This window comes from Aulonocara stuartgranti, assembly GCF_965226115.1.
Source record: "Aulonocara stuartgranti genome assembly, chromosome: 3".
Lineage (NCBI taxonomy): Eukaryota > Metazoa > Chordata > Actinopteri > Cichliformes > Cichlidae > Aulonocara > Aulonocara stuartgranti.
In genome coordinates, this window is record NC_138941.1 from 71,300,625 (window position 1) to 71,372,713 (window position 72,089).

Sequence of the window (72,089 nt, forward strand, 5' to 3'; positions counted from 1 at the left end):
TGTCATTCACTTTCTATGTCTCAGGTTGCCAAATTCCTGTGAATTTGATGTATGTATGAAGCTTAAATCTGTAAGAAAACCTGCATCAGAATGAGGCTTAATGAAAAAACGAGTACTGTGTCAAATAAAGCAGCATCTTAACACCAGTGAACTCGTTTTGGTTTCTTTTCTGAATCTTGTCAACAGTTTTTCAGGTCTTCACTGTGTTCCCTCTGTCTGTCCATGATGTCATAGTGTCTGCTCGTGGGTCTGTCTGTTAAGTTCAGTGTCCAGTCTGGATCTCTGTGTCTGTATTTCCTGTTTTACTTAGAAGGTCCATTTCTGATGTGTATAACTGTGTCCCAAAACGTCGGCTGTATCCTTTGGAGGCTGTCACAGCCAGGCGACGAAGGCTGTCCCAATTCGGCGATTCCTTCAAATGCAGACGACAAATGAGTCCTCCATTTCCCCAAATTTGAAGGATGGGTCGGGTGTGTCCTTTGTGGCCCACCATATCCCAGAATTCATAGTGCGGCCCAGCCAATTTCAGTTCCCAACAATGGCAGCCGCTACTAAGTTTTAAAATTACTCTTATTAATCTTTCTGGGTCACAAAATAAACTTTTAACATTTCCCAGGTGAGAAAGTAGCTGTGTAAACTTCAAATATCTGCTTTGTTTATCGAGACATTGCATATGTGCAAAAGTGCGCCGATGTTTTTGGAGACGTCTGTTACCCACCCGCTCAACCGGGGGATTCAATGGTCACTCCAGCCGGCGAGAGCAGCGGACTCCCGTCTTTTCAGACCCCCGCTCTTTCGCTACTCAGGTTAAACATGATATATAAGTCACTCGGATAACTTAAAAATGTAATTGTTTGGATTTTTTGTAATTAGCTTCCTTTAAGTTGCTTCAGTGATGCAGTTTTTCAAAACTTTTTTATGAAACTAACACCTCGGTGGTTGTCCAGTTTCCTCTTTCTGATAAAACCTGTTTTACTGCATGCCTGTCGTGTTTAATAACCCACATAGTCACCCACATGTGCACAATGCAAATTATGCGGTTTCAGCATGTTTTGAAGCAGCTCAGCAGTCTGTCTAACCCACATGAGTCACCATTCTCGTCATCAGAAGTCTTTATTTTTCTTAAACACTTAAAACATCATCATCTTTATTTATACAGCACTTAAAAAAAACAAAGCTGTCACGAAGTACTGTACATTTAAAGTAAATAATAAAAATACACAGGTGTACAAAATGAATTGTTAAGTGATGATGAGAAAGTTGCACACATTCATCATGGAGGTGGATTCATGGTAATCTGTTCTTTTTACAAGGTGGAATGATTGCACAGCATGCAGGCTCAAAAGTATACATATGGGGTCAATTATAAACATGTATGGGATGCTGTGTAAGACATAAATAAAGCTAAAATACAAAGGTTTGGACACTGTTTTGCATGTTTCGGAGGGGGGCTATGTGTTTACGTGCATAACGAGTGGTGCTGTAACAGCAGGATCATTCACACACACTGTTCTCCTGATTTGGAGGTTCTGGCAGTCTCGTGCAGACCTTTTTACATCCCGAGGGAGTTTACAGTAGTTATTGTGATAGCTGTTTATATACCGCCGGATGCTAACGTTGGCACGGCTCTCAGCCTCTTGCTCAACACCATAAACAAACAACAGCTTGCCCACCCTGATGGGGTTTTTATTGTCGCCGGCGACTTTAACAAAGCGTGCCTAAAGACTGTGCTTCCTAAATTTGTCCAGTTTGTGTACTTTGCTATGAGAGGAGAACACACTTTGGACCATGTCTATTCAAACATCAGGCATGCTTTCAGAGCGACACCCCTCCCCCACCTGGCTGGATCTGACCACCTCTGCATGTCCCTCACCCCCACCTAGACCCCCCTGCTGAGAAAAACAAAGCCCCAGACAAAGACAATAAAAACCTGGCCTGAAGGAGCCCTCTCTCAACTGCAGGACTGCTTCTCAACAACTGTATGGGATTTATTCTCCAGCCACAACCTCAAGGAGTACATGGACACTGTACTCTCATACATCAGGAACTGTGTTGACAATGTCACCATCAACAAAAGGGTCAGGGTTTTTCCAAATCAAAAACCCTGGATGAATAGCGAAGTGCAATCCCTCCTAAAAAGCCGCAACACTGCCTTCAAGTCAGGGGACAGGGCTGCGTATAGGGCGGCCAGGGCAGACCTGAGTAGAGGCATCAGGAAAGCTAAGGCTGCCTATAGGAGGAGGATTGAAGATCACTTTGCTGACAACGACCCCAGAAAAATGTGGCACAACCCTCTGTAGAGCTCGTCTGTCCTGCATGGTGCTGTTCCCGAACCAGGTTAAGATGTTTCCCGCCAGGATGCTCTCTATGGTGCACGAGTAAAAGTTCCTGAGCACCTTGGAGGGCAGTTGGAAGTCTCTCAAGCGTCTGAGGTGGTAGAGACGGTGTCGGGCCTTTTTCACCACAGTGTTGATGTGACAGGACCATGACAGGTCCTGCGTGATGTGAACTCCGAGGTATTTGAAGCTGTCCACTCTCTCCACTGGGCACTCGTTGATGACGGGGGTCTGGTAGTTCCTCTCCTGCTTAGTGCTGAAGTCCACTATCAGCTCCTTTGTCTTACTGACGTTTAGAAGGAGGTTGTTCCTCTGGCACCAGTTCTCCAGATTCCTAATCTCCTTCAGGTAGGCCGTCTCGTTGTTATCAGAGATCAGGCCCACCACGACGGTGTCGTCAGCAAACTTGATGATGGTGGTGGAGCTGGTAGTGGCCACACAGTCATATGTGTACAAAGAGTACAGCAGGGGGCTCAGAAAACACCCCTGGGGGGCTCCAGTGCTGAGAGTGGTGGAGGCTGAGACATGTCCGCCCATCCTTACTGCCTGTGGTCTGCCAGTTAGGAAGTTGGAGATCCACTGACACATAGATGAGCTGAGTCCCAGATGCTCCAGCTTGGTGGTGAGTGTGGAGGGAATTATGGTGTTAAATGCAGAGCTGTAGTCTATGAAGAGCATTTTAACATAATTCCCCCTTCTAGTGTCCAAGTGAGTGAGTGATGTGTGGAGGAGATGAGAGATGGCATCGTCTGTGGAACGATTTGGACGGTAAGCGAACTGTAGTGGGTCCAGTGTGTCTGGTAGTGAAGAAATGATGAAGTCTCTGACCAGGCATTCAAAGCACTTCATCACTACTGAGGTGAGGGCTACAGGGCGATAGTCATTGAGAGAAGCAGGGTGGGATTTCTTCGGGACAGGAACAATGATGGACTCTTTGAAGCATGTGGGGATCACCGACTGAGATAAAGAGATGTTGAATATCTCAGTGAACACAGGAGCTAGCTGGTATGCGCAGTCTCTTAGGATACGACCTGGGATGCCGTCTGGTCCTGCTGCTTTCCTGGTGTTCACTCTCTTGAAGGCTCTCCTTACTTCATGCTCGGAGATGACGAGCACGTTTCCGGTGCTGGCAGTATCTTCCTGTCTGCAGCCGTTAGCGCCGCTAACACTAGCATTGTTGGAGACCTTAGCTGCAGCCTCGAAGCGAGCATAGAAAGTGTTCAGCTCGTCTGCCAGAGTCACGGCCGCGTTCGTCATACCGGTTGTTGGTGCTTTATAGTCCGTTATTGTCCTTAGTCCCCGCCACAGGCTCCTAGAGTCACTCTGTTGGAGTTGTGACTCTAGTTTCCTCCCGTAGCGCTGCTTCGCCTCTTTCACCGCCCTCCACACGTTATATGACGCGGCTTTGTACGGGTCCATGTCCCCCGTCATGAGTCCCGTGTTGTAGGCAGCGGTGCGGGATCTCAGAGCGTCGCGGATGGTTTTATCCACCCACGGCTTCTGGTTGGGAAACGTTGTGATAGTCTTTGTCTCCACGGTATCATCCGCTAGTTTCCCGATGAATCCCACAACCGCTTCCGTAAACACGTTGACGTCATCGTCGGAGCTGTTTCTGAACATGCCCCAGTCTGCGTCATCGAGTGCGTCCTGTAACGCGGCCACTGATTGATCCGTCCAGCGCGCGACCTTCTTCTGAACCGGAACTTCCTGTTTCAGCCTTTGTTTGTATTTTGGCATGAGGAAGATGGCGGCGTGATCAGATTTGCCAAACGGGGGGCGGGATTGTGCCTTGTAGCCGTCCTTGACCGTAGTGTAGCAGTGGTCCAGTGTCCTTTCACCCCTGGTGGGGCAGGTGATGTGTTGATAAAAGTTCGGCGCTGCGCGTTTGAGGTTGGCGCTATTAAAGTCCCCCGTCACAATAAGCGCAGCGTCCCGGTGTTGTGTCTGGTGCTGTGTGAGTGCCTCATGCAGCTCGCATAAGGCGGTGACCGTGTCCGCTTGTGGTGGAATATAAACGGCACTTACAATGACCGATGTAAATTCCCGAGGTAGATAAAAAGGACGACACATGATGGACAGTAGTTCCAGATTTGGTGTGCAGGAGCGTGTGAGAGGAACAAGAATGCTATGTGAGAATGCTCTTCCTGGACTTTAGCTCAGCATTCAATCATATCATCCCGGAGATCCTGGTCCAGAAACTGTCTCACCTGGGACTCTCCACCCCCATCTGCCTCTGGATCAAGGACTTCCTGACAAATAGACCACAGTCTGTCAGACTCGGCCCCCACCGGTCCAGCACCATCACACTCAGCACCGGGTCTCCACAAGGATGTGTTTTGAGTCCCCTCCTGTTTACGCTCTACACATCCGACTGCTCCCCTACCCATCTCTCAAACACCATCATAAAGTTCGCGGATGACACCACAGTGGTTGGACTCATCTCAAGGGGGGATGAGTCGGACTACAGAGATGAGGTCAACAGACTGACTGAGTGGTGTTCAGTTAGCAACCTCCACCTGAACACTACGAAAACTAAAGAACTTATCTTGGACTTCAGGAAGGGCAGAGCAGACCCGGCCCCACTCTACATCCATGGGAACTGTGTGGAGAGGGTACACTCCATGAGGTTTCTGGGCGTGCAGATCTCTGATGACCTCTCCTGGACTGCAAATACCACGGCGGTGGTTTAAAAGGCCCAGCAGCGTCTCCACTTTCTGAGAGTGCTCAAGAGGAACAACCTGGAGGAGAGGCTGCTGGTGACATTTTACAGAGCCACCATAGAGAGCATCCTAACGTACGGCATAACATCATGGTATGCAGGGTGCTCAGCTGCGGACAGGAAAGTACTGCAGAGGGTCATCAACACAGCCCAGAAGATCACTGGCTGCTCTCTGCCCAGCCTGGAGGTCATTGCATACTCTCGGTACCTCAGCAGAGCTGGCAATATCATCAAGGCCCACTCTCACCCCAGCAACCAACTGTTTGAACTATTACCGTCAGGCCGACGGTACAGGTCACATAAAACCAGGACAAACAGATTCAGGGATAGCTTCTTTCCCAGAGCTATCACCGTAGTAAATAAGCACAAAAACAATTGAACCTGCTTAGCTATACCATACCGTCACTGCCATTATATTATGCTGCTATTCATACTGTCATTATATTAATGCTGCTATCCTGTATATATCGTACTTACTATTGTTTGAGTACTTGCGATTATTTTATTGTACTTTTTATATTTTACATTTATATTTATTATTTATCTTGCACCAAGGGAGTGGCACTCCAATTTCGTTGTACTCTGTACAATGACAATAAAGGCTATTCTATTCTATTCTATTCTATTCTATTCTATTCTATTCTATTCTATTCTATGTTTCCCTACTGTAGGGGTCGGTTCAGGGCTCTGAGAGGGTACAAGATGACAACTTTGGAATTCTACAAGAAACAGTCGATCATATTTGTTTGTCAAAGCTGAATCCAGGGCAAACTACGCTAAATTAGCATTTTTAGCTAACAACTACAATAAGCATAAAAGTTACTGTACGGCTATCATTTGTCAACATGACGCTTGTTCTTTTACATGTAATACATTTATTAACAACCTGAGAGTTTATCCGCTGGTCATTCGACATGACGAATGATTTCTGAAGTCTTAATTCAGCTCAAGACGCTGTAGATTCCCGTCAGTAACACTTTCGGTCCGCTAGTAAAACGTAGTTCTATTAATCTGCGCTTGATTACTTTTGAACCGGAACCGGATGTAAGTCCCAAAAAAACAGAATTTTGGAACTGAAACTGAATTGTAGAACTGAAACTGAATGGTGAGAAGTGAAACTGAAATTATTCAAGAGCTAAATTTTTAAAGGATAAAATATGGTTTCAAAGCAAATGAATTCATTTTCAAACTATAAAATTCAATTTCAGTTTAGTGATGATCATTTTCAAACCAATAAATTGAATTTCAAATTAGGCTAATTCATATTCTGTTTTTAAAAGCATTTATTTAAGTTACAATTCAGATTCAATCCGAGCAATTCAAATTCAAATTGAACTTATTCAAATTCAGTTTCTGATGGCACAGATTTCTGCCCATATGAAAGGGCATAGCCTAACATATAAAACAGGAACAGACCGCTATGTAATTCATTTATTTCAACAAAGTAACTTTATTCTGAATATCACCTTTTTAAACGGTAACTGTAATGGACTACAGTTACTAAAATTTTGTTTTAAATATGTAATGCTGGTACATGCACTCTGTTACTCCCCAACACTGTCTGTGTACAATATATAGTGCTCTAGCATGGTCCATGGTAGTGATGTGCAAAAACACAGTGACTTCCAAACCCTTTTCTCAGTGATGATTCAGCTCTCATAACTCTCCTCCTCTCTCCTCTCAGTTCCAAGTTCCACTTAATACTTAATACTCCAGGGCTGACTGAGGCCCTCTGTTAAATAGTCAAGGCAAGAAGATTAGTGGCAGGTTTGACGTCTCCAGCACGGGAACGCTCCCAAGAGCGCGTGACCTTGATAAACATAAACAACACATACAGAGGGAAATGAGAGGGAGAGGAAGTGAGAACACCACACCAACGCAAGTCGACCGGTAAAGATCATCAGACCTTGACAGTTTCCATTTTGCATCATAGTCTAAACTTTGTGGTGACACCTCACGGACTAAATAATGAGTGATTTAGAAAAGTTAACATCTACAAAAGTGACCAAAGAAAAAACAAGGAGGATTTTGGTGAAACACCTTCAGTACAAGTGACTTTAACCAGCATTAGCCAAAGAACAACCAGCAAGTTTCATGTTGCCATGTTTTTATCCATGGCAACATGATGTTGCCAGGGGATCACCAACTGGTTTCTATGCTTAAGTAACTGTGGTGCAGCTGAAGTCATGTTTCCGATATCATTATTTTAACTATAACTGTGACTCTATTATTTTACAAACTTCAGCAACGTGTCTCATTACTGTCACACACAGGCATTAAAAACAGAAATATTATGTTCACTGTCATTAGTTCAAAATGAAAATATATTGTTCAAAAGGACAATTACTGAATTTTAACATTTGATATGTTCGCTTTGTGCTATGCTCCAGGACTTGATGACTCAATTTTCTTTTATTTATATTTAATTTGAGACAATTATTTACTGTACAGCTAACAGAGAGGAACTCATGTGTTTCCAGAACGATGAAGCCACTCACCCAGAAAGATGAGGAAAAACTGTGTGATATAGCTGACGTCACTACTGAGCATCATTTCTGGAACTGCCATATGTTGTTTCCTGATGTCTTTGTTTTTTTCTAACACAATAATTCCAGGTTTCAGTTCATGGCTTTGCTTTTGTTCCGGTTTGTTTGTGTTTTTCAGTTTGCCTATCGATAAAGATTTATTTTTTCAAGTTTATTAGTATTAAAGTTGGCATTGCAGGATAACATGTAGGTTTTCATTTTCAGATTCTCCCTTACACTAAAAAGTCGTCTTATCCCTCAATTGCAGCGGTGTGAAACATAAATCTGGTCCACTGGAAGGCACAAAATTTGGATTTTTAATTGTATTTTCATATGTATTACAGCTTTTCCTACTAAAGGTCATTCATACTACACCATGATAATGAAGTACAATACTACATAAACAATTAAATAACCAAGAAATGTTTTTCAATATCTAGTATAAAAAATAAAATAAGACATTTCTTGTAAACTGACAAAGATATTCTTTAAAAAAAATACAGGTCAATCAATGAATACATGAATGTAAATTTGACATATTCATATCCATTTTTCACGGCACGGTGGTTAGCACTGTTGCCGCACAGCAAGAAGGTCCTGAGTTCAATTCCACCATCAGGCCGGGGTCTTTCTGTGTGGAGTTCGCATGTTCTCCTCCTGAGGATGCATTTGTAGGCCGATTACGTCACAGCAACGCAACGAAGGCTGTCCAAATTCGTAGACTCCTCCGAATGCAGTCGACAAATGCGTCCTCTTTTTCCCTGAATTTGAAGGATGGGTCAGGTCTGTCATTAGTTGCCCAACCTATCCCAGAATTCATAGCGCGGTTCCAATTCCAGTTTCCAACAATGGCGGCCGCTACTAAGTTTTTAATATCACTCTTATTATTCTTTCTGGGTCAAAAAATAAACTTTTAACATATTTGCAGGCGAGGATGTAGCTGTGTAAACATTAAATATCTGCTCGGTTTATCAAGATATCACATATTTGCAAAAGTGCTCCGACGTTTTCGGAGATGTCTGTTATCCACCAGCTCGATAGCTATCCGAGAGCTCAAGGAGCAGAGAACAGGAAACTCCCGGCACATCATTTTCAGTTCACCGCAAGGAGCAGACGGCCGAGTTTATTAAACTCCACCGAGACAGCAGTGACACAAATCCAAAGGCTACACCGTCCAATTTCACAGGGGTTTACTTTCAGCCTACCCGACCTTTTGAGGATCCGGCCCACGTAGACCGTGAAGGCCGGGTCCTCAGGAGGATGCAGCCCATGAATTTGGACATGACTTATATACACACAATTTGTAGAACTACTTATTGAGATGGGCAGCTGGCTGCTTTCTGTCTCTGTCAAGGCTGTCCATATCTGAGAGGAGACCGTGGAGCTACAGTAGGAAACCATTTGATATTAAAGACAGAGCTTTATCAAAATACCACCATCCATGTGTGTAATGAACTGTTCAGATGGGTTACTGGAACAATAAATAAGTTTAAGTATAAATTTTCATAAGATAGAAAGAAAATGATGTTGGAGTCATTTAAAAGAAAAGTTTGTTGTGGAAAAACTGTTTGTTATTCTATAAAAAAGCTCTCGGCAAAGTTAGGACAATTGGAACAGCCCCACTCATCTTTCCAACACTGTAGCCAAAGACCCAGAGTTCAGTTCACTGAGTAGTCCCTTAACTGTAACTAGCAATTAATTTATGAATTATCTATCCATCCATCCCTCCTTATCAGGGTCAGATCAGAACTGGACACTATCCCAGGTACCATAATAATACATAATTCTTTAGGTTTTAGAGAACAAGACTGTGAGACTTTCTCCAGGTTCGAGTTAGACGAGATTAGACAAGGACCTAATAAGGCAATCAGGAATGATAAGGAAGGAGATGGTGAACAATGTGTCCGCCTCTGCCAGGGCCAAAGCAACACGTCCAGTGACCAAAAGACAGATGAAAAGTGAAATTCACATTTTTCTATCTTTACTATCTTTACTCTTCTATCTTGTAGCACATTGCATTGGACCCATTTATCCTTCAGAGACTAAAATAAAATAAAAAAATCTGAATATAATCCAAGTAAATAATATGATGACTGGTAAAAATAAAAAGATTACAGACAGTATTGTGGAGCCCACCATCTGTATCCCCAAAATTACCTGACTGTGGAATCTGTATCGTGAGGCCATGGGTCTTTCATCTAGTGTTTGCAAATATACACCCAGAAACAGGAACTTAGCCCAGACAGGCAGAACCTGGACTCATGGGCCAGAATGGAAACATACAGCAACACCCTTGACACTCAGCATGGACCATGACACTATTGATCTTGTTTTTAGAGTTTGTTCCTGTGTTGCTATGATTAGTGCCACTGTGCCATCTTTCAGCCCAGCTTTGTCCATCCACTGGTCCAGATTTCTAATATTAGATTAATATCAGCCACTTCTTCTAACTGTTGGTGCTAAATACCATGTTTTCATGTTTTCAATAATGGTTGCTCTTGCTCCTCTTTTTCTCTGGCTTCGGCTGTCTGAGATAGTTACTAAGCAAATAATAAGTCGTAACTATCTTCCTGATGTATTCATGAATCTTTGTTGTTTCGTCCTGGAAAGGGGTTCAGACACTATCTAGTCTCCGGGTGCCTTCCTTCTGCTTAGTGTATGTAACACTCCCCTAGTAAGAGGGCAACAAACAGCTTATATATGGTCCTGAAAAAAAAGAGTAAATGATGAGATGGATGAAAGGTAGTGTGTTTTCCTCTCCCGCATCTGCTAAAGCTTTATTTATACACATTCACATGTTCACAATAGGTTACAAAAACTTCTTAATCTCTTGTGTCACATTACTAAAATCTGAGTAAACTAAAATAATATAAAAAAAATCTAAACAGTCATATCTGTTGCTTGTTATTCAAAGTTACACATGACACTCTTTTTCCCCACACATAGTTTAATAGAACAAACATTCGTACTGGTTCAAATACAAACTTGTATTGGAAATTTCCACATCAACATTTCAGAGTGACCAGAGTTGTTATTACACTAACTTTAGACAATTACAGTGGTAGAACATCAAACTGTCTCTGTGAACTCACTAATATAGAGGAGCTGTGGTGTACTGTTGTTACAAGAGAGTGCCTTCAGTTTAGAAGAAGCCACAGACAAAGGCTACTCCAGCATGCGGTGAGCTAAGCTAGCTCTGCTCTCTTAACCATAACACGTTTCAAAGAGAAAAAACAGACAAATACAGATCCCACCAAGACAAACTGTTGGTCGGGTTTTACCCTTATTTGGCATCTTAATCATGTGGACCACATGTGTTGCCTTATTATTTACTAACCTGAAAAAAACAGGTGGACTACAGGTAGTGTGTTTTCCTCCCTCGTTTCGGCCAGATCTGAAGATGAGCAGTAGCTCACACTAAACCGTCTCACTAGGGTGGAGGTGCCCCCTTGTGGCGCAACTTGGGATTGCACAACATGTTGACTCTCCACCCAAAATCACCAAATTAAGGGCCTCCTTTAAGAAAAATACACCTGGAAACTTATACAATACACAAAAGGTAAATCACATAATAACGCTACCACACATTACGGTGTATCACATACGTTCTTTTTTTTTGTCCCATCTTATCTTAATGACCTTGTAGTACCATATCACCCTATTAGAGCGCTTCGCTCTCGCTCTGCAGGCCTACTTGTTGTTCCTAGAGTATTTAAAAGTAGAATGGGAGGCAGAGCCTTCAGTTTTCAGGCCCCTCTTCTGTGGAACCAGCTTCCAGTTTGGATTCGGGAGACAGACACTATCTCTACTTTTAAGATTAGGCTTAAAACTTTCCTTTTTGCTAAAGCATATAGTTAGGGCTGGACCAGGTGACCCTGAATCCTCCCTTAGTTATGCTGCAATAGACGTAGGCTGCCGGGGGATTCCCATGATGCATTGAGCTTTCCTTTCCAGTCACCTTTCTCACTCACTATGTGTTAATAGACCTCTCTGCATTGAATCATATCTGTTATTAATCTCTGTCTCTCTTCCACAGCATGTCTTTTATCCTGTCTTCCTTCTCTCACCCCAACCGGTCACAGCAGATGGCCCCGCCCCTCCCTGAGCCTGGTTCTATCGGAGGTTTCTTCCTGTTAAAAGGGAGTTTTTCCTTCCCACTGTCGCCAAAGTGCTTGCTCATAGGGGGTCATATGATTGTTGGGTATCGATGAAGCGCCTTGAGGTGACTTTTGTTGTGATTTGGCGCTATATAAATAAAATTGAATTGAATTGATGAATATCACATTATCAACTTTTTTTTTTTTTTTTTTTTTTGCCTGTCCCTCTTTTGCCATCAGAATTATTGTCTAAAGGCAAAGAAAGATCACATACGTTCTTAAAATGCAGATAAGGAGTTTTCTTGTCTCTCCCCTTTGCTCTCTCTCTCTCCCTCTCTATAGACAGTGACATGTTTTTTGTGTGTTTCTAAATCTGTTGCACTTTTATTGCAGTGAAGACAAACAGGAAGTAAGTGAGAGTGCAGGGTAGAAGTGTGATCGCGGTGTTTCCAGATTTAAAGCAGTACGATAAAAGAGCACATAAAAGCTCAAGCAGCTTTTCCTACTCATTGACAACTGCAGAAACATAGGTGAGTCCTGCTTGTTTTTCATCTTCCACTTTTTTCTTCTACTGATTTCATGTTTACCTTAAAATATGCATATATAAAAGATACTTTACCAGCTCTGACACGCTAGAAGAGAAACACTATGTTTCTTCGATACAGCTATCGCAGCATCACAGCTGGTTTCTGGCAGTGTTCAAGATGCACAACCTACAGCTCTATAACACTTTTTTATTAACTAAGAGCTCCTAACTAGCCTGCAAATCAACCTTACACTCATTTTTTGCATTTATTATGAACAATCTGTGAGTAACACAACATTATATTTAAAAGTGTTGTATATTCAGCAATGCAATATATTTGGTCATTTTCCATCTGCATACAGGGATTTCTTCTCTGCATTTATACATGACACACATACTGTGGCCCTTGTTAACGATTTTATCCAGTTGCTATTGCAGATGACAGCTTTAATCTATGTACTGAGGCGTATGATGACCCAATTTCGGCTTTTCAATCGGCTTTTAGAAAAGCCAGATAGTAAGGAAAGTAACAAATGTTGAAACATTGATCAGATTAGAGAAGGAAGTTAAACAGTTGATACTTGTTTAATGTGCAAGTTATGATAGGGGGCAGGGGCAGGGAGGAAGCAATTGCATGGGCACTGCTGAGCAAGAATAAAGTAGTTGTGGTAAACCAGTCATATGACCAATTTAAGGCAGCATAGTAATAAGATGCTATGTACCCATTTTTAAATTGTGGTGATAGGCCAGGTAAAACCAGAGTCATGATAAAAAACAAAAAAAACAAAACGCTGTGTTTTTTCCTGAATACTGTCGTCACATTTACTGTCTAAGGACAGCGCTAGAAAGCAGTCTCTGCTGATGACCCCCCAAAAGTTTAGAAAACAAAAAACACCATTTCCTATCGGTGGAAAAAGGTACAATGTTGACCTATCAAAAAATGATATGGAAACATGGTATTTGTTTTTTTAGGAAGAGGGGGACGTTTTAGGAGTGATGGTTGTGAGAGAACAAAAGAGAGAGAGTTTTAAGATGTGAGAGATTTGTGACATTTAGGCTACGTTCACACTCCAGGTCTTAATGCTCAATTCCGATTTTTTGATCAAATCCGATTTTTTTGTCTGCCTGTTCACACTACAAATAAAATGTGACAGCACACGCGCTCTAGTGTGAACGCTCAAAGTGGCCCGCATGCGCAAAAGAAGACGTCACACACAACGCGCTCTGTTTACACCCAGAGCAAACAGCATTGTTTGACTGATGGTCTTAATATAAAGACTTCGGACTTGTGTTATTTTGTTATTTACATAATAATGTAAATACATAATAATGTAAATAACCTAATAATGATCCTTATTGCTGTTTTAGAGGAGCGGTGCTTCAAAGGATAGCTGCAGATTTCTGTCAGAATCTGCAGAATATACAGTGCAAATAAAATGTTCACGTTTCTCCAACGTTGTCTTCCCAACAGTTTCACTGGATGGCCAGGAAGCGTTCACGATGTCTTCTCCGGCGCTGATAATTGCCGTCTGTCTTGTGTCAGTGACGTAAAAGACGGATTTAATGCGACATGACCGTTCAAACAGCAGTCGCTTTCTGAGACATCAGATATGTATCGGATTCAGTACCACATACGAAAGTGACCCAGATCGGATTTGAAAATATCGGATTTGTGCCGTTCACACCGTCACACCATGATCGGATATGGGTCGCATAGGGTCAGAAAAATCGGATTTGATGCGCTTTCGCCTGCAGTGTGAACGTAGCCTTAGTGTGTTTAGATAGTGTAATTGTTCGTGTTCAGGTTATTTTCTACGTGCTCGTGTTTATCTGTGCCACCTTTCTGTCTCTGTGCATTATGTTCTAGTTCCACTGCATATGTCATTAGTCAGATTATGTTCAGCCCTGTACTCACCCTGCTGACAGTACCCCCCACTCCCCCCGTCAAAGGCCGGCACTCGACCAACCAAAAAAGGGTGGGCGGATGGGACCCAGGACGGGGGGACAGACTCCAAAACAAAGACAGTTCAGGTGGGCGGCCACGTGACCAGTGGCTGAGACAAGAAAGACAGTTCTGGTGGGCGACCACGTGACCGGCGGTGATGCTGGAGTAGATATGGTGGGTGGCCGCGAGCATGGCAGCGGCAGCCGCGAGGAAGACGGCGGCTGCCACTGAGCAGGTCCGGCGGTGATGGAGGAGCAGCTGCAGGTGACGGCTTGGGAGGTGCAGGTGCAGGTGCGGAAACCTCTGGCTGAGGAGCGAGAAAGCTCACAGCTGGCTCCGAATGCTGTGGCGGCAAGTCAGGGAGCAGAACAGGATGATACATGAGTGACTGGGCCAAAGACTGGGTAGGAGACTGGACTACAGGCTGAACTGACTGGACTACAAAAGACTGGACGACAGACTGGACTGGCTGGAAGACGGGCGATTGGGGGACAGGAGGAGACTGAACCAACTGGACAGGAAAGGCCGGTAGATTAACAGAGGTAGGGGAGGCTAATGGCTGAGGTTGGTGAGGCTAATGGCTGAGCTATAGACTGAATTAGTGAGGGGATAAAGCTGCAGCTTGGGCTAGTGCATCAGGTGCTTGAGCGGGGAAGAGCTCAGCTAGCCTAACTAGAGATAGTGTGAGGGCATGAAAGGCTGGATCAGGAGGTGGATGGAGTGATAAACTAGCAGGTGGACGGGCTAGTTCTTCGAAGCCTCTATACAGGTCTGGTTGGGTTCTGGCTGCCCTCAGCCTGGGTGCTGGGGCAGGCATGGAAGGTGGCTGGACGCCAGTCACCTTCCCACCCAATGAACACGAACAGCTGCAGGAGTGGACTGGGTCGCAGCTGCCCTCGTCCTGGGCAGCTGGTACAGGTGTGGGTGTAGTCTGACTGATAGGAGTGGAAATAATGACTGGGTGAGTGATACTGAAAGGTAGGTGCAGGAGGATTTTTAAGAGTAGCCTGGGCTGATGAAAACTAAACAGGCTGACAGGTGGACGATGGAGCAGTCTCAGATAAAACAGTCCTAGAGTGAGCAGACCAAGGGCTTGAGTACACAGGGACCGTAATAGATTTATCAGAGAATGTTCTGTCCCTTCTGCCATCACCATTTACAGTCTTTAATTGAACAGTCTTCGGGGGTGTTGAAGTGCGGATATTGTCCTTAACAAATCCCAGCTCAGAGGGAGCAGAGCAGAAAAATTCTTCCCAGTTCACATCATCCTCCAGGAGGGAAACTCCCCATGGATCGGAGATTAGTCTATTATTTGTTTTAAGTGAAGAATGAAATGAGGAGGGTGGAAAACAGTCACTGGAACTCAACACGGGGAGTCGCTCAAAACGGTCCATTTTATGGTGGCATATGCACCGCTTTCTCCGGGAAGAGGAAGCGGACGGTGTAAACAACTGAGCGTCTGGTGCGGGAGCCTCCGTTGAGCGGAGGTGGGAGGCGTAGCCGCTGTGCCGTGGCGATGCGGAGAGGCCAGTGAGTGAAGCGGCCGGCGGGCGAGCGAGGAGCCGAGCGAGGGAGTGAGCGGTCGAAACTTGACCAGTGACACCCACCCGGCAAATGCTCCGATGCAGGGGAGGCAGCAGGTTCGCCCAGAGCCAGATGAGTCCCTGCAAAGACGTGTTCTCTCTCCGCGAAAAGTCGCTGTTTTCCCCTAAGCTCCTCCGGCCACCGAAGGAGCGCTGCCTCCTGCCGTTCCTGCTTTGTTCATTCTCTCGATCCAATAAATCTTTTTCACTCCTGACAGAATGACGCGACCGGTGCCAAGAAGACACACTTTTGACCCAGCGGACTCTGACTTTTTCGAGCGGCAGGAGGCAGCGCTCTCCATGTGGGCAGAGAAGCTTCAGGGGAAACAGTGGCTATTTCTGGAGAGGGAGCAAATCTTCGACATGACTCGTCTGGCTCTGGGCGGCCCTCGAAGATGCCAGGGTCCTCCACCTGCTGCCTCACCTGCTTCGGAGCATTCGCCGCGGAGAGTGGGTGTCACTTGCCAAGCTTTGGCCGCTCTCTCTCTCGCTGCTCCGCTCCTCGCTCGCCCGCCAATCACATCGCCCGCCTATCACAGGCCACTGCTCAAGACATTATCACTGCTAAACCTGGTAATTTCTCCCACTCAATCACCATTTCACCCATCAGTCAACCTTTTTCTGCTAGCAGGGCAGCTCAGAGACTGCCTTCCCTTCCATCTGTTTCACTTTCTCAGGTGAGGGCAGCTATTGCTCAGCCTGTCCCTGCAGCACCTCCTCGGGTGGCTAGGGACCAGCTAGCACTCACTCCTGTGCCAGCTCCCAGGACGAGGGCAACTGTGACCCAGTCTACCTCCACACCCATTCCTGTTTTTCAGGTGGGGGTGACTGTTGCCCAGCCACCTCCCGTGGCTTTCCTAGCACCCAGGGTGAGGGCAGCCAGAATTCCACCTGACCCCCCTAGAGGCTCAGCTGAGACTCTCCAGCTAGTGCCCTCATGCTCTGGAGGCTCGGAACAGCTAGCCTGTCCACCTGCTAATCCAACACCGCTTCCATCTCCTGATCCAGCCTTTCATGCCCTCCCACCTTCCCTGGTGCCTTCAGCCTGCCTTCAGCCAGAGGTTCCCGCACCTGCTGGCCCCGCAGCTGCCGCTCCGTCACCGCTGGCTACATCACCGCCGGCTCCTACACCGTCGTCTGAAGCTGCCCCTCCGTCACCTGCAGCTGCCCCCTGTCGCCATGCAGCTGCCCCTCCGTCACCACTGGCTCCCATGCTGTCGCCTGCAGCTGCTCCTCCGTCGGCTCAAACGCCGTCGCCGGCAGCTGCTCCTCCGCCGGCTCCCACGCCATCCTCTGCAGCTCGTCGTCTGCAGCTCGTCGCCGGCCTGGTCGGCCTCCGGACCTGCTCAGTCGCCGCCACTGCCTTCGGCATGGCCGGCTTCTGGACCTGCTCAGACGCCGCCACTTCCTTCTGTGTGGCATGCCTCTGGACCTGCTAAGTCGCCGCCACTGGCTTCCGTGTGGTGGGCCTCTCGATCTGCTTAGTTGCCTCAGCCACTGGCCGTGTGGCTGCCTGTTGGATCTGTGTTTCCACAAGCCCCGCTGGTTTAGAAACTTATTCTCGTTAACGACAAAAACAAGATGAACATCTTTTACTTGCTAGCAAGGGAAGTCTTTGGTTAAGAACCAGCTCTTGGAGCTCACGCTCCTAACCTGCCTCTAGCCCAAAGTCCTTTAAAGAGCAGCTCGCTGGCAGCTATTTATTGACAAACTGTTACAATACACAATACAACACAAGCACCTACCACCGTAAACCCCCACAATGGTTCTAAGACAAGGCATTATGTGTGTGTATGTGTAAGCATCTATATCCATGTGCAAGAACCTTCGGCCGCCAGGTACCGGCCTTTGAAAGGAGGGGCGGGGGGGGGTCATCTCTTCCTCACCTCCACACATGACACTCCTGACATTAAGCCACGAAAATGATTTTTTAAATATAAAAACTATGACTTTGATTCTGAATTTATGGTTTTTGTCTGTGTTCAGATCAATTGTGTTAATGCAGTATGTCAAAATGAAAAAGAAAAAAAGTACATTCAGACATGTGAGATCGTGCTGAAAAGAAAGCCAAGTAGGCAAAGTAGTCAAAAACGGCCAATTAAACCCTGGACCCCAGAGGGTCAGTAAAAGTTTAAAGTAACACAATGGTTACTTTTCCTAGTAATTACTTTTTCAAAGTACCTTGCCCAACACTGGTCTTGAGACACCGAGTATGGTGATTTAGATCTGAAAAAAAGAAGAATGAATTAAAAAACAATACTAATGATAAAGTGTTAGTATAATTGGTTATTAAGAGTGAGCAGTGGATTTCTATGACTGCTCCTTCTTGAACTCAATAAATTGGATTTATTTTTCAGCTCCAGAAACATGGCTGACACAATAAATGTGACTTCATCTTCCAACCAGACCTGCGATGCTGTTAACACTTCAGCCTATCCTTTCTTTATGCTGGTCTACAGTCTAGTGTTCCTGGTAAGTTTCAAATCATCAGATCACTGTTAAAAATGTGTTAAAGGTTCTCAGTGTATGTGCTGAAGTCCTGTCCTCTCCATCCTTTCTGTGTTTCTTTAGGTGGGGTTAATCCTCAATGGCTTCATCATGAAGTTTCACTTTTGTGGAGCACAGCAGCGGGCATCGAGCAGCTTGAAGATCTACCTGAAAAACCTGACAGCTGCTGACTTCCTGCTCTGCCTCTCTTTGCCACTCCGCATCACCCACTATGCTAGCAGCTCTGTCATCATTCGGCAGCTCTACTGTAGTTTTGGAGCTTGTGCCATCTTCCTCAACATGTACGCCAGCATCATATTCATGGGCTACATCGCTGCCAACAGGTAAACGTCATGATGAAGATTAGAGGAACCTTTTACTGAATTCACACTGCATTTCATGACAATGTTTTTACTACAAATTCTGATAGCCTGACTAAATCACTGACATCACTTTTGACTTTATTAATTTCTACTGATCTGAAACCACTGTGACTGATTAATGAATAGTGACTGATTCATCTACTCAACCCCCGTTTCTTTTCTCTTCAGGTATCTAAAGATCATCCAGCCTTCAGGAACTCACATCCTGCAGACAGCAAAAACTGCCCACATCATTTCCATCATTACCTGGGTGTTTCTCCTGGTTCCGACTGTGACATACACCATCCTGTTTTTCATCACCCAGACCCCTGTGACCTCTAACCCCAGCTGCTGTGATCCCTTCTTTAGTGAATCAATCAAGCTGTTCTTCACAATCATCCACACTTTGTCTCCCATTATCTTCTTGTTGGTCTCCATATGTATGGTCTTCTTCTACTACAGCACCTCCCGCAGGGTGTTGCAGGCACAGCAGAGTCAGCTGGCCTCCTCTGGCTCCGAGAAGCTTGTGAAGTCTCGCAGGAACATGTTAGTGCTGGTCAGCATCTTCTGTGTTTGTTTTGTCCCCTATCACCTGGCTCGTCTTCCCTATAGTCTTCTGTGGAGCAATGACTCTGTAGGCTCAGTCTTGAACTATGTAATGGAGGTGACCACCATGGTGGCAGTTTTCAATGTCTGCCTGGACCCTGTTGTTTACTTTTTCCTCTGTAAGTCTTTCCGGGCAAAGATGAGGAAGGTGGCCATTGTGACCAATATCCGACAAGCAACTGAAGAGAGTGAGCTCAGCAAGGAGCATCTGGACATTAACAGTCTGCAGGAGACAGACACAACACTGTGAGCACAGAAGCAGGCATCAAGCAGCTTTCAACTCTGCCCTCAACAGTTCTCTACGTTTCATATACTGATATAATCTCAGCGATTTTAGTAAAGATTATTTACTTTTGTTACGTTAAAGAAAGAGGAATTTTCTGATCTTGGCCCATGAGAAGTCCATAACAAATAACTTGGTTATGAATGAATCTGTAAGAGGTTTTGGAAAGGAAAGCAAAAGACATCCCAGTGTACTTCAGACCCAGCAACACAATCAGACAGAAACTGGTTCATCCCGAACACAAAACTCCTAAACACAGACTTAACAATGTGGTGTATGCTGTACAGTGTAGCAAGGAATGCCCAGACCTCTACATCGGAGAGACCAAACAGCCACTTCACAAGCGCATGACACAACATAGAAGAGCCACCTCCACAGGACAAGACTCAGCAGTCCATCTGCATCTTAAGGATGCCAATGTTCACATTTTGGACAGAGAGGACAGATGGTTAGAAAGAGGAGTGAAAGACACCATTTTTGTCCACTGTGAGCGACCATCTTTGAGCAAAGACACCAGCTGTCTGCCATCTATAATCCAGTTTTGAGATCCCTTGCCAGACACCTTAACGCCCACTCACATCCTGGGCCATCTGGCCTCAGGAAATCACATGATGGGGTGGGGCCAGGTTTCACAATGAGCTCACCCGAAACCCTGGCTGATTGTGACCTAAACCCGTTTTCACACCTTGGCTCATGTGATTACGTAGAAGATCCCTAAGGGGTCCCTAACCCTCTTGGGGACACTCGCATAGGGCTTAAAATCTGTGACTCTCCTCCAATTGCTCTTAGAACATCTTGCTTAACTGTAACTAGCAATGAATTTAAGAATATCTTTAATCCATTCATCCATCTTCTCCTGTATATATGTGTATTACATATATCAATAATGTGATTAGGTAGAGGATCATTAGGGGGTCGATTGTCCCTCTCGGGGGAATAATTCCCAAATCTGGGACTCCCCACCATTTGACCTTAGAACTGAAGAAGCTTCTTGTATGAGAGGTGAAACGTCTTCAAACAACTTAAAGAAGTCCAGACGCTTTTCTTTCCAAGGTCCTTAGACTACGATGAGCTGGATGACTGAGAACCTTCACAGACAAGCAGGAGACTGTTGTTGTACAGTGGATTGAAGAGAGAGAGGAGCAGTTCGGTTTCAATCAGAGTTCAGTTCCTTGCAAAATAAATAAACTTAAAACAAGACAAAATCTGTTGTTTTCTACAAACAGTGTTGGGGAGTAATGGAATACATGTACCACCGTTACATATTTAAAATCCAAAATATGAGTAACTGTTTTCCGTTAGTGGTACTGTTTAAAAAGGTAGTATTCAGAGTACAGTTGCTTACACAGAAGTCTGTTCCTGTTTCGTATGTTAGGCTATGCCCTCTCTATTTTAGGTAATTCCACGGTGGTGGAAACCTAAACAAAACACGCATTAAGAGGCTCTAATGCCTGTGTCTCAATCTCGAGTCTCATAATGGCGTGAGGAAATATTTTTAAGAATAATTTAATATGAAGGCAAAGCGGAGTGTTACAGGTATAGCCCTAAAGAATGTAGCCTCGTGGGTAGGGATGGTATCGTTTAGGTTTTATCTGATACCGGTGCTAAAACAGTACTTTTGAAATGGTGCCGGTGCTTAAACGGTGCTTAAACTGGTGCTTAAAGAATGAAGAACACAAACTTTGTCCAAAAACCTCTCATGTTTAGCTGTTTTTTTTTGTAAAAAGATAACAATGTTAGCCTTTTCTGCAGCTATAGGGCATATATGGTATCACTCTTGGCTGGAAGCAATGCTTAAACAGTGGGAAAAAATCCAAAAACCTCTCATATTTAGCTGTTTTCCACTTTTTCTTTGGTCATTTTAGCCTTTTTGGCCAGGGTGAAGAGAGTATCTGCCATCAAACAAGAAGACAGCCGCATGTAACTACAACGGTGTTTGCTAGTTCACCTTACGTGCATTAATGTAATAACGTGGTTAGCCTACTCAACGTAAATTACACACGAACAACATTAAGCTACTCGCCCAGAGAAGAACGGCTGCTGCTGCCATCATCATCCGTCATCATTTCTGCTACACTGGCAGGGCTAGGGGCCAGGACTCTACTCTTTGGGTTTTTGGGGGATGTTGCAAACTCCGGGCCCGATAACAGGCACCACACCCGCAGTAGATGTGCACAGTGTGAGGTCTCGCAGCAAGCTATCAAATACGGTGCATTTCTCGGCTTTTAACAAAACGCTATATGTCTCAAGGTTTGTCGTCAGATTCAAGGTGTTACCTCCTTTGACAGTATCACAGTATCAGCTTAAAGCACTTGTTGCAGGCTGCTGAGTTTGCATCTTTTGCTGTGAAGTACAGCCAGACTTTTGACCGCTTCGCCTTGGGCATTTTTAATCTGTAGCTCTTCTCTAAAAGAACGTACGTACCTTGGCCCGCTTACTATCCTTGCAAAGGTAAAATTATTGGCTAGAATCCAAAGTGTATCACATCTCAGGAAAAAAGGCAACTACCGTTTATGTCAGACCGGTACACATCCCTACTCATTGGCAGTGTAGTCTGTGCCGCAGGGAGAATGGACTGCCATATCCGTTATGTGTCTGTGAGCGCGAGGGAGGGAGAAAAAGGAGAGTAGAAAAGTACGAGTTGTCATCGAGCAGAAACGGGAGCTGGAAGCATGTAAATATAATAATAACCACTGCAGCCAAGAAGAGTGCCTGACGAGCCCAGTTGTAAGTAAGCTATTAAGACTTGACTGTACACCGTGTTCATGTTTTCCTCTGAAACAATAAGTTCAGTTGGAGCTTTCAACGCCTCTCTCTGTCTCTTGCTATACAGTTGACCCAGACAACAAAGCATGTCTGTAAGACATGGCAAATTGTTTTGTTTTTTTTACTATGCCAACCCTTTTAGGTTTGTTACGGCCCTGGCCGAAACTGGAGTCCTAGGGGTCTCTTGTTTCTGTCTGTGTCTTTAAGAGTCCACAGGTCCTTCCTCATTGGAGAGCTGGCGGCTGCTGATTGGTCCCCTGATCTTGTGACTGCTTTGAAAATCCCTCAGCAGCAGTTGACCTGTGGCAGCCACTGGTTGTGTCCCAATTCAGGGTCTGCATGCTTGAAGTACGCGCACTACATACAGTGCGTACTATAAGTACGAGAAGTGCGGAAGTGAGAGGCTTGTGAAATGGGATGGTCTAGCCTTCGTCGCGCTGTTCAGGTTGCCTAGCAACCATGATACTAACCGCGAGAAACGTTACATACAGCATTGTGTGACAGAAATGAAGGAGAAAAAATGTTTTGTTGGTCATTCGTTTTTGTCATGACATCACTTTGATTAGTTGAATATCTGAGTATGAGACCACGGGACTGTAAAACATGATTGTTGGGCTTCATTTTTGTACTGAACAGTTATTTCAAGATTAGTTAGTAAAGAACAATTAGTTAATGTTGTTCATGAGACTAAAATCATCTCACTGTGGTAATGTAAATATAATATGGCCAATATTATAGTATTGTCAGATTATTATGATATATATATAGATTATATATATATATATATTAGGGGTGCAACGATACACAAAATTCACGGTTCGGTTCGATACTTTGGTGTCACGGTTCGATATTTTTTCGATACAAAAAAATGTTCATGCTTTTTTAATTTGTCATTTATTAAAATTATAAATATATATTTTAACTCAAACGTGCAGTTTTTAAATTTAATGTTGCTGAAACAACAAAGGGATAAAATGCAAATGCTACACCTAGCTCCCTAACTGGATAAACAGGAGAAAACAAGACAGAAAATAACAAGGCAGCTCCTCCCTTCTGCTTCAGTGACTACTTACACATGAATCTAACTGTACACTATATACAAATAGAGACATTCCTCAGAAAACACACACAAAATGTCAAAGGGTTTGGAGGCCAAGGATGGGTCTGCTGCTGCTGTCAGTGGCTGTGTCCCAATTCAGGGTCTGCACGTTTGAAGTATGCATTTTAAGTGCGGTTACGTCACCGCCACGCCACGACGGCTGTCCCAATTCGAATTGTACTTCAAATGCATACTCGAAATGCTCCATCAATTTCCCCAAATATCAAGCGTGGTCCGGTGCACACTTCGTGGTCCCATATATCCCACAATTCATAGCGCGGCGGAGGGTGTGGATAATTTTGCCGCAAAATACAGCAGAAGGGAGCGGCTGAAGAGTGTACTGTCAAAAGTAAGTACTGAATATGACGTCACTTATTTATGTGCGAATGTTTAATAATGAAGAACATTAAAACATTGCTGTTGGCCACATGTCGGCAAAGCTATGTGACATTAGTGATGTTTGTACTTTCAGTGTTGACTTGGTTTTAATATATATATATATAACAACACCCAGCACGCCCCTGCGGGCGGTTTATCCTTCAAGCTCGGGTCCTCTACCAGAGGCCTGGGAGCTTGAGGGTCCTGCGCAGTATCTTAGCTGTTCCCAGGACTGCGCTCTTCTGGACAGAGATCTCCGATGTTATTCCCGGGATCTGCTGGAGCCACTCGCCTAGCTTGGGAGTCACCGCACCTAGTGCTCCGATTACCACGGGGACCACCGTTACCTTCACCCTCCACATCCTCTCGAGCTCTTCTCTGAGCCCTTGGTATTTCTCCAGCTTCTCGTGTTCCTTCTTCCTGATGTTGCTGTCATTCGGAACCGCTACATCGATCACTACGGCCGTCTTCTTCTGTTTGTCTACCACCACTATGTCCGGTTGGTTAGCCACCACCATTTTGTCCGTCTGTATCTGGAAGTCCCACAGGATCTTAGCTCGGTCATTCTCCACCACCCTTGGGGGCATCTCCCATTTTGACCTCGGGACTTCCAGGTTATACTCGGCACAGATGTTCCTGTACACTATGCCGGCCACTTGGTTATGGCGTTCCATGTATGCCTTGCCTGCTAGCATCTTGCACCCTGCTGTTATGTGCTGGATTGTCTCTGGGGCATCTTTACACAGCCTGCACCTGGGGTCTTGCCTGGTGTGATAGACCCCAGCCTCTATGGATCTTGTGCTCAGAGCTTGTTCTTGTGCTGCCATGATTAGTGCCTCTGTGCTGTCTTTCAGTCCAGCTTTGTCCAGCCACTGGTAGGATTTCTGGATATCAGCCACCTCCTCTATCTGCCGGTGGTACATACCGTGCAGGGGCCTGTCCTTCCATGATGGTTCCTCGTCTCCCTCCTCTTTCTTGGGTTTCTGCTGCCTGAGGTATTCACTGAGCACTCGGTCAGTTGGGGCCATCTTCCCAATGTATTCTTGGATGTACGTTGTCTCATCCTGGACTGTGGTGCTGACACTCACCAGTCCCCAGCCCCCTTCCTTCCGCTTAGCGTACAGCCTCAGGGTGCTGGACTTGGGGTGAAACCCTCCATGCATGGTAAGGAGCTTTCTTGTCTTTATGTCAGTGGCTTCTATCTCCTTCTTTTGGCCAGCCTATTACCCCAGCAGGGTACCTGATCACGGGCAGGGCGTACGTGTTGATGGCCCGGATCTTGTTCTTACCATTCAGCTGACTCCTCAGGACTTGCCTGACCCTCTGCAGGTACTTGGTGGTTGCAGCTTTTCTAGCGACCTCTTCATGGTTCCCATTCACCTGCGGGATCCCCAGGTACTTGTAACTGTCCTCTATGTCTGCAATGTTGGCTTCTGGTAGTTCAATCCCCTCAGTTCTGACTACCTTCCCTCTCTTTGTTACCATCCAACTACACTTCTCCCATCCATGTACAGGAGGTGGCTGACAACTGCTCCGTTCTGTAGTCTGTATCCGTAGCCAGTCTTGTTAATGATCTCACTGAGGGGGTTCAGGCCTATGCAGAACAGCAGTGGGGACAGAGCATCTCCTTGGTAGATCCCGCACTTGATGGTGACTTGTGCTATGGGATTGGAGTTGGCCTCTAGTGTTGTACGCCACATCCCCATTGAGTTCCTGATGAAGGCTCTTAGGGTCCCATTGATCTTGTACAATTCTAGGCATTCCAGTATCCAGCTGTGGGGCATTGAGTCATAGGCCTTCTTGTAATCAATCCAGGCAGTGCACAGGTTGGTCAGTCTGGTCTTGCAGTCTCGGCTGACTGTTCTGTCTACCAGTAGCTGGTGTTTTGCGTCTCTGGTATTCTTGCCAATCCCTTTCTGTGCCCCGCTCATGTATTGACCCATGTGACTGTTCATCTTAGCCGATATGATGCCTGACAGGAGCTTCCATGTAGTACTGAGGCAGGTTATTGGTCGGTAGTTGGAGGAGACCGGTCCCTTCTTGGGGTCCTTGGGGATCAGGACCGTCCGACCTTCGGAGCGGTATAATATTTATTTTTGTTTTTCCTGCAGTATATAAAAATTGGTATATTTCAAAAATAGAACTATGAAGACACTCAAAATAAATTTCCTGTGGTAGGAAACTATTTTGTGCAACTTTTTTGTATTTACAGTTTTGAGGGATAAGCCTCTTAAATTTCTCTAACTAGAAATATATGTTAAAAAAGCAAAAACGATTTTCAATTTTTTTGTAGTTTATTGCACTTTTTTGCAATTTATGTAATTACTATGCACTTAATGAATACATATTATTAAAATCTGGGCTATAACAGCTGTATTGATGTATAGCAACTTGAAATGCTCCCAAAAATGGCACCACACCATGTAAAAATATAATATAAGCTCTGGCGGACTTGGTTCTATGGTAGGTCTTAAAGGGTTAAGACTGCACTAAACTAGACAGAGATCTTGGATGTCATTCCTTTCATGTACTGGAGCCATCTACCCATTTGGGGGTCTCTGCCCTGAGTGCTCCAGGTCATCCATCTGCATCTTGAAGTCCCACATGATCTCAGCCTTATCATTCTCCACCTTTGGGGTATCCAATTTTCACCTCTCTGGTCTGTGTCCAGATCCACCAGTTCTGCTGGAAGTGATGTGTGAATGCATGGTGAGATCTGTCTATACAGTCCTCTGTCAGGCACAACTTCTATTAGAATTTGATGTAGTTTGAAAACACGGTCAATAAATAATTTAGAGGTGTGTGACACTGTGGGCAGTTTTTCTAGGGCTAGGAAGTGTCATTTGGTACTGCTTTTATTGTTCTATGAGAAAAGGCGGTTCAGCTCCCTCCAACCAGCGTCACCATTTGTCCAGCTCCAGCCTAACCTTGAGTAGTTCACAATCACCCCACATTCAAATTTTGTTCTTTGGGGGTTAACTGATAGGAGGATAATGCACAAGGTTGCAGCCTACCCAGTGTTTAGAGACTCAAAAAAAAAATCAGAATATAATTCAAGTGAACTAAAATCAAAATGTTCAAGAAGTAAATGGCCTGCATTTGTATAGCGCTTTTCTACTCCCTAAGGACCCCAAAGCGCTTCACACTACATTCAGGCATTCACCCACACACATTGGCGATGGCAAGCTACATCAAGCTACATTGTAGCCACAGCTGCCCTGGGGTGCACTGACAGAGGCGAGGCTGCTGGACACAGGCGCCACCAGGCCCTCTGACCACCACCAGTAGGCAAACATGGGGTTAGTATCTTGCCCAAGGATATTTGGCATGCAGCCAGGAGGCAGCCTGGGATCGAACCACCGACTTTCTGATTAGTGGCTGACCTGCTCTGCCACCTGAGCTACAGCCACCCCTTAACACATCATTAAATAAGTCCTGGAAGACTGCAGGTGCAATTGTGATCCAAAAAGCCATCACAAGATCTTCAAAATGTCCTAAGAATGTGTTAAACACAGCCTTACATTCATCCTCCTCCCTGATATGGACCAAGTGTAAAATGTTTCAGAGGTCAAACACTGGAGAGGCTCCAGAGCAGATCTAACGAGTGGCAAAGGATACTTACTCTTCAGGTTACAGTAGTCAGTGCATGGCCTACATGTTTTTTTTTCTTCTTGGCTGCAAAGGGCATGACACTGTGTTTTTTTTTCTGTGTTTTAAATATGTTGCACTATTTTGCAGTGAAGGCAAACAGGAAATAAGTTAGCGGGCAGTATAGAAGTGTGATCACTGTTTGTTTCCTGATCTAAAGCAGTACTATAAAAGAACACCTAACAGCTCAAGCAGTTATTCCTGCACACTGAAAACTGCAGAAATAAAGGTGAGTCTTGCTCGTTGTTCAACCTCAAGTTTTTTTGTACTTTTAGTGATTTCATGCTTAACTAAAAATATGATTTAACCAGCTCCTGACTCATGAGAAGAGAAGCAGTGTATAATCCTTCTGTACTGCCATCTCAATGCCAACGTTGGCTTCTGACTGTGTTCCAAATGGGAAACCTGTAACACTATAACAAATTTGTCATTGACAAAGGCCCAAGTAATGCTAACTGACCTGAAAATCAACCTTACACTCATTTGTAGCATTCATTATGAACACACCATTGTACGCAGCATTGTATATTCAATAATGTAATATATTCAGGAATTTCTTCTCTGCACGTGGATATTTCTTCATAAATTGTGCACCAATCCCATGTCACAAGTTCTTGATAAGGATTATATCCAGTTAAATGCTGGTATAGAAAACAGCTTATAATGTTCAGAGTAATGGGTCAGTTAAGAGTCAGTGTTGGATTGCATATGTAGGCTAAAGATGAGAGATGACATCTAACAGTGGTTTCTGTACTTGCATGTTAAGCTTTCAACTTTGTCTTCAAAGCTGCAAGACTGTAGGGGAAAGCAACCTGAGACAACTGTACACTGAATAGAATTAAACTTTCAGTAAACTCCTCCAGAAAGTAGCATGCATAAAGAGAGCTTTACTGAATCTTAAAGGCAACATTTAAAACTGGACCTTGATTAACACTAAGAGACTATGAAAGAGGGATCTCTGAAGGCAGATTTATTTTTCAGCTTTGGGAAAAATGAGTGACTTAAAAAATATGACTTCAACTTTGAGCCAGACGTGTGATGTTGTCGCCACATCAGTCAACTCTTTCTTTATGCTGGTCTACAGTCTGGTGTTTCTGGTATGTTTCAAATCTTCAGATTATGTTCTGTCAGAAATTTTATTAAAGATCGCTGTGCATGCACTAAACTCCTGCCTTCTTCATCTCTGTCCTTTCAGGTGGGTTTACCCCTCAATGGCTTCATCATGAAATTTTACTTTTGTCGTCAGCAGCAGACATTGAGCAGCTTGATGGTCTACATGAAGAACCTGACAGCTGCTGACTTCCTGCTTTGCCTCTCCCTGCCACTGCGAATCACTTTCTATGCCAGCAAGTCTACTATTGTTCAGCAGCTCTACTGTAGTTTTGGAGCTTCTGCCCTGCTCCTCAACATGTATGCCAGCATCCTGTTCATGGGACACATTGCTGTTAACAGGTAAGTACAATCCCTGTTTCCCTGATCCAAGCATAGACATCTCTTTGTAACTTTCCAAAAGTTGATCCTGTTCGTCTGGACGTAGCGTTTTGTCTCTGGAGACTGAAGAAGTCGCTTGGATGAGTCACAAACGTTTCTCCCACAAAACGCTACGTCCAGATGAACAGAATCAACTTTTGGAGATTTACTTACCTGGACGATTGCAGGCATTTTAACCATCTTTGTAACTCAGTTATGTCTTCTGCAGATTCTCTTCCACTGTGACTGATCAGTGAAATTGCATACTGCCTCTTTTCTCTCTTCAGGTATCTGAAGATTGTTCACCCTTCAGGAACTCACATTCTGCAGTCAGTGCGAGCTGCCCACATCATCTCCATGGTCACCTGGGTTTGTCTCCTGGCTCCAGCAGTTATTTACACCATCTTGTTTTTCATCACCCAGAAGCCTCTGAACTCTATCCCGAGCTGCTGTGATCCATTCATTAGTGCATCAATTAGCTTGTTCTTCACAATCATCCACACTTTATCCACCATCATCTTCCTCGTGGTCTTCATATCCATGGTCTTCTTCTACTACAGCACCTCCCGCAGGGTGTTGCAGGCACAGCAGACACAGCTGGCCTCCTCTGGCTCCGAGAAGCTTGTGAAGTCTCGCAGGAACATGTTAGTGCTGGTCAGCATCTTCTGTGTTTGTTTCGTCCCCTATCACCTAGTTCGGCTTCCCTCAACGTTTTTGACAAGCAATCGCTCTGTTGTTTCAGTCTTGAACTATATAATGGAGATGACCACGATGGTGGCAGTTTTCAATATCTGTCTGGACCCTGTTGTTTACTTTTTCCTCAGTAAGACTTTTCGGTCCCAGGTGAGGATGGTGTCCTGGAGAGGCAACATTCAACAAGTGAAAGAGCAGGAAGGAGCAGCTGGACATTGCTACAGCAGTGAGTTAAGCCAGTAAGCTGTTGCTTTGATTCTGACAGCGTGTCATAGATCCAAGTCCTCGTGAACCACAGGAGCTTCTGCTAAGCTAAAAAATCAACACAAGCCTGAACTCAACACAACACATGGACAGCGTGAATGTCAGCACTGTTTCATACAGAAAAATATGTGAAAACTGAATTTCTGTGTGTCTTACAAGGCATTTGAGATATCAACCTTTCAGCATTGATTTGTGTTAAGATGTCTTAACTGCTGATGCTTATAAAGGAAAAAGATTTTAACTGTTTTGCTACCCTACTGACTGATTTCACGTTTTTGGTCTGAAGTATAGGAAATGCATTTAATGAAGACGTGTGATGACGTGTACAAATGTGACTCTTGTGTTGACATTTCCCTTTTGACTGGCGAAGCAACAATGTGACAAGCTGTACGGCACTATTTTGGTAAAACAGGACCTTGGTGTAAAGGCTCATATAGATGTAATTCATAAGTCATGTCCGTAAACTTAACAAAAAGCAACGATTCTCTTCTGATCCTGTTTGAATTACGGAGAATTCAGAGAAGAAAAGAAATTCACATTTGTACACGCAGTTCTTATTTTGTAAACTCCTCAAACATGCATGTTTTACAATCATTTCACCTTGAAAGTGGAAGAGTTCAAAGAAATCATTAAAAACCTAAAATTACCACGACATTCTTGTATAAAAAGTTTAGGCAATACCTATAAACCACCTTTGTAGTGGTTTTTCTAACCCTCAACCTTCCTGTCAGTCAGATTGAAAATGTAACTTGACTATGAAGAGTTTAGTTTAGTTCGATCAAGAAAACTTTGAGTCTTTTTCTTTTGTTTTATGTTTTGTATGTTTGCAGGTTGCTATGTTGTATGACAAGCATGTGAAACCACAACAGTTATTTCCTCTCTTTTTTTTTTACTCTATGTGCAAAGCTATAGTGAGATTTTTTTCACCACAGTGCTGAACATAGCATACTATCGCATACTGTGACAAAGTGTGGGTCTGTTTTGTACTTTGAGTCACTGTGTATTCATTTACACCTAAACTCACAGCACTGCTCTGTGCTTTAGTTTTTTAGAAAACAAAAACCCCATAAATCCTGTTTTTCATTGATGTTGAACATTACACTTTAGTATAACACCTGGGAGAATAACCACACTGATCATTTTACTGGAGCCAAAAGAATTTGGACTATTTTAATTCTCAGTCGTGAACTGCAGGATCCCCTGCATTTGAACCCAACATTCATTACGTTATGAGTTTATCGAGTGTTTGGCGCTCTCACTTAGAGTTGGTTCTCTCTGTGGTATTGTATCACATCCTTTTCCTGTTAAAGTGCACCCCGCTGTTTTGCCTAGCTTATCTCTGTACCTGTTTATTTAAAACCTTTAGAATAAGACTCTTTTCATATTGTAATCTCCATGTGCTATATTCAAAGCACACTCTCCTAGCGAGGCACCTGTACCAGTAGCTTTTCCCAGCAAAAACCAGGCCGACTGGGTGACAGTGAGAAGGAGCTGTAGTCTTAAATAGAAGCCCCCAGTACGCCACCAACATGTTCACATTTCACATCATTTTCTGGCACTCTGTGACACACACACCAAAGAAAAAACTATTCTTATTGCCAGTTCCGTTTTGACAAACCTGAAGTGAGAAACACAAGCAGCCAATTACCAGGGGCCAGCGCACACGGCACTGAATGGAAACCTGAAACTGCAAATAAATGTAAACTTCACAAAATAATAATTCACTTCGGCAGTAATGACACTTGCCAAAACAAAGGTGAACTGTAGTTTTCTCTGGTCCCCTCCCCAATCGGACCAGAAGTGACATTTTTAGCTGGCTTTCTGAGTGAGCTGGTGTGGTCTTTATAGATAACAAAAGTTTGGGGAAGTTTGTGGGTGAAACCTGTGAATATTCAGAGATGGAACCAGGAGCAAAGTTGCAGTTTCTCTTCCTCTATCATCCCAGGAAAACACTATCCTAGAGAAACTGCAGGTGGTGCTGTTGCAGAAGCGATATGAGGATCAACCTAAAGATGATGGTGTGGCTGGCATAGATGATTTTGATGAACAGGCTGACTAATGCACTTAAAACTCAAAGGGGACTAGGGGAAAAATCTTTAAAACCATAATAGCCTCAGACCTCAAAGATGCCTCCCCCCCCCCTCCCTTCTTTTTTAACTTTAGATCACAGGCAGATTTTCAAATGAAGAACCTGAAATCAACTCGAACCATGGACGTGGAAGTGCTTTGCTTTGTTGCTGATGATAGATTTTCTGCTCGTGGATTGTTCTTGTAAGATAATGTGAGATCATCTAAGAAAAAACTGCAGACAGGTGAAGTAAGTATTATATATAAACAACCTGTTGACCACATCTAAAAATGACATCAGGGTTTTCTGTGGTGGAAATGTGTTGAGACAGTCTAGCAGTGACGTCAAACAGAAAATAAGTACAAGTGCAGGTTAGCGGTGTGGTCTCTGTGTGTTTCCTGATCTTTAACAATACAGTTAAATTGAGAAGGCATAACAACTCAAGCAGCCTCTTCTGCTCACCGAAGTCTGCGAAAACACATGTGAGTCTTGCTGTTTTTTTTATGAAACATACTCTGAAATCATATATATTTTTATACATACCTATGCAGGAGTGTTTATATACTGGAATTACAATGTTAAGCAAGTGACCCACATAGTTAAATTGTTTATGACCCATATACTTAGGTGCATCACTGGTGATGCGCAGCGGTTGCTTTAGCCTACTATTTTAGACTATGGCAGTTTTATGGGTTATGCTGACAGGTTTGTCTCTTACAGTTGGTAGAGTTTGGCTGATGTGATGCATCTGGTTTGGGTTTGTGTGTCCTCGTCTTAATCTTTTTTTGTCTTTGTTAGTTTTTGACGCACATGTGCTTAAAGCTTTTCACCCAGGTTTTCTTTGTCTTGTTCTTCTGTGATGTTCTGTTTTGCTCTACATATGGCTCTGTTCAGTAAGCTCTGTTTCAAGAACTCTGCTCTGTTCCAGAGGATCTTTTTGAGTGGTTTGATTTTAATTGGATTTAAAAAGCTGAATCGACAAATGATGTGCTGGATAAAGTTCATCATATTTGTCTTAAAATTGTGACCTGACACTCATCCTTAAATCTTTTGTACTTCTGTTGAATTCCTGCTTAACTTTACTCCTGTAATGGGAAAGACAGACAGCTGCCTCAGCACTACAGCTGGTTTCTGCCAGGCCCAAGGCATCTTGCTGCCAAGTGTGCTGACAATCTTACAGTCATATGTGGAGTTCATTATGAAAAATCTGTGATTAGCACATAATTATATTCACATTGAACAATGATATATTCAGTAATTTTTCTGCTGCACACCAGTGTTTCTTCCAAAAAATACATATAGAGTGGTCTGAGCCCAGACTTCTCAACCTCAAAGCTCTGATTACCTGTTCTGATCAAATTGTGCAAACAACAATGGAGGTGGAATATTAAGAAATGCGTGAACACAGTAAATCTAAAATTATCATCTGAAAACTTATTATTTGGCGCCATCGACAAGTTTCATCTTCTTGGCAAGAAAAGTACAGGATTGGAGATACCAATGACATATTCCATACCCATTATATTTTTGACCACTAACATAAATATCTGGTTGCAACATTTGTTTACATTTTCAAATAAATATACTCAGTGGAAGGCATGTAGATCTGCACCAATGCAAAACAAACACAGACTGTGAATTAATCTCATGTTACAGGTTTGATAAGAAGAAAAACAATTACTGTCCCCAGAAAGTTGGGTACATGTCAGTAATTGACTGTACAGGTGTGTTACACAGAATGCACCGTAAGACAAATGTTTTGAATGGAATTGAATTGTCAGAAAATACAAATATCTGCCTTAAAGAGGGATGTTGCCACGGACAGGTGCAGACCATGGAGTAGCAGTGAGGAGGACCCAAAACACTATACATGGAACAATATACAGAAATACATCACGCTTACGATGAACACTGGATTTATTTATAGTGAGTGGAAAAAAACACAACTATATAGAAATCCCAGCACTGTGGCCCCACCCATATGGAAAAGATATATATAAATCTTATAAAGTTTGTATCTGTCTTGTGGAAACTTGTATGAAAAGCATATAAGAGTGAAAACAGATATAAGATCCCTTGAAAAATTATATAATGCAACTTGTATGTTTTGGATACTTACTAAAACAATATATGAAGGTAGGGAGAAAGTGGCCACTTTCATGAGTAAATCATGTAAGCCTTATATGATTTACTCATGAAAGTGGCCACTTTCATGAGTAATCACATATAAGTTTTTACTATTTCTTTTCCATATGGGCAGTGGCAATTCTCATTGATTCCCACACAGTGGACATGTCCATGAAAGGTGAAAAAGTAACATCTCCAAAAACACCCTCCGCTCCCCAATTCCTGGTAACACACAAACATACTCAGCTTAGCAGGATCAGCTATAATCACGACAGTGTTCTTGGTCCACAGTTATACTAACAAGTTTTGCGTTAAGGATCTAGTGCCGACTAGAGCTCAGCCACCCTCTTAAATAGGGCGCTCTTGACGAGGCCATCAGCTACAGCTGGTGTGGAAGTCTCCAGTGTAGGAACACATCTGAGAGCGCAAACGTACATAAACACACACAGGGAGACGGAGGAAGAAGCGAGAGGATACAACCAAAACACTACACATGGAACAATGAACAGAAATACATGAGCCCTGGATCCCTAGACCCAGGCCATGACAGACGTAGTGGATCTCAATGCAAAATATTTATAATTTGTTTAAATTTGATTTGACATAACAAACTAAGAGTCTACCAAGGTCGATCCTTCTGAGTATTTATGTCTCCCAAACCATCAATGTGTCTTTTAGACCCCATCCTACAAGACTGTTCAAGAAAGTACTACGATTAATTAATGTTTCAATCTGATCAACCTATCTCTGTTAATTATTTAATCTCCACAGGCCATCAGTAGTTTAACCGCAATCACTTTACCTAGCTGTTACAGCTAATTATAGGCCAATCTCCAACCTTCCTTTCATATCAAAAATCCTTGAAAGAGTAGTTGTCAAACAGCTAACAGATCATCTGGTGAGGAATGGTTTATTTGAAGAGTTTCAGTCAGGTTTCAGAGCTCATCACAGCACAGAAACAGCTTTAGTGAAGGTTACAAATGATCTTCTTATGGCCTCTGACAGTGGACTCATCTCTGTGCTTGTCCTGCTAGACCTCAGTGCAGCATTCGATACTGTCGACCATAATATCCTATTAGAGCGATTAGAACATGCTGTAGGTATTACAGGTACTGCACTGCAGTGGTTTGTATCACATCTATCTAAAAGACTCCAATTTGTGCATGTAAATGGAGAGTCCTCTTCACACACTGAGGTTAATTATGGAGTTCCACAGGGTTCAGTGCTAGGACCAATTCAGTTTACACTATACATGCTTCCCTTAGGCAGCATCATTAGAAGACATAGCATACATTTTCACTGCTATGCAGATGACACCCAGCTCTATCTGTCCATGAAGCCAGATAACACACACCAATTAGTTAAACTGCAGGAATGTCTTAAAGACATAAAGACCTGGATGGCCACTAACTTTCTGCTTCTTAATTCAGATAAAACTGAGGTTATTGTACTCGGCCCTGAAAAGCCTAGAAATATGGTATCTAACCAGATTCTTACTCTGGATGGCATTACCTTGGCCTCCAGTAACACTGTGAGGAACCTTGGAGTCATTTTTGACCAAGATATGTCCTTCAATGCTAATATTACAGAAATATGTACGGCTGCTTTCTTCAAGTTTTGCAGTATGTCCAAAATTAGAAATATCCTGTCTCAGAGTGATGTGAAAAAACTAGTAAATGCATTACTTCTAGGCTGGACTACTGTAATTGGTTATTATCAGGTTGTCTGAAAAACGCAGTTTTGATAAAGTGGTATAGTTTGCATTGGCTCAGGTAAACCTGACCCCTCTTTTAGTTACACTACAATGAGTGTAGGCTGCTGGGGGATTCCCTTGGTGCACCTAGTGTTTCTTCTTTAGTCATCTTTTTCAGTTAATATGTGTTCACACACCTTTCTGCATTTAATCATTAGTTATTGTTAATCTCTGGCTCTTTTTAACCACATTTCTTTGTCCTGTCTTCATCTGCACACCTGCAACCGGTCACAGCAGATAGTCGCCCCTCAGAGATCCTGGTTCTATTAGACGTTTATTCCTGTCACTGTCTCCAAAGCGCTTCCTAACAGGGGTCATATGGTTGTTGGAGTTTTCTGTTTTCTTTGTATTATTTACCTTACAATATGAACTCCCTTGAGGCAGCTGTTGTTGTGATTTCCTATAATCCTATAATTCCTATAATTTATAATCCTTATCTTTATAATCTCTTCTGCTATTTGCACATTCTTTACTGTAAATTCCTAAGTTAATTTGTAAATTTTTGTAGTAAATTGTAAATATTGTAAAACTTTTCTTCTGTCATTTAATGGTCGGGCATTGTACAGCTACAAGCATTTCACCCCCATGTCATACTGTGTATGGTTGTGTGTGTGTGACAAATAAAATTTGAATTTGAATTTGAATTTGAATTTGATTTGGTACTATAAAAATACATTGGATTGAACTGAATCTTTTTCAAGATGAAACTTGCATTTATATGCAATGTATTTATTATCTATTTTTCAGCTCCACAAACATGGATGGCCCCAACAATTTGACTTCCATTATGAACAAGACCTGTGATCCAGTTGTCCCATCAGTTAACCCTTTCTTTATGCTGGTCTACAGTCTAGTGTTTGTGGTAAATTTTCAGTTTCAATTTTTTTTAGAAATTGGTTTAAGGTTCTCTGTGCATCTACCAAAGTCCTGTCATTTCCATTTTCTCTGTGTCATTTCAGGTGGGTTTACTCCTTAATGGTTTCATCATGAAGTTTTACTGTTGTCGAGTTCGGCAGCAGGCATCAAGCAGCTTGATGGTCTACATGAAGAACCTGACAGCTGCTGACTTCCTGCTCTGCCTCTCTCTGCCACTCCGCATCACCCACTATGCTAGCAGCTCTCTCATCATTCAGCAGCTGTACTGCACAGTTGGAGCTTATGCCCTGTTCCTCAACATGTACGCCAGCATCCTATTCATGGGGTACATTGCTACCAACAGGTAAGGAACCTTTACTAATTTCAGACAGTATTTCTTGTCATCATTGTTAATTTCAAAGCCCAGACATCTCTCTAGAAGTCAATAATGTCTTCGGAAGATTTGGCACCACTGTGACTGATTAGTGAATTTTTCTACACCTTTCTTTCTATTCTCTCTCCAGGTATCTGAAGATAGTCCATCCTTCAAAAACTCACATTCTACAGAGAGTACGAACTGCCCACATCATCTCTGTGGTCACTTGGGTTTGTCTCATTATTCCAGCAGTCACCAGCAACAGCCTGTTTTTCATCACCCAGAAACACCTGAACGTCACCCCGAGACGCTGTCGTCCCCTGTTTAGTTCATTGGTCAGGCTGGTCCAAAAAATCGTCCATATCTTCTCTGTTATCATCTTCCTCTTAGTCTTCATATCCCTGGTCTTCTTCTATAACGGCATCTCCCGCAGGGTGTTGCAGGCACAGCAGACACAGCTGGCCTCCTCTGGCTCTGAGAAGCTGGTGAAGTCTCGCAGGAACATGTTGCTACTTGTCAGCATCTTCTGTGTGTGTTTTGTCCCCTATCACCTGTTTCGACTCCCCTATATTTTTCTGTCGGGAAACTGCTCTGCTGTTAAGGTGTTGTACTACCTGAAGGAGGCGGCCACCATAGTGTCAGTTTTCAACGTCTGCCTGGACCCTGTTGTTTACTTTTTCCTCTGTAAGACTTTTCAGGCCCAGGTGAATCGGAGTATGGCCTCCATAAGAGTCAACGTTCAATAAGCAAATGAGGAGAGTGTGACGTAGGCCAGTCCACTGGCTGTCACAAGAGTGACAGCATAAAGAAGGAGCTGGAGCTTTTCGAGAGTGAGATGAGACCAGTAAAACCAGTATCATGTATGCTAAGCCCTCACATACTAGAGAACTTTCTGTGGCGCTGAGAGAACAAATCAGCCCAAACACACTCCCACACAGAGAGCATCAGTTTATGTTGCCAACTTTCAGCTATTAGTCTGTGTCAGTTTTAGCAAACAGAAACGGAACCAGTCTGTGGTTAAATTTCTACAAACAATATCCAATGTGTGAAATCCGAATTTCAGTGTTTATGAACAAAAATATTTTAACATTTATATATAAAAACTGAAGTGAAAATTACTGCTGAGAATTTCGTCCGCAGCAATTTTTATGATTCATGATGAGAAGCAAAACATAGGCAATGCCTCAAGAAGAAGAAAATATAAGGTTTCCAGCCTGTTTTGCTACTTTAATAATTTTTCATTTCTTATTTCGAAGTTTTGTTCTTTCGAGTAGAAAATAGTTTAAATCAAGACAAAACAAGTGTTCCTCTGCAACTAGGAGTCATAGCTCTACATTACTAGAGGGGGTCCACACAGGAATCCTTGGAGAGCAAGCAAAAGACTTCACCTGTGCCTTCAACACATTATAATACACATTTATGCAGGTCATGTTTAAATAGCAGTAGTATAAAATGCCCTTTCATACTGAGGGACACTCAGTTCCTGGTTAACAACTGAACCTTCTCCAAGATCTTCCCATATGGCGTGCAGTAAATGCAGTCTGGGTGCTCATGGCTTGCCCATCGTCAATCATGTCGGCCAGCCAACAGCTGTAACTTTCTTTCTTCTTTCTCGATAAGGCAGGTTCAAGCCAGCTCTGACCAGGCAGAACTCTGTTGTCAAGTTTCCTGTTTAATGTTATTGCTTGTCTAAATGAGTTGACTTATCAATTCATCTCTAAGGAGTTTTGAAGGATCCAATAAATGATCTAATGGTAGTGACCTATACCTTTAACAGATTGCAAAGCATTCTGGGTGAGCATGTTGAACAACAGAGACCAACACTGAACTCTTTCTATAGTTATAAACCACAAAGTTTAAAAGTAACCGAACCGATTTACTGCACACATGGCTTAGCTTTTAACCTTTCTTCTTTCCACCTCACGCTAACACGTAGCTCAAACTATCTTTACTTCTGATTTGTCTTCTTTCAAATGTTTCGATGCTATAGTTCTTAAATCAATAAGTCGTTACCCTTCAGTTGTTCTGTGTTTTAAGAACAGTAAAGTGAGTCAGTTTCTTTGACGTGGACTGTTTTTTCAGCCTGCAGTTTGTCTGTGTAACAGATACTAACTCTAGCTCTGTGGTTGTTCAGTTTCCTGTTTCGAATCAAAACTTAGCTGCTCACATTTTACTGCAGGGTAAACTGTGTGGGTGTAGGTAAAATGTCCTATAAATGTCCTACACACACACCTACACACATTTCTACATTTTAAAGTAAACTAAATATATTCTATAACTTAAATACAGTTGGTACATTGCAATAAACCAACATGTATGAAAATCACATGTCAGCTTTAATTCTGTATAGACCGCAGAGTCCACAGATATACATGCACTGGAAGGCAATATGGCTGCTGCAACAGAAGCAGTTACCAGTGCCAGTCCCTCTTCCCTCTTTAATGGTTTTATTTCAACCCTCAACACAGCCTGCTTCCTTTCAGCCAGACTCATAGTTCGAAGTGAAAGATGAACTGATAAAATCTTTATTAAGGTATTCAGTAATCATAACTGGATGTTCAATATATTTAAAGAGTCATTTAGAAAACGTTACCTGCTCTTTATCAGTTGAATTGACAGGACAACATTGGAGCTTGCATGAAGTTCAGATTTACAGCAAACATGAATGCACCAAAAATGAATGAACACTTGTGTGATCTTTGATGTTTTGTGTGTTTGTATGTTGCACTTCTTCCTGCACCGAGGGAATCACTTGATAAAACCTGTTACTGTGGATCATATTTAAGCCTCTTTGTGGCATTGCTCCACCAAATGATCATGCTACTTCACCAAATGTATAGATCTGTATTGTGAGCAACATGTGAGCTGAAATGAAATAATGTTCAGGGTTTATGCTCATATTTTAAGATTTACGATACATGTTAACAACTCATAAATTGTTAACAATCAGGAAGTGGTTTCAAAGTCTGAGACTGGGGTCAGACTCATTTTACATGGCGGGCCACATATAACCACATAAATATCTATGGTAGAAAGTGAAAAACAGAATTTCTTGTGGAATTTTTTCAACACCAAACACAACTGTAGACTTGGTCTCAAAGCATACTGAGAGACAGAGCTGTGCAGGAAGTGAGATTTTATCTTGGTGAAAGTAAAATTCATGATGTTTTTCAAATGTGGAGCCCAATTTTGATCTTCTGTTTCTGTTAGTTCAGGGAATTTTGGTCAGACAGTGATAAAAGGTTTGGGTAGTTTGACAGCATGTCCATGTACGTCTATCATGTCCATCTTTTTTCAGAGTCTGTGTACCTGCTCTTTAATCGTTTGCTGTTTTGGCTTTTTGGTGGTTGTTGATTCTGACGTTTCTGTGGATAACACGTGTCTATATTTAAATAACAGATCAGTGATACATCCTGTTAAACTAGATGTTCTTCCTCTCACCCCCAAAAGGTTCAACAATTCATAACTTTATAAATTCTGCTCTCAGCTTTGTCTCTAGTATCACTGAAATGCAGCCAGATGCTCATTTTATGTTTCCACTCGTTTCTTCACTTTTTTCCAACGTCCCACTCTGTCTTTGCATGTGATTGGCTGCATGGTGCGCCCATCAACATAAAGCCCCGCCCCTGCCTGCATGGATTCTCAGCAGGGCTGGAGATTCAGCTCCTACATACCTAATTAATGACTGACATTTGAAATTATCACAAAACAAAACAAGAGACGTACATATGTTACTTTTGAAAACAAAAGTCTGTGACTGTGGGTCAGCCGGATTGCCCGACACTCAAACACCCACCTGTTCCTCGGGTTTACTTCCTGAAAACCTCTGAAACGTCTGCTCATCTTTCCGGGTTTACGGAGCAGCACCAGCTATGGGAGCACAGAGAAAACCCAACACAGACCTCTAGCATGACCGGATTGGACTGCATGAACTGCGCTTCAGTAAAACAAAGAAAAGACAGGTGGCGTGATATTAGTGACACAGCCACAGACTTTGCTGAGACTCTCTTCTTTGATATCAGTTACCACACTAAACACTTCCTGCTGGATCTCTTTCAGATTAAAAGGTTATTTGAAATGAGGTGACTGCAATACTTTTAATGTGAAATTAAGAGAGGAAGTGCTGCGTTTTATTCTTTGCACTCTGACATTGTGCAAGAGCGGATGTGGTTTTTCCTGTAATAAATTAGTAAAATATTATTTTAAATGGGTAAAAAATATTAGTGCATATATGAAACAGTATCACCGTGTTACCGTTTAGAAATGTACTCTTCAAATAAAAAAATACTGAATTTGTTCTCTTTGTGTCGTGTTCAGTTGAATGTTGGTTTAAATGTTTTACACATCACTGAAACTTCGTTAAATTTACATTTTGTTTCATACATTTATTATTTAGTGTACACCAAGTAGGAAAGGAGTTACATGTTTACATTACCCACTAATGTAAACTGTTTCCAGATCTGTTCTCTCTTTTCAAAAAAGAAGCCCTAGTTTTGGTTCAGTCCTTTGCTTTTCTTCTTGTTTGCATGTTTATTTCAGGACTTTTACAATACATTTTAAAAGTTGCCAAGTCATTTTTTTTTCAAACCTGATATTTCTGACCAGATAAGGTGCTGTATTTCATTTAAGATTAAGCAGAAAATGTCAGGATAGGCTTTTATTTGTAGGCCTTCTTTTTGATATCAAAATCTGACAGTGACATCAAAAGCACTGTGGTGATTTGCTGCCACCTGCTGCCTGCTTCCTGTCACTGCTCAGGTTGTCCATCTCCCAGAGGAAACTGTGGAGCTACATCAGAAAACTAACTGTATGATATGGCCGTGATCCATGATGAGTCTTGGGTGGGCTGGCTCAGTAGTGTATATGGGGATTGTTGAGTGAAGACAAAGTCCTTCAGCCAGGTCAAGTCAGCATACTGGGGCAAACTGCAGATCCTTTGCCTGAATTCCTTCTACCTCTCGGAAAAAGGAAAAATCCACCGCCCACGGAGCTGATTCTGAAACTCCTCAAAATTTACAAAACAAAATCTGCTGGGTCCACTCTAGTCGGAGTCTGCTGTCCGGATCCATGATCCGGACAGCAGACTCCGACAGCAGACTCCATCAAAAAAACACCAAAACGTAACAAATAACCTAAACTGGGAAATAAAATAAAAAAGACACGTGACATACGTAACAGGAAATAAGTGCTGGTTAGCGGTGTGGCCATCATTTCCTGATCTGCAGCAGCACTGTTATACCAAGAGCACAAAACAACTGAAGCAGCTTTTCCTGCTCACTGAAACCTCCAGAAACACAGGTGAGTCCTGCTGGTTAATCATCCCTGAATCTTTTGTGCTCATGCTGAATTCATGCTTGACTTTAAAGATGACTTAACATTTCCTGACCTGGGGACCAGAAACACTTAAAATCAACTGCACACAGCTGCCTCAGCACCACTGCTGCCTCTATCAGGATGCATATGTAATGACACCATTACAAATTTCTCACTGACTAAGGCTTAGGTGCGTCCTGGTGCCACGTGGTGTAATAGTCATCCTTACACTTATATATGTGGTTCATAATGAACAGTCTGTCATTAGCCCATCATTACATTCAGTGCTGTGTGTTCAGTAATCCAATATTCAGTCATTCTTCTGCTGCACAAAAGCGTTTCCTTCAAAAAATACATGTACGGTTATGCGAGCAGTGAACCTCAAAGCTCTGCTCATCTGTGCTGAGCAAAGGTTTAGAAAACGGTTTAACAGTTGAACCAATTTAATGCTGTTGTTACAGCCACACTGCAAAATGAGCTGTGGGAGGGTGGGGGGCAGGTGTAAAAGGCATGCAGTGCTTATTTATCACATGTTTCAACAACGATCAAGAAAAAACAGAGGTGGGGGAGGAGGACCAGGCGGCTGAGCCAAATTAGAAAACTCAATAATAAAACAAAACTGGTCTACAGCTTCTTGAAAGGTCATGTCTATCTACAACAAGTTCAGTCAAAACCATACAGATGTAGCATCAACCGCATAGGGTAGTGTTTCTAACATGTGTCTGTCTATGTGCTTTATATGTATAGAGTACCCTAGAATTAACCTACACACCTGCCCACAATAAAGACGCTACTAATACATAGAAAACAGGAGCTGCCCCCTTTGTAATGATCCCTGGTGAGTGATTGGTCGCCTTTGTCCAGATCAGCCAACACGCATGTACCAGTCAATTTTGAGAGGTCTAGCAGGTGGAGGCTCGAGGCGCTAAACCTGGAAGACAAGAGAGTGACAGAACAACCAGTTGAATATAAAACTGGGTTCTGAAAACTAAGAAGGAGCTCCTGATGAGATTCATATCAACAAATTTAATCCTCATGGCATGCTGTCTAAAGCTACCTGCAGGATCTGAGAAAACAGTGAAATATTTAGCACTGTGCTGTTCTTAAAGAAGATATGAAACACTACACAGTTAAAGAGTAATTTAATCCATTGAGCCCTGCTCTTTATAAACTGACACAAAGTTTATGTTTAGCACCATCTTCTGTTGGTACAGAACATCATGTGGTTGGTTGGTTGTAGCTGATAGACTTACATTAGTTTATGTTAGCTAACTAGTGACCAAATCAATTACTCAGAGGAAAATAAGGAAACTAAAACTAACAATCAGTTTACAGGGATCACTTTAGTGCTGAAACAGTGAGTTTGATGTTCAGAAATATTCAGAAGATATAGTGTCCACTTTCATTGCCCGTCTCTTTAGCAGTAAGTAGCAGAAACATTCAGCCATAACTGAATAACTGACCAGAAGATGACATTTATCAAACTTTCTGAGGGATTTAGGGGATCTCAACATTATATTTAAAATTAGTTTGACTTTTGATTTACCTAAAATAATATGAAGGTGTATCCTATCAAAGAGAGATCTTAATGAAGGGGATTTATTTTTCAGCTCCAGAAACATGAATGAACCAATAAATGTGACAGATGGCCAGACCTGTGATTATGTCAACACATCAGTCAACTCTTTCTTTATTCTGGTCTACAGTCTGGTCTTTCTGGTGAGTTTTAAGTCTTCAGATTGTGCTCTGATGGAAACGAGGTTCTCTGTGCATCTACCAAAGTCCTGTCGTCCTCTCTGTGTCTCTACAGGTGGGTTTACCCCTCAATGGCTTCATCATGAAGTTTTACTTTTGTGGAGCTCGGCAGCAGGCATCAAGCAGCTTGATGGTCTACATGAAGAACCTGACAGCTGCTGACTTCCTGCTCTGCCTCTCTCTGCCACTGCGCATCAGCCACTATGCTAGCAGCTCTCTCATCATTCAGCAGCTCTACTGCAGCTTTGGGGCTTCTGCTTTCTTCCTCAACATGTATGCCAGCATCATATTTATGGGGTCCATTGCTGCTGACAGGTAAGGAACCTAGTAAAACCAGAATAATGTGTTAGTTATGAACCCTGTGCTCCAGATCAAAGTGTAGAAATCTCCTTTGGACTTAATAATTAATTGACCGGCCCACCAGGTATTAAAGCCATAAAGACTTTGAATGAAAACAAACCCTGTTGTGACAGTGATGTACAGTCTTGTTGGTATATGTATGATTTCTATACATTTTACATCACATACAAACTTTAGTTGTAACATTCAGATAATTATTTATTAAAAGCGAGATATTTTAAATAAGAATAAGAAAGAAAAGTATTTCTTTGTGCCCCCCTCTCCCTGTTAATGCCCTACCTGCCCCCCTGGCAACACTTTGCTAGATCCGCCCCTGCACAGTTACCAACTGTCAGCTACATAAAAAAGGATCCTGGTGTTATTTGTCTCTCAGAAAAAGTTCATAACTTCCCTTCAACTCATTCATGTCACCTAAAAGGTAAACCTGTTTCTCCATCACCTGTTCAGCTCTGATGATCCAGTAAGGACATCTCCTGGTTTCATCTTCATGTTTCCCTCTCACCACATAACCAAACCATATCATGACCAGCAGCTTTACAGCTGTGGCTCCAGCAAACATCAGCTGATACTAGAAATTAATATTAAATAAATTCTAGCAACAGCTGATCAAGCTTAAACGTGCTGCTGTTGTTTAGCGCGACCTCCGCCTGTTTCCCCGTTCTGGCGCAAAGTGCGCAAAACAAAAAATAGAGACGGGACCTGCGACAGAAAAGCCGATCAGCTGATCATTGATCAGTTTCATGATTGAAGTGGGAGAGGGAGGGGGAGAGAGTGAGAGTAGAAAAGGCAGCTGTGCAGCATAAAGACACAGAATAACTCCAGCTTTGTGTCTTTTTCATTGTAGCTGAAGTCCGGGACAAACTGTGTTCCTTTTCAGCTCAATACCAAACGCGCCCGCCACGGATCTCTGCTCCTCCTGGCTTCCCTTTTGCTCACCACCTGCTGGCCTCTGTGGGAGCTCTGCCATAGCCACCACCAAACATCAGAGTTATTTTTACACATCGACCTGCATCTGGCCAATCCACCACCTTTCATTTTTTATACCGTTACAAAAACAACAACAACAACAAAAAGAAAAAAAGATTGGCCCATAATAAGCTATGTTGGCACCTCTGTAACAGCTTAATTAAGTTGTCTCCTGCCTCCTGTCTCTTCTCGCTAGGTATCTGAAAATTGTTCATACTTCACAAATGCACATGCTGCAGACAGTACAAGCAGCAAACATCATCTCCATGGTCACCTGGGTTTTTCTTCTGATTCCTGCCATCACCTACACCATCCTGTTCACCCAAGAACCTCTGCGTTCTACCCTGAGCCGCTGTGGTTCCCTCTTTAGTGCATCACTCAGCCTGGTCTTCAAAATAATTCACATCAGTTGCACTATCATCTTCCTCGTGGTCTTCATATCTTTGGTCTTCTTCTACTACAGTACCTCCCGCAGGGTGTTGAAGGCACAGCAGAGGCAGCTGGCCTCCTCTGAGAAGCTGGTGAAGTCTCGCAGGAACATGTTGGTGCTGGTCAGCATCTTCTGTGTTTGCTTTGTCCCCTATCACCTGGTTCGACTTCCCGACACTTTTCTTTTGAACAGCTGCTCTGTGGGGCCAATGTTGTTCTACCTGAAGGAGGCAGCCACCATGGTGTCAGTTTTCAATGTCTGCCTGGACCCTGTTGTTTACTTTTTCCTCAGTAAGACTCTTTCGGGCTCAAGTGAGAAAGGCGTCCAGGAGAGCCAACATTCAACAAACGGACAACAGGTCAAATTGGTGAGCTGTGAGGAAAACAATGCACTTTATTAAATGTGTGAAATGTGAGTTTTGTCTAAGATTCTGCTTTAATAGTTACACATGTCTGGATGACTGCATCACTTTTTAGCACTTTTTATTTTTGATAACAAAAAAATTAAATATAGCTAATATCTTCATTTCTTTTCCTTATAAAAAATCCAGCATTCACAACCATTTTTTGCTTTACTGACATCTTATTTCTCCATTTTGTTAATAAGAAATAAGAAATTTATAAATAATGATAAAATGAGAGTTGATGTGTTCACATGTTAAACTGGTGCTTTACGCAGTCTGGGAGCTGCTCCAGACTCCTTCACCTTGCTTCAGTAAGGCTTGTATCAACATTTTATGCACTATCAGTGCCCGAGGTTATAACAGGTATTAAAGGATTCTGGTTGTTTTGATTTTCATCGTCTGAGCAACTGAAACCAAAGCTGCTCTCCATCCATCCATTTGCTTCCGCTAATACTTTTCAGGGTCACGCTGCTGGAGCCTATCCCAGCTGTCATAGGGCGAGAGGCGGGGTACAGCCTGGACAGGTTGCCAGTCTGTCGCAGGGCTAACACACATCATTTTATTGGAGCTCAAACTCTCAGTCATGCCTCCATGCTGGTTGGGAACTGCAGAAACCCTTGCATTTGAACCCTTAAATGGCATTCATTACTTAATGACTTAATCAGTGTTTGGAACTCTCACTCAGTGTTGGCTCTCTCTGTGGTATTCTATCACTTCCTGTTCATGCTACAGTGCACTGTGCTGTTTTGTGTAGCTTTTGTGTGTACTTGTTTAATTAAAAACACTTTCAATTGAAATTAACTGCCCTTTATATTCACAGTACTTTTGTCTTTTATTTTAGTCTTTCGACATTTGCTAGCTTAGCTTAGTAATAAATTTATTTGTATTAAATGCAGCCTATTTGCAGCTCTGGAGGCCAGGATCACTGAATTGGCTCAGAAACCTGGAAATCCTGTAGGTAGCCTGTAGTTGGTAACTTTGCCACCATTAGCTTTCTCCCAGCAGAAACCAGGCTGGCTGGGTGATAGTGAGGAGGAGCTGAGTCCTAATTGGAAGTCCCCGATTCACTTCACCATGTTCATGTGTCTAATGATTTTTCCCCACTCTGCGACACACCAACTAAGGAACAACAACTGTGATTCTATTTTAAGAATCATGAAGTGAGAGACATCAGCACCCATCACCAATTGTCTTCCAGAGCAGGCGACACCTAACAGAAACCTGAAACTACTGGCTCTGGATAAATGTAGATTTAATAGAACAATAACTCCTGCTGGCAGTAATGACACCCAGTTACCTCAATTGGAGTCTAGGTATTGTTACAAGTTCAAATATTGAGGGTGAGCACAAAAACAGCAATTGGTCCAGGAGAGTCGGTCAAACAATGATTTTAATGAACACACGCGTGGTGAGATGAACACTGCACACAGACAGCATCGATCAATCGATCACTGAACAGATGATGGATCAATAACTGCAGCTGGATTGTGTTTGTTCTCTTCATCAGATTCCTGTCAACTCAGAATCGACACAAACACAGTAAACAGACACATTAAACTGTCTGACAACAACAGGAAGATGACACATGTGGAGGAGGTTCAGTCATATCCTGATCATCTAGACAGATTTGATTATTTTTTTCAGCTGATGTGTAGTAATGGTCTGACTGGTCGCTGTTACTGGGAGGTCGAGTGGAAAGAAACAGTTGAGATATCAGTGAGTTACAGAAGAAAAGGAAACAGTTATGACTGCGTGTTTGGATGGAACGATCATTCCTGGAGTCTGATCTGCTCTGAATATGGTCCTCATTATGTGACATCCATCTCCTCCTCCTCCCCCTCCCCTGTCTCTAACAGAGTAGCAGTGTATGTGGACTGTCCTGCTGATCCACCTCCACACCTTCAACACCACATTCACTGAAACTCTTTATCCTGGGTTTGGGTTCAATCCTGGTTGCTCGGTGCGTCTGTGCAGAGTTGGGTGTAAAGAGTGTCTCCTGTTAGAGAAACACTCTGACTGCTGAACAGTTCTGTCTGTTTCACTCAGAAACACGTTTTCAGATTCATGGATTCAATCAGTTGATGTTTTCAACTGTTCTAAATGATTCCTTGTGAACTTCTTCCTCTTCAGTCCTTTAGCAAACAAACATGTTAACATGTAGATACTAGACTAAGATGAATATATCATCTGAATGCAGGGAATGTGAACTTTGATTTTTAGGAAATTAACATAATTCCTCTCATCATCTTATAATATTAGAATATTTCAAATCAATCCAATGTATTTGAAATGTCAGATATAAAATCGAGCACTTCACTCTCGCTCTGCAGGCCTACTTGTTGTTCCTAGAGTATTTAAAAGTAGAATGGGAGGGAGAGCCTTCAGTTTTCAGGCCCCTCTTCTGTGGAAACAGCTTCCAGTTTGGATTCAGGAGACAGACACTATCTCTACTTTTAAGATCAGGCTTCAAACTTTCCTTTTTGCTAGAGCATATAGTTAGGGCTGGACCAGGTGACCCTGAATCCTCCCTTAGTTATGCTGCAATAGGTGTAGACTGCTGGTGACTGAGTGTTTCTTCTTCATTCACCATGTTTGTATATACAACTCTCTGCCTTTAATTATGAGTTATTGTATTATTGTCTTTACCTTACAATATAACATGTGAATATAAAGCACCTTTAGCTGACTGCTGTGCTATAAGAATAAAATTAAACTGAAGGTAACACTGTAATATGTGTGTCTGTGTTTGTCTGTGTGTGTCCTGGAACTACCTGCTGTACTGTAAGACAAATATGAAAGCTACTGGACCAGTTCTAGGTTGGCAGGAGTGGTGGAGCAAAGCACCGTGTAAAGATCAGAACTGAAAACGTTTGAATGAAAAGTCGGCATCTTTAATAAAACACAAACAGGTCACACTTAACCGTCCATAGATTAAGATCATTTTAGTTATCCCAGCTTTGTTCTAAATGACACACCGAGGTTATTCTTTAAGCTTTAGTTCTTGATTTACAAATAAGATTGAAACTAAAACCTTCAGTTTCACAGTTTCACAACTTATTTAAGACAAACTGAGAGTCTGAGAGTCTAAAACCGGTCTGTTCTGCAGGGCAAATAAAGCCAACTTAGTGCTATGAGCTCAATGAATTTATGCCCACTACTGATCATGGTGAGCAGTTTCTGTCTTTGCTTGCAAGAATTCTAAATTGTTCTCAAACCCAATTTGGTGCTTAAACACAGAGTTCCTATAGAAAAATCTAATTTGGCTCAAAACAAGAAAATAATAATAATCATTAGCATATAACATGAGTCAATAGTTCAAATAATCACACTTTCAGTTCAGTTCTATGTCAGTGTGATCAGATCAAAGCACCCCTCCAATCCGGTCGTTAAGTCTGACGTCACTAGCCGTGTCTGGGCCTAAACTCCGCTGCAGGTCCATATATATAACGATCACTATGGCATTACTGAGTTGAAAAACTGTCTAAAGTCTTTCATCTTTAATAAAATGATCAGCGTTCTGCTCTACCAGGTGTAACAATTGAGTTTAACATCCAGGCATCCATGAAAACTGAATTTATGACATTTAACGGAGTTAGAAGTTAGCAGGAAGTTAGCTCGCTAGCTTCTATCTAAATACAATATAGCATATCCTGACTGCGGGGTTTTGGAAACAAATTAAAACGTACAGCTCTGTTATCACTTCCAGCATAAATGAAGACAGAAAACTAAAGAGCAGTGACGTTTGTAGGGTTACTAAAGTTTGGTCAGCTGGTATATAATGATGTGCTAGCGACACAGCTATGTTAGCATAATATAAACAAGCTAACTTTTTTTCCACTCGACAAAAGTTAACGTGAGTGTTCTCAGTGGTCAGGAACAAATGTAATCGCATGGCAGGATGCTGTAAAAGGAACATGGGGGAACATGTTCCCTCTAAGCCTGAAGGAAAAAATAAGGAACACACACATGTAAAGGAAGCACTCAAAACGTGCGGCTATCCTAAATGGGCGTTCTTAAAGTCAGCAAAGAGGCACAGAAAAGAAGACCAGACACCAGCGAGGGAGGATAAGAAGGACAGACACAACAACATTGTCATCCCCTATGTAGCCGGTGTATCAGAAAAACTCAGGAGAGTTTTCTCCAAGCATGACATCCCGGTGCATTTCAGACCCAGCAACACGCTCAGACAAAAACTGGTTCACCCGAAAGATAAAACGCCAAAACACAGACTTAACAATGTGGTGTATGCTGTACAGTGCAGCGAGGAATGCCCAGACCTCTACATTGGAGAGACCAAACAGCCACTTCACAAGCGCATGGCACAACGCAGAAGAGCCACCTCCACAGGACAAGACTCAGCAGTCCATCTGCATCTTAAGGATAAAGGACACTCTTTCGAGGATGCCAATGTTCACATTTTGGACAGAGAGGACAGATGGTTTGAAAGAGGAGTGAAAGAAGCCATCTATGTCCACTGTGAGCGACCATCTTTGAACAGAGGCGGGGGTTTACGACACCAACTCTCTGCCATCTATAATCCAGGTTTTGAGATCCCTTCCCAGACACCTTAACGCCCACTCACATCCTGGGCCATCTGATCTCAGGAATTCGCATGATAAGGTGGGGCCAGGTTTCACAATGAACTCACCCGAAACTCTGGCTGATTGGGGCCCACACCCAGTTTCACACCTTGGCTCAGGTGATTAGAGGATCATCAGGGGGTCCTTTTGTCCCTCCGTGGGGGGTCACTCCCACTAGGTTTATATCTGGGACTCTCCACCATTTGACCTTAGAACTGAAGAAGCTTCTCGGATGAGAGGTGAAACGTCTTCAAGTAACTTAAAGAAGTCCAGACGCTTTTCTATGCAAGCTCCTTTGACTACGATGACCTGGATGACTGAGAACCTTCACAGACATGCTGTAAAAGGACCAAACTTCAGCCAGGAGAACAACTGAGATGATCAATCCACAATACGAGGTTAGTCATTCATATACTGCTGCATGGGCTGGGCTGTAGTTACATCGTAAGGTTTTAAAAACTGAGCTTAAATAAATGATTAGCAGGGAGGTCAACAGTGATCACTGACTGTTTTAGGAGCTTTTTGAGATTAAATAGAAGAAAATACAAAACATTAAACATGTTAACAACACAAAAGCCATATTAAATGCAGACTACTTTAGGCCCGGAAGTAGGATTCCTCACGTCATCACTTAACGACCGGATGGCCAAACCCATCTGTTCTCTGATTGGATAGTTAAATTTGTGATTGACAAGACATTGGCCAATCAGATGAAAGGAAGAAAAAACGGGTCAAAATTCATACTTGTAACTTGATACTTGAGTGCAGAATTTGACATGTATTTTTTGGCTAAGTCCACACACAAATTCTTTTTACACATACAAATCCTGATTTACAAGTACAAAATATTTACGACCACAATTTGAGTCGGGAGATGGCAGGACTGGTTGCTTGTTTCCCAGAAAAGAGTCATAATAGTATTTGTTTTTGTTGTGGTATTATACTGTATTGCCCACTTACAGGGTCATCCTGTTTGTGAAGCAGATCACTGATTCACATTGAAGTTCAGCATGCTGGAACTTCTAATTTCAACTGCTGAAATGAATTAAATCTTTTAAAAGGTAGTCATTGTCCTGTACTTCCCGAAAGAAAGAAAAAACCAAAGAACACTAACAGAGGTCAGGTTGCCCAGGTGTTTGGCCTGGTCTATCAGAGATCCTGAGGGCAGCTGTGGATCATCCAGCAGGGGGCAGCCTTATAGCAATCGGAATATGAATGTGAGTGAATGTTAGATAACCAGCATTTATACAGAAGTAAAAGCTTAGAAAAAGTGTGTGTGTGTGTGTGAATAATGCAAGTGGTGTAACTTGCTTCATTCACCCACTCTGAGTAATGAGAAAAACGCTATATAAGAACCAGTCTGTTTGTTATTTACACAAATATCAAAGCTGAATCTCTCTCTATTCCACTTTTCTTAACACCTGCCATGATATTGAGAGAAGAGTAAGGTTGCTAGCATAGCTGAAGATTGAGGTGATGTTTGCATGCTGGTGCCTTTTAAGCTAATGTCAATTGGTAGGCCCATGAACCTGCTATACAGGAAGTCTGGTTCAGCTCCTTGAAGTTCTAATCCCTGATCCTATGAGTCGATGTGGGTGGGAGGACTCACACAGCCTGACTGCCTTGACATCTGCGTGTCTTCCCTGCTCACCCTGATATAAAGAAATCTGAGTAGTCTCGCGGGTCAAATCGCATCAGTCACACCTACTATGGCAGCTCCCCTGTTGATCATGGCACTTTGTTTTTTATCTGACTTGGTTTCAGAGTCTGGACAGCAGGCCCCAAAGAAAGATATTACTTGGAAAGGCTAGAGCAACCTATTTGAGCTATTTGGACAAATATAGATTAATAGTTGTTTGTATATATATATATATATATATATATATATATATATATATATAACAACACCCAGCACGCCCCTGCGGGCGGTTTATCCTTCAAGCTCGGGTCCTCTACCAGAGGCCTGGGAGCTTGAGGGTCCTCCGCAGTATCTTAGCTGTTCCCAGGACTGCGCTCTTCTGGACAGAGATCTCCGATGTTTTTCCCGGGATCTGCTGGAGCCACTCGCCTAGCTTGGGAGTCACCGCACCTAGTGCTCCGACTACCACGGGGACCACCGTTACCTTCACCCTCCACATCCTCTCGAGCTCTTCTCTGAGCCCTTGGTATTTCTCCAGCTTCTCGTGTTCCTTCTTCCTGATATTGCTGTCATTCGGAACCGCTACATCGATCACTACAGCCGTCTTCTTCTGTTTGTCTACCACCACTATGTCCGGTTGGTTTGCCACCACCATTTTGTCCGTCTGTATCTGGAAGTCCCACAGGATCTTAGCTCGGTCATTCTCCACCACCCTTGGGGGCATCTCCCATTTTGACCTCGGGACTTCCAGATTATACTCGGCACAGATGTTCCTGTACACTACGCCGGCCACTTGGTTATGGCGTTCCATGTACAGTGGGGCAAAAAAGTATTTAGTCAGCCACCGATTGTGCAAGTTCCCCCACCTAAAATGATGACAGAGGTCAGTAATTTGCACCAGAGGTACACTTCAACTGTGAGAGACAGAATGTGAAAAAAAAAATCCATGAATCCACATGGTAGGATTTGTAAAGAATTTATTCGTAAATCAGGGTGGAAAATAAGTATTTGGTCAATAACAAAAATACAACTCAATACTTTGTAACATAACCTTTGTTGGCAATAACAGAGGTCAAACGTTTACTATAGGTCTTTACCAGGTTTGCACACACAGTAGCTGGTATTTTGGCCCATTCCTCCATGCAGATCTTCGAGAGCAGTGATGTTTTGGGGCTGTCGCCGAGCAACACGGACTTTCAACTCCCGCCACAGATTTTCTATGGGGTTGAGGTCTGGAGACTGGCTAGGCCACTCCAGGACTTTCAAATGCTTCTTACGGAGCCACTCCTTTGTTGCCCGGGCGGTGTGTTTTGGATCATTGTCATGTTGGAAGACCCAGCCTCGTTTCATCTTCAAAGTTCTCACTGATGGAAGGAGGTTTTGGCTCAAAATCTCACGATACATGGCCCCATTCATTCTGTCCTTAACACGGATCAGTCGTCCTGTCCCCTTGGCAGAAAAACAGCCCCATAGCATGATGTTTCCACCCCCATGCTTCACAGTAGGTATGGTGTTCTTGGGATGCAACTCAGTATTCTTCTTCCTCCAAACACGACGAGTTGAGTTTATACCAAAAAGTTCTACTTTGGTTTCATCTGACCACATGACATTCTCCCAATCCTCTGCTGTATCATCCATGTGCTCTCTGGCAAACTTCAGACGGGCCTGGACATGCACTGGCTTCAGCAGCGGAACACGTCTGGCACTGCGGGATTTGATTCCCTGCCGTTGTAGTGTGTTACTGATGGTGACCTTTGTTACTTTGGTCCCAGCTCTCTGCAGGTCATTCACCAGGTCCCCCCGTGTGGTTCTGGGATCTTTGCCCACCGTTCTCATGATCGTTTTGACCCCACGGGATGAGATCTTGCGTGGAGCCCCAGATCGAGGGAGATTATCAGTGGTCTTGTATGTCTTCCATTTTCTGATGATTGCTCCCACAGTTGATTTTTTCACACCAAGCTGCTTGCCTATTGTAGATTCACTCTTCCCAGTCTGGTGCAGGTCTACAATACTTTTCCTGGTGTCCTTCGAAAGCTCTTTGGTCTTGGCCATGGCGGAGTTTGGAGTCTGACTGTTTGAGGCTGTGGACAGGTGTCTTTTATACAGATGATGAGTTCAAACAGGTGCCATTCATACAGGTAACGAGTGGGGGACAGAAAAGCTTCTCACAGAAGACGTTACAGGTCTGTGAGAGCCAGAGATTTTCCTTGTTTGAGGTGACCAAATACTTATTTTCCACCCTAATTTACGAATAAATTCTTTACAAATCCTACCATGTGAATTCATGGATTTTTTTTTCACATTCTGTCTCTCACAGTTGAAGTGTACCTCTGGTGCAAATTACTGACCTCTGTCATCATTTTAGGTGGGGGAACTTGCACAATCGGTGGCTGACTAAATACTTTTTTGCCCCACTGTATGCCTTGCCTGCTAGCATCTTGCACCCTGCTGTTATGTGCTGGATTGTCTCTGGGGCATCTTTACACAGCCTGCACCTGGGGTCTTGCCTGGTGTGATAGACCCCAGCCTCTATGGATCTTGTACTCAGAGCTTGTTCTTGTGCTGCCATGATTAGTGCCTCTGTGCTGTCTTTCAGTCCAGCTTTGTCCAGCCACTGGTAGGATTTCTGGATATCAGCCACCTCCTCTATCTGCCGGTGGTACATACCGTGCAGGGGCCTGTCCTTCCATGATGGTTCCTCGTCTCCCTCCTCTTTCTTGGGTTTCTGCTGCCTGAGGTATTCACTGAGCACTCGGTCAGTTGGGGCCATCTTCCCAATGTATTCTTGGATGTTCCTTGTCTCATCCTGGACTGTGGTGCTGACACTCACCAGTCCCCGGCCCCCTTCCTTCCGCTTAGCGTACAGCCTCAGGGTGCTGGACTTGGGGTGAAACCCTCCATGCATGGTAAGGAGCTTTCTTGTCTTTATGTCAGTGGCTTCTATCTCCTCCTTTGGCCAGCTTATTACCCCAGCAGGGTACCTGATCACGGGCAGGGCGTATGTGTTGATGGCCCGGATCTTGTTCTTACCATTCAGCTGACTCCTCAGGACTTGCCTGACCCTCTGCAGGTACTTGGTGGTTGCAGCCTTTCTAGCGGCCTCTTCATGGTTCCCATTTGCCTGCGGGATCCCCAGGTACTTGTAACTGTCCTCTATATCTGCAATGTTGCCTTCTGGTAGTTCAATCCCCTCAGTTCTGACTACCTTCCCTCTCTTTGTTACCATCCGACTACACTTCTCCAGTCCGAACGACATTCCAATGTCATTGCTGTATAGCCTGGTAGTGTGGATCAGTGAATCGATGTCTCGTTCACTCTTGGCATACAGCTTGATGTCATCCATGTACAGGAGGTGGCTGACAACTGCTCCGTTCCGTAGTCGGTATCCGTAGCCAGTCTTGTTAATGATCTCACTGAGGGGGTTCAGGCCTATGCAGAACAGCAGTGGGGACAGAGCATCTCCTTGGTAGATCCCGCACTTGATGGTGACTTGTGCTATGGGATTGGAGTTGGCCTCTAGTGTTGTACGCCACATCCCCATTGAGTTCCTGATGAAGGCTCTTAGGGTCCCATTGATCTTGTACAATTCTAGGCATTCCAGTATCCAGCTGTGGGGCATTGAGTCATAGGTAATCAATCCAGGCAGTGCACAGGTTGGTCAGTCTGGTCTTGCAGTCTCGGCTGATTGTTCTGTCTACCAGTAGCTGGTGTTTTGCACCTCTGGTATTCTTGCCAATTCCTTTCTGTGTCCCGCTCATGTATTGACCCATGTGCCTGTTCATCTTAGCCGATATGATGCCTGACAGGAGCTTCCATGTAGTACTGAGGCAGGTTATTGGTCGGTAGTTGGAGGGGACCGGTCCCTTCTTGGGGTCCTTGGGGATCAGGACCGTCCGGCCTTCAGTTAGCCATTCCGGGTGTCTTTCGTTAACTAGCAGCTGGTTCATTTGTGCTGCCAGACGCTCGTGGAGTGCAGTCAGCTTCTTCAGCCAGTAGGCGTGAACCATGTCGGGCCCTGGTGCTGTCCAACTCTTCATACTGCCACTGTGATGGTTACTGGACCCTGTTCAGGGAGGTCACTGTGGTCTGCCCTCAGATCCTCTAGCCACTGAGCATTGCCGTTATGGGTTGCATCCTTCTCCCATATGCTCTTCCAGTATTGCTCCGTCTCCAGCCTTGGTGGTGCTGTTCTCTTATTCGTCCCTTGCCGCTGAGAGTACACCTTTGCTGGTTCTGTGGAGAACAGCTGGTTTATTCTCCTGCCTTCTATCTCTCTGGTGTACCTCCTCAAGCGGCTGGCCAAGGCTGTGAGTCTTTGCTTGGCAGTTTCCAAGGCCTCAGGTATGGACAGCTTGCTGTATTTCTTAGGCACCTTATTTGTCGCACCTTTCTGCAACTCCGTTAGTTGGCTAACCTCCCTCCGTGCTACTTTGATCTTGCCCTCTAGCCTCCTTCTCCATGGAGGGTACTTGTTCAACTTGTAGCCAAGCATCTCACTGATCACTGCTGCCGTATTGTAGATCAGCTTGTTAGTGTCGGTAACCGTGGTTGTAGGTATTGCCCGTAGTGCTGCATTAACATCATCTAGCAGACCTTCTGAGGGTACTTCACGTAATCTTGGTAACCGGCTACGGGGGATCCAGGTTTCAAGCTTGGCCATGATCCTATTTTTCAGGTCAGTTCCTCTCGCACTCAACGATCCTTCTCCTATCGCACTTGGGGCTATGTACCCAATCTCGGGTGGGGGTGATGATATCTCCCCCCTGACCTGGCGTCCTGACTCCTCCTTGCCGTAGCATTTGTGTTGTACCTCGTCAATCTCTAGCTGTGAGAGCAGTCCCTTCTTTCGAATGTTGGAACACTGAGCTACTAGTTGTTTCGCCGTCATTGTGGATGTTGGGTATCGAAGAATCCATAGGTCCCTCATCCTATTCATGTAGCCCCTTCCGCCGGGGTTACTTGCGTAGTAGCATTCCAACAACGCCCTGTTTTCGTCCCTTGCCCACCGATTCTTGTTCCAGTAGCCCACTTTTCGTCAGGGTGCCCTGGTTCCTCAACACCTGACGCGGACCTTGTTGATCCGGGCGACGTCCGAGCCGGCATGCCTTCATATTTATCTGTCTCGCTCATGTCTGCGGTAGGCTTGCTTAGCATAGGGGGTCTAGCCTTAGGACCCTTACTGGATACAGGCAAGGATACAGGCAGGAATCGAACTTGCGATCCTCTGTTCCAAAGGCGTGTAGTTTAACCACTACGCTATATATATGTATATATATATATATATATATATATACACTGTATACAGTGTATATATATATATATATACACTCACTAATGTTCAGATTTTTATTTTCACAAATGAAAAAAAAACTACAACAGTAGCTGAACAAACAAGTTATTGGTGGCACTTCTGCAATCAATATACTCTGAAATAAAAGATTTAAAGGATGAGACAGCTCAGCACAGCATGTTATTAACTTCACACATGAAGTGGTTCAGTCCAGTCAGACTTCAGTTTTGCAGCCACCGTCCCCATCCTCCTTCTTCAACTGGTCGTCATGGTAACTCTGGACCTTCCTCCAACGAATCCTGAAATCTGTTGCACTCCTGGCTCCACCCAGAGTTTCTACCTAGAAACAAAACCTGTGTGTTAACATTAACTTCAAATTTGAAAACCTAATTTTTATTTTTTTTTTATTAGTTTTGTCTACTTTGCTCTTGTTTTCCTGCAGTACCACGTCCTATCGCATACCCCAGCTGTGCTCTCTTTTTTTTAAAAAATTATTTTACTATTTTAAAGGGAAAAACCTCAGTCACTTGGACCAGTGTTTGTTATTCCATAACTGTATTTTGAATGTGACAAGTCTACCAATCCCCTATGTAATTCATAAATATTGTTTTGGTTCTGACTATTTTGCTCTATATAATTTGATTGACTTCTACAGTGGCCTGCTATTGTTAATGGTAACATGAGTGATATCAAAAATTTTCTTAAAGCAAACATCAGCAACCCAAAATTAGCAGCCAAAGGGTTCAGTCTGCAGCTCAACACTCTCATGTGACCCTACAGTCTCTCCCTCCGGTCTCTCTTGTCCTCCTACTCCTTTCAAAAGCAAAACAAAGCAAAGCAAAGCATCCACCCTTTCCTTACCGGTGTGGTGAATTGTTTGTCAACATTTACTCGTCCTAACCTTGCTCCAGTCTTTGTCTCAGTGTAAAGTCAGTCAACACTTTAGTCCACATCGTCAGTCCAGTCACACATTCACTCACCCGCATTCACACAAGATATTGCTGATAGTGGAGACTCACGCACAACCTATTCCAGTCTCCATCGCCAGCAAAATCCTGTCATCATTTTTATAACAAAAAAATGTTTATGATTTTAGACTGGATTGACTCGCTGCATTTCTTTTAGACAGGAGCTCACACTCTGGTCGGATCCCCATAGGTAGCCTTCTCCTCAGCCCATTGTAACAATGGTTTCCAATCATGAGTACTTTCACCTTACTTTGTCGGCAGGCAGAGGTTTGCAAGAGGGGAGTGAGCGCATGGATCAAGGCAGGATAGCAGCAGGAGAGACCAGTTATGGGGCTGTGGTTAACTGCAGGCTGAATCTGATTATATTGCGTGGAGTTGACTAGGGACAGAGACAACAAGGTTAGTACTAATCTTTCGAGAACAAGAAATATGAGAAACCGACACTAAATTTCAATTTCAAATATTTTATTGTCCCACAAGGGGAAATTAGGATTTTTCAAACAATTAACAATAGAATGAGCCTTCCTGAGCAGATTTGTGTTACAGTGGGGCAAAAAAGTATTTAGTCAGCCACCGATTGTGCAAGTTCCCCCACTTAAAATGATGACAGAGGTCAGTAATTTGCACCAGAGGTACACTTCAACTGTGAGAGACAGAATGTGAAAAAAAAAATCCATGAATCCACATGGTAGGATTTGTAAAGAATTTATTTGTAAATCAGGGTGGAAAATAAGTATTTGGTCAACAACAAAAATACAACTCAATACTTTGTAACATAACCTTTGTTGGCAATAACAGAGGTCAAACGTTTACTATAGGTCTTTACCAGGTTTGCACACACAGTAGCTGGTATTTTGGCCCATTCCTCCATGCAGATCTTCTCGAGAGCAGTGATGTTTTGGGGCTGTCGCCGAGCAACACGGACTTTCAACTCCCGCCACAGATTTTCTATGGGGTTGAGGTCTGGAGACTGGCTAGGCCACTCCAGGACTTTCAAATGCTTCTTACGGAGCCACTCCTTTGTTGCCCGGGCGGTGTGTTTTGGATCATTGTCATGTTGGAAGACCCAGCCTCGTTTCATCTTCAAAGTTCTCACTGATGGAAGAGGTTTTGGCTCAAAATCTCACGATACATGGCCCCATTCATTCTGTCCTTAACACTTCAGCAGCGGAACACGTCTGGCACTGCGGGATTTGATTCCCTGCCGTTGTAGTGTGTTACTGATGGTGACCTTTGTTACTTTGGTCCCAGCTCTCTGCAGGTCATTCACCAGGTCCCCCCGTGTGGTTCTGGGATCTTTGCTCACCGTTCTCATGATCATTTTGACCCCACGGGATGAGATCTTGCGTGGAGCCCCAGATCGAGGGAGATTATCAGTGGTCTTGTATGTCTTCCATTTTCTGATGATTGCTCCCACAGTTGATTTTTTCACACCAAGCTGCTTGCCTATTGTAGTTTCACTCTTCCCAGTCTGGTGCAGGTCTACAATACTTTTCCTGGTGTCCTTCGAAAGCTCTTTGGTCTTGGCCATGGCGGAGTTTGGAGTCTGACTGTTTGAGGCTGTGGACAGGTGTCTTTTATACAGATGATGAGTTCAAACAGGTGCCATTCATACAGGTAACGAGTGGGGGACAGGAAAGCTTCTTACAGAAGACGTTACAGGTCTGTGAGAGCCAGAGATTTTCCTTGTTTGAGGTGACCAAATACTTATTTTCCACCCTAATTTACGAATAAATTCTTTACAAATCCTACCATGTGAATTCATGGATTTTTTTTTCACATTCTGTCTCTCACAGTTGAAGTGTACCTCTGGTGCAAATTACTGACCTCTGTCATCATTTTAGGTGGGGAAACTTGCGCAATCGGTGGCTGACTAAATACTTTTTTGCCCCACTGTATAAATGGCTGAATTTCCATATTGCCAGCGCCCTGAAATTTTGCTAGCAGTTTTTACCAGAAGTCCCAACTGATTCTTATTCTTCACAGTCAAGGTATTGAACCAGGTAGCGATACAAAAACATAATGGATTACATAAACCTTCTATAAAACAAAGACAACATGTCAGATGAGACATTACTCCGCACAATCCCAATATCAGCAGTTTTAATACTAGTACAGTAATAGTAAACAAGAGGACTTCCCAAATCAATAATCATGTCTTTAGTTTTAGACACATTGAGTGAATAGAAGGACTCACCACACCAAGCCACAAAATCTGTCACCAGTCTTTCCATTTTATTATTATCTCATAACACTTGTTTCTTCAGCTACCATGTCTCATGTGGACTTTACAGTGTCTACAGTCTCAGATCAACACATCCCTGCCCTCCAGCACAATCAGCAGCAGGGGCAGCGACTCCTCAACAGCAACATTGTACCCTTTAGGTAAAACATAGAATATGCATGATTTGCATTGTTCCCACATAATGTCAGTGATCGTATGATACAATTCCACATTAGATTCTTGATGAATGTAGGTTATTGTTATTCAGCCCTGTTCTAATGTGCCTCTTTATAACTTTGAGCATCTGCCCCTTCAAACATATCTGCACAGCCCTGAACCTAAGCCTGATATAAGCTGGTGAAATGTTAACTTATAACAAGGTGTTGTTGTTTATCCGGTTCTTCTCAGCTGTCCAGGGAAATGCAGAGATTGTCTTCCTCAAAGTCAAATATTTGAAATGGAGACAGCTTTAATGTGTCAAGGACATTATGTCATTACAACATGCCAAAGTGCAACAATAACATGTTTTCTCTAAAGTGAAGTATAACGAATTTAAATGCAAAAAAAGAACAGTTTGAGCTCTTTATCTTATTTTATTGATGTTCAGTGACGTACAGCAATGCATTTTTAATCTGTTACAGTTTATTTTCCTACAAGTGTGGGATTCAGCCCAATCCCAAGTCGACCCTAAGATTTAAGAGTTAGTTCCTTCTCTCGTGCTTATTTAAATTTAGTTTTTTGTCTTGTGTTTTAACGCTTGTCGTGGTTAACCTGTGGTTAACATCACAGCGCTATAAACTGCAGGTCATGCCTTAAGTCAAAGTCTGCAGACATAAAGACTCACAGAAAGTTTTTCTCAAAGACCTCAGGCTTCTCATCTGAGCAGGGCCATTGGGATTGGACCGCTTACTGTCATTAATAGAAAGTTATATATTTTATATTTGCATATATAAATATATTAAACACAATTCTACTATATAACATAACAGCAACATGCATATATTATACTTCCCAACACCAGTTTAACTAAACATATATAAATTTCTCTCGAGTTTACAGTCCGGTCTCTTTTCCCAACCTTCCTGTTTCCACTTGAGCTGCTCTTTTTTAGATTGTAGAAATCACATTCAGGTCTTTTACATTTTAAAACCGCTGAATTTAACACGGGCCTCAAACGTACACAGAGAGAAAAAAACTAAAGAAACAGAAAACTTTATTGTCAAGAGTTTTTATGTTTATAGATCTGTAACAATGTTACCTGATTTATTACTCTGTAAAAACCCACAAAGGACTCATTGTTTTATTAATAGAAAAATAAGCTCAAATCACCAAGAAAACACATTAAGATCAAAATAAAAGAAGTGAAATTATCAGGACTTGAGTCTAACTTAGCATTTTAATTTACGTGTTTCATTAAATATTGCTTCTTGTATACTTGCCTATGTGATGCATTTGTGTAAGTCAGCAGAGGTTGCTGTCACAATGAAACAGAACTATGGATCCTAATAAACTGCACACAGACAAAGCCTGTGCAGTGACGTCCACAGATGGACAGGGTCTAAGGTGTTAGAAGCCTCACTGAAAAACAAAAACAAGAGACTAGAGCCTATCACGAAAACTAGTGAGTGGACCTCTGATTAAAGAATTTCTACCAAACTACAACTGCAGCTGAACAAATGAGCTGTAGGTGGAACTTTACACTCTGAAATATTGAAAGATTTAAAGGATGAGACAGCTCAGCACAGCATGTTATTAACTTCACACATCAGTAGGGCTGCCACAAGCGATTATTTTGATAGTCGACTAGTCACCGATTATTTTTGCGATTAGTCGACTAATCAGATCATCATCCATTGGACGTAAAACGTACAGCTTATTGCACCAGCAGCATCTGCTCTCATATAACTATCATTAGCTTACAGGTTTAAGTGTTTAAGGTCTGTGCTAACTAAAAATAAAGACAAGATGGTAGTTTATTAAATTTTAATGAAATTTGCAGATTGTTTCGGTGGAGTTTAATAAACTCAGCCGTCTGCTCCTTGCTATCTAAAGTATAACAGGACACCGGAGTATATTCTCGAGCATCTCACACTTCTTATAGTAAGTTGTCTGCTTGACGTTTATTCAGCTGCCAGGAGTCCGGTGTTTTCACCGGCGCTAGTGAGCCTTGCCCCCGGCTAGCTATCGAGCTGGTGGGTAACAGACGTCTCCGAAAACGTTGAAGTGGTTTTGAAAATATGTGGTGTCTTGATAAACTGAGCAGATATTTGAGGTTTACACAGCTACTTTCTCACCTGAAAATATGTTATACGTTTATTTTGTGACCCAGAAAGAATAATAAGAGTAATATTAAAACTAACTAGCTGCCACCATTGTTGGAAACTAAGCTGGGCCGCGCTATGAATTCTGTGACGCTGCTTCTTCTTCTTCGGGGTTTAACGGCAGCTGGCATCCTTGTACATGCAGTGCTGCCATCTTCTGTTTCAGTCCGTTATTACACTCTTAAATCCTACTACTTATTCCTGCATCTTTTGGGATCTTACAAAGCTTCAAAGGACGTGTCGACTATTAAATTAGTCGTCGACGATTTTGATAGTCGACTAATCGTGGCAGCCCTTCACATCAAGTGGTTCAGTCCAGTCAGACTTCAGTTTTGCAGCCACCATCCACATCCTGCTTCTTCAACTGGTCGTCATGGTAACTCTGGACTTTCCTCCAACGAATCCTGAAGTCTGTCAGTCCTTCTGACAGCATGAGGCCTGACAGCTGGACAAAATGTGCAGATGATGAAAAACATGAAGCATAGTTTGAACTTGTGTCAAGTTTGTGTTGGTGACTGAACTGCTGACCTGCTGTGAAACCTGCTGCTGGATCTCTGTGCTGTGCATGTCTGCCTCTGACTGAAGCTTCATTTTCACCACTGTTTGCTTTGTCACTGCTAAAAATGAACCACATATAACAACACAAACATTAGTGTTTTACATGATGACAGGATCTTACAGTGTTTGCATTCTGGACCTCACCTGTGAAACAGAAAAAACTGAAACTGAAGGTGCTGGAGCCATCTTCCCATGTCCCCGTCTTTAAATAAAATACTCCATAGTACTCAGTGTGATAATAGTTACTAGGCTGAGAAGACTTCCAGTTAGTGAATGTGGAGGTTGTGTTGTCAGACCAGAAGGCCCAGGGATCCCTGTAGAGACCAATCCACACATACTGAACCCCTGATCCATTCAAAGTGAGCGTGATGTTGGATTTCTCCTCTTTGCTTCTTATACTGGTCAGGTCTGTGTGGTATGTCCTGCAGTACGACTGAGCCGCTGACCAGGAGCGGCTCTCCTTCACTAAGATGTAACTTGTGTTTTTGGCTGCGAAAGATTCAGAAAATGATTAATTTTGAAACATGCCTAGTCTCATAGAATTGTAGAGATAAGTAGGCCAACAAATCTTTTTCCTACCATTGTAACACAGGAAAGGGTAAGAATCTCCACAGGGTCTATCATCCATCTGTGTTTGTCCCTGAAGAGCCACACAGTATTCATTTGCATTTACAATGTCTGGTTGGCCGTTAGCCCAGATCAAAAATTCATGTGTACTGCCAACATAGAAAAGTTTTTCCTCCATGGACCACTTCCAGCTGTAACGATCATCATAGAGCCCTATCCAAGCCCAATCATGGACCCTTGGTGAAATTGAGAAAAGCAGTTGGTTGATGTCGCTGTTGTAGATGGTGACCAAGTCAGTGAAGTGTTCTCTGCAGTAACTCTGAGCTTCAGTCCAGGTCATTTTCTGGTTCACAAAGTGATATTCTCTGGAGTGGGGAGGAAGAGTGGAAAGTCCTCCTGAGAAAATGAAAAGATTTTATTGTGAAATATTTTCCCTTAAATTTTTACAAATATTTAAGTCATTTTATTTATTTATTTTTATAATGTTTGGTTTACCACATTTCTTGGTTCAAACTGTTTGAGGGAAGTGTTTTATTTCACATCACTGCACACCTTCAAACTTCAAACTTGTTTGAGTCCAAATGGAGGAAATGATAGCATATGAAAGAAAGTCCAACTGGTGAACGAGCTGTATTTTTAATTTTATTTATTTTTCTCTTCTCTGTAGTCAAACTGCAACAAGTATGTGTAGTGCAGCCATGTACAACTAATATAGTTCAACTAATAATACATGTATTACAACATTTTTGGAACATCATTTTAAAGGAGTGAGTACAAAATTGAATGTTTCTCAACTCTCAAATGACCTGAAGACAAAGATTGTTCACCATCATGGTTCAGGGGACGGATACAGAAAGATGTCTCAGAGATTTAAGCTGTCTGTTTCCACAGTTAGGAACATATTGAGAAAATGGAAGGCCACAGGCTCAGTTCAAGTTAAGGCTCGAAGTGGCAGACCAAGAAAAATCTCAGAGAGACAGAAAGGACGAATGGTGAGAACAGTCAGAGTCAACCCACAGACCAGCACCAAAGACCTACAACATCATCTTGCAGCAGATGGACTCACTGTGCATCGTTCAACCATTCGGCACACTTTATACAAGGAGATGCTGTATGTGAGAGTGATGCAGAGGAAGCCTTTTCGCCGCCCACAGCACAAACAGAGCCGCTTGAGGTTTGCTAAAGCACATTTGGACAAGCCAGCTTCATTCTGGAATAAGATGCTGTGCCGGGGCTGGATATTTCAACAAGACAACGACCCGAAACACTGCTCAAAATCCACTAAGGCATTCATGCAGAGGAACAAGTACAACGTTCTGGAATCTCAGTCCCCAGACCTGAATATTATTGAAAATCTGTGGTGTGAGTTAAAGAGAGCTGTCCATGCTCGGAAGCCATCAAACCTGAATGAACGAGAGATGTTTTGTCAAGAGGAATGATCCAAAATACCTTCAACCACAATTCAGACTCTCATTGGAACCTACAGGAAGCGTTTAGAGGCTGTAATTTCTGCAAAAGGTGGATCTACTAAATATTGATTTCATTTCTTTTTTTGTGGTGCCCAGATTAATGCACCTGCCTGGTTTTGTTTAAACAGTTATTGCACACTTTCTGTAAATCCAATAAACTTCATTTCACTTCTCAAATATTACTGTGTGTCTCCTATATGATGTATTTAACTGACATTTTTTTATTGTAACAACCAACAATTTATACAGGAAAATAATGACCATTAACAAGGTTGCCCAAACTTTGCATCCCCTTTTTGGCTCCTACCTCAAAGCACACTGTGTTCTGTTGATCTTATGTGCTGCACAATAATGTTTAATATTTAGTATTTACTGTCATATTCCCATATATCATTGTGATGTTGTTTATTCTATTACTCTTGTTTTCTTCTGCTTGTTTTCTTTTTTCTTTCTCAACAGGTGATCCAGGTGATCGATATATGCATTTTTTTCCCTCTGCTCATTCTGTTGGTTTTTGTTTTTCGGCCCTTCTCCCCCGTCCCTCTTCTCAGCTGTTTCTCTTTCCCTCTTTCTTTCCCCCAGTCAAGTCTGTCCCGTATTCAGCAAGTGAAAATGAAATAAACAATAAAAGGTGAATCAAATGGACCATTACGGCAAGGCTGGGATGGTCAATTTGGTAAAGTAAATCCGTTGGGCATCTTTCTTCGCCTTTAGACAATAATTCTGATGGCAAAAGAGCCAAACGGGACAGGCAAAAAAAACAAAAAACGCACGTCCTTTGAAGCTTTGTAAGCTGAACGATAGGCTATAGGCTAATTGCTAACTAGAACAACAATACGTTGTTCACGTGGAACAGAAAGCGCAAGTACGGAAGACAAGGGGTTGTCACATGATTCGGAAGGCATTGTGGGCATTGTAGGCTCGGCATTTTGCCGTAACACGGGCAGAAATATTGCAGTTCAGTGCATTCGTTACTGGAATTTTTCGTGAAACGGGGTATTTGTAAGTCGGGGTTCCACTATACAGCAAAAGTACTTACTCAGTTCAAAAGTTATAGTGCTTCTCCATACAATGGGTTTTGTTAAATAATATCATGGGTTTGTATTAACTTTAGCTTTAACTGAGCAGACCAGCAACATATTCCTCCCAAAAAGTTCAGCCATTTGTGTACATGGCCATATCACTAAAGGTTAACTTGACTTTAACCATCTCATGTCACTTACCTACCAACTACTCCTGGCCCTTTTTTTAATCAGTTCTGAATTCTTCAGTAAATCCTTCTTTTACATTTTAAAAGATTAGATTTCATTATAATGTCTGTACACCATAATAAGCATCGTATCAAAAAATGAAAAAACAAATCAAATTCCTGAAAATATCACACTATGTATAGTTTAAAAACTTAGCATATCTATCTGTCTATCACAGCTACTGCTGTGAACTCAGTCCACTATCTTAGTGAAGTGGCTGTGTTAGCTTGATAGCTGTTAGCTTATTAAGTATTGGTGCCAGTGAGAATTGGTTTGCTGGCATGTCAATAAAACTGACTTGGAAAACATAGAAATCTAAAGAAAATTAGCATACTTACTGTGATACAAATAATACTGGTAATGGTCAACGCTTTATAGCTGGTGTTCCTGGGCTTTCAATGAATCTCCACTCCCGCCCACTCATATTGCAAAGCAAACAACGGCAAAAAAAGTGGGCGAACCTCCATACATCACACAAAATTACCTCACAAGTTGAGTTTTTCTTGGAAGAAATACATTCAAAGCAAACAGCTAGTTGACTGTTTTTACAGCTAGCAGTTGATATAGGCTTTTTTTTTAATCATAAATTCACTACAGTAAATTCCTAATTTTTGTCATATATTTTTATAACAAACTTTATGTGATGTTTCAAAAAGAAATTTGTTAAACAGTGTGCATAATGTTAGTGCAAGAACCTGTGAGCAACTGATAATAGTCAAGGTCAATCTCAAAAAGACATAAAAAAAAAATCTATTTTATGTTTGTGGTCAAATTGACCCCACGAATCGAAACATTCTAAAGATGGCTGCAATATAACTGAGATAAATATGTGAAATTAAATGAAGTTTTTAAGTAGCGGGTATTTTTTAAGTTGTCTTAAACTTTTGATCAGGACTATATGCACCTTCATTCTCTGCAACACATCAGCCAGTGCTTTCCCTTTACAGTCATAGTCCCTACATTTAAAATCCCTACTCTTACACACCATACTGCCTTTACCTCCCTATATTTATACACCTTCCCCTATCCTCCTCCTTTGTCAAAGCCCAGCAGTTTGTAATGGCACTGAGCTTATCAACAGCACTGGTGCTGGGAAATGTTAACTCAGGGCGCTAACAATCCAGTATGGAAATGTACTTCTTATCCACATATTTGACTGTGACTTGATGTCAGGTGCCATTCCTGGTACAAGTCTTCTTATTTTATCTGGGCTTAGGACTGTCATGATACAGGATACATTGGCTGTTGTTAAAAACTGTAATCCACAGTAACTATTTAGTTTAATAGCTAAACTAAATAGTAACACAATTTAAAGTGAATGCAGGTATTGTGGTATAAGTAGGTAAAGATTTTCTCTCTGTCATTGTTGTAAATGTGTTAATAAATACATTTATTTTTAAAAAAAAACTTAACATGTAATCTGATTACCCAAATGACATTAATCTGTCTCAGTAAGTTTATAAACTATATTTCAATGTTTAATATTTTATATTACTGACCTGAGAGCAGCAGGATGAGCACTAAACAGGTTTCTTCCATTCTTTGCTTCTGTAGAACAAATATAGTCGTCATGATTATTTTTGTCATTTTTTATCATTTAGAATCAGAATCAGAAAAGTGTTTGTCAGATATTGAGCAGATTTACAACATTAGGAAATTGCTGCGGTACTTAGTGGGAAACATACTATAAGACAAACACTTAGATAAAAAAAAAATATATGAAAAGTGCTAAGCAGATTGATATATACATTAATGCAGGTGATGATCGGTGCAAAAATGGAACAGATGCAGAGAACACAATACAGGTCATGTGTTTGTGGTGGGACCAGTCATATGGTTATTGTTCATGAGTCCAACAGCAGAGGGGAAGAAACTGTTCTTATGGCGAGAGGTTCGGGTCTGAATGGACCGGAGCCTCCTGCCTGAGGGGAGCAGGTCAAACAGACAGTGTCCAGGGTGGGAAGGGTCAGCTGTGATCCGAGCTGCACGCCCCAGTGTCCTGGAGCTGTAGGTTTATTATCTCCAGTCTGATAAGATGCTTAATATAGAGTTTAGTGTGTATATCCAAAATAATTATACCTTTTGAATATCTAAAAGTCTATTGTATCTTTAAATGGTTTCAATCATCAATCATAAGTTTATATGTTTTGTCATTAATAAATTAATGATGCGTAACTTACCGGGCAGCTCATCTAGTCATCTGCTGACTGGGGCTGACTTTTAACAAGGTTTTTGTTTGATTTCTTTGTATATTTTACTGTCAAATGAGGACATCAAGAGGGAGTGAACTAAAGTGAAGGTAATGTGGTAATGTTATGGTAATGGGGCGATCGTGGCTCAAGAGTTGGGAGTTCGCCTTGTAATCGGAAGGTTGCCGGTTTGAGCCCCGGCGTGGACAGTCTCGGTCGTTGTGTCCTTGGGCAAGACACTTCACCTGTTGCCTACTGGTGGTGGTCAGAGGGCCCGGTGGCGCCAGTGTCCGGCAGCCTCGCCTCTGTCAGTGCGCCCCAGGGTGGCTGTGGCTATAATGTAGCTGCCATCACCAGTGTGTGAATGGGTGGATGCCTGAATGTGTAAAGCGCTTTCGGGTCCTTAGGGACTAGTAAAGCGCTATATAAATACAGGCCATTTACCATAATGTTATGGTAATGTTTTAATAAATGTTAATTAATAATATTATTGCATTCATGTTTTTAAGCCAATGCTGTAAACACACTTTTCTAAACTATTACAATATAAACCAGTTTATTGATTATCACCTTACCTTCCGTACTCAGGCTTATCTGTAATTTTTGAAAAGGTAACAATTGTCAGTTTGTCCAGACAGTCTACAGAAGGTTTGGCACCACATGAAAAACCTCTGCAAGGTTACAGAAAGGTGAATACTCTTTAACAATATTCAAATCATTAGGGAAATCAAGCCGTTAAAGCGGGAAACACACACACACACACACACACACACACACACACACACACACACAAAGAAGCTCAGACATGTTTCTAAGGATCAGACAACATGGGTGTTAGTAACAAGCGGGGAAGATATATGGAGTCTGTGCTTGTCATTTGTCTTCATCATTCAGGGCACTGTACAATTTATTAGGAGGCAATTCATTTTTGTCAATTATACTTAAAAAATATTAATGTTCTTGTAGGTAGAACTTAACAACAAAGCATTTTAACTTAAAAAGTACTTTGTGCACATGTCCATGTTTCAGTGAGCTGACTAATCATTTTAAAACTCAGTGCACCAAAAAGAAAAAACACTCCTTCACTTAAATTTTTGAGTATATTGAACAAAATCTTTTTGTCATCACTTAACAACAGAAAATATTAAGCTTGTGTAACACATAAAAGTGAGTCTGAAAACCCTTTGTGTTTGAATTGCATGCCCTGTACCATCAGAATCAGAAAGACTTTATTTATCCCCAAGGGGCAATTAACATATAACAGAGCAGCATGGCAATGAAGATAAGGATAGGGCAATAAGAGTGAGATAATAAATACACGGTGAATAAAGAACTGTAAATTAAAAATAAGTTAGTTAAGTGTCGGCAGTAGAAATAGACTGTAGAGTAGTTTATGTTTCTGGTGTGGGAAGTGTTCTTATCGGCTGGAGTTAAAAAGCAGAGTGCCTTTGGGGACAAAGGTGGCGCTCCTCCTCTCAGTCCTGCAGGAAATGCAGCGGAGGCGTCACCCAGAGGGGAGCCATTGAAATGTGGGGTGAAGAATGTGAGAGGGGTCGTTGATGATTTTGGCTGCCTGTCTAAGGACCTGTTGGCTGAAAACCTGAGCCAGAGTTCTGACAGGCCAATGATTTTAGAGCACACTGATGCAGTGTGCTGCAGTCTGTTCCTGCTCTGAACGGTGAGGGAGTGGAACCAGCAGGTGATGGAGAAGGTCATGATGCTTTCCAGGAAGGCATAGTAAAAAGTCGTCTTGATGGGTGTGCTGACTCCAAAGGAGTTGAGTTTCCTAAGGAGGTATAGCCGTTGGTGGCACCTCCTGAGAATCTCCTCTGTGCTGCGGAGAATTTCAGGAGGTTGTCAAAGATGGTTCCCAGGTATTTGTACTCCTCAACTACCTCCACTGGCTTCCCGTGGATGGTGGTGTGACTGAAGCAGCCAGATCCCTCTACCTACTGGAGAAGGACACCACCATCTCTTTGGTTTTGCTCACGTTCAGTTCAAGTTTGGAGCTGTCACACCACTCTACAAACTCCTGAAGAGTGGGCCTGTGGTGTTGTGAGGGGCAGTGACATGAGAACTGTCGTCAGCGTATTTAACCAGGTGACAGTTGGGCTGTGTGGATCTGCAGTCATCAGTGTAGAGGATGAAGAGCAGGGGGGGAGCACACAGCCCTGAGGGGAGCCAGTGGAGGTGGAACAGAGACCGGAAAGACAGTTGTTGACCCAAACTTTCAGAGCCCTGTTGGTCAAAAAGTCCAATATCCACAGGATCAGCTGATCATCCAGGTGAAATTGGGAGGAAAGTTTAGTGGCCAGGATCTGAGGCTGCAGAGTGATGAATGGTGATGAGAAATCAGCAAACAGAAGTCTGGCCGAGGAGTCAGGGAGCTTAATTTGTTTGTGGATGGAGTCCAACATGAAGATTTTTGCATCATCAACAACTCTGCGTGCACGGTAAGCAAACTGGAGTGGGTCCATCACGGGGTCTTACGATGAGCTGTTTTATGATCTTCTCCATGGCCTTTATCACCAGGGAGCTGAGGGCCAGAGGACGAAGATCATTCAGAGACTTTGGGTTGTTTCTTCTGGGGATGGGGATGACTGTGGAGTGTTTCCACAGCTGGGGGACGGTGTGACTATCAATTGAGTGTTGAAATGGAGTCTGGAACACACTTCCTAGTTGCCCTGCGCAGTGCCTCAGAACTCGACTGCTGATGTTGTCAGCTCCTCTCCCTGGCCCTCCTGAGGGCTCTCAATAGGTCCTCATTCCTGAAGGTGACTGCAGAGCTGCCAGCTTTGAGTGAGGATCTGGAATCTTCAAGCTGGGCCATGTTGTCCATCT

General features: G+C 42.8%; 3 protein-coding genes and 1 pseudogene across 4 annotated transcripts; all 4 read left to right on the forward strand.

The window, feature by feature from the left end:
- The first annotated feature begins 18,095 nt into the window (after window positions 1-18,095).
- On the forward strand, window positions 18,096-19,653 carry LOC309703669 (P2Y purinoceptor 14-like). The gene is made up of 3 exons (XM_082528619.1): window positions 18,096-18,203; window positions 18,303-18,562; window positions 18,770-19,653. Exons 1-3 carry the CDS (start codon window positions 18,099-18,101, stop codon window positions 19,434-19,436), a joined length of 1,032 nt encoding a protein of 343 aa, XP_082384745.1. The 5' UTR covers window positions 18,096-18,098; the 3' UTR covers window positions 19,437-19,653.
- Window positions 19,654-28,352: 8,699 nt separating this feature from the next.
- On the forward strand, window positions 28,353-29,766 carry LOC309703612 (P2Y purinoceptor 14-like; the record flags this gene model as incomplete). The annotated part of the gene is made up of 3 exons (XM_082528532.1): window positions 28,353-28,457; window positions 28,556-28,812; window positions 29,118-29,766. 3 exons carry the CDS (start codon window positions 28,353-28,355, stop codon window positions 29,764-29,766), a joined length of 1,011 nt encoding a protein of 336 aa, XP_082384658.1.
- Window positions 29,767-32,252: 2,486 nt separating this feature from the next.
- LOC309703619 (P2Y purinoceptor 14-like) lies at window positions 32,253-38,061 on the forward strand. The gene is made up of 4 exons (XM_082528547.1): window positions 32,253-32,337; window positions 36,483-36,597; window positions 36,695-36,954; window positions 37,115-38,061. Exons 2-4 carry the CDS (start codon window positions 36,493-36,495, stop codon window positions 37,710-37,712), a joined length of 963 nt encoding a protein of 320 aa, XP_082384673.1. The 5' UTR covers window positions 32,253-32,337; window positions 36,483-36,492; the 3' UTR covers window positions 37,713-38,061.
- A 4,128-nt stretch (window positions 38,062-42,189) lies between these two features.
- Window positions 42,190-46,205, forward strand: LOC309703623 (P2Y purinoceptor 14-like; annotated as a pseudogene). The gene is made up of 4 exons: window positions 42,190-42,264; window positions 43,890-43,998; window positions 44,090-44,349; window positions 45,557-46,205. The product of its transcript is annotated as a P2Y purinoceptor 14-like (transcript).
- Window positions 46,206-72,089: the final 25,884 nt, after the last annotated feature.

Bases quoted from the DNA above. Each gene is read 5' to 3' on its own strand.
- LOC309703669 (XM_082528619.1), top strand. From the start codon at position 18,099: ATGGCTGACACAATAAATGTGACTTCATCTTCCAACCAGACCTGCGAT. The intron at 18,204-18,302 runs GTAAGTTTCAAA...GTGTTTCTTTAG, and splicing joins TCTACAGTCTAGTGTTCCTG to GTGGGGTTAATCCTCAATGG. The intron at 18,563-18,769 runs GTAAACGTCATG...TTTTCTCTTCAG, and splicing joins GGCTACATCGCTGCCAACAG to GTATCTAAAGATCATCCAGC.
- LOC309703619 (XM_082528547.1), top strand. From the start codon at position 36,493: ATGGATGGCCCCAACAATTTGACTTCCATTATGAACAAGACCTGTGAT. The intron at 36,598-36,694 runs GTAAATTTTCAG...GTGTCATTTCAG, and splicing joins TCTACAGTCTAGTGTTTGTG to GTGGGTTTACTCCTTAATGG. The intron at 36,955-37,114 runs GTAAGGAACCTT...TTCTCTCTCCAG, and splicing joins GGGTACATTGCTACCAACAG to GTATCTGAAGATAGTCCATC.